Here is a 70746-nt window from a genome sequence, read left to right as displayed (position 1 = left end):
ATGCCGGGAATCGGGGGACTCTGTCTAAAGCTCCACCTTTATGTGCACACCACCCAGCCATCTCTTCAGAGACCTGATATTCCCCAAGTTCAACCCCACAAGTGGTACCAGTCTGCTCCCTGATCCTACAGACCTATTTCGGGATTCCTGCATCCACACTGGGGCTTGGCCCGGGAGGAGGGAGCAAGGCGCAGAGCCCTTCTGTGGCAGATTACAGATGGCCACCAACTCTGACATTTCTCCCTTAAAAGACAGGATTTATGTCCCCTGATCTTGAATGTAGGTGGGCTTCATGACTGCTCTCAACAATATATTACAACAGAAGGAATTTTGTGACTTTCTATCTATCTCTGGGCCCAGGCCTGAACTACGCTTTGCCTGTCCGACTAAACTGGTATTGTCTGTTCAGGGAATTTTAAAGGCTGGTCTCCATTTTTTTTTTGTTGTTGTTGTTGTTGTTTTACAGAGATAGAGGACAGGGACAGACAAACAGGAACGGAGAGATGAGAAGCATCAATCATTAGTTTTTTATTGCGTGTTGCAACACCTTAATTGTTCATTAATTGCTTTCTCATACGTGCCTTGACCGCGGGCCTTCAGCAGACCGAATAACCCCTTCCTCGAGCCAGCAACCTTGGGCTCAAGCTGGTGAGCTTTTGCTCAAATCAGATGATCCCACGCTCAAGCTGGCGACCTTGAGGTCTTGAACCTGGGTCCTTCCGCATCCCAGTCCGATGCTCTATCCACTGCACCACTGCCCGGTCAGGCTCCATTTGTTTTTGTAGGTTTTTTTTTTAATATATCATATATTTTAACAGGGGACTTGGGGTGAATGAACTTCTTACTTGATGGCCGAAGGCCCAGGTTTCTGCCTCTTGAAACATACTTTTTGGAAACCCAAATCGGTATCCTCTCCAAATCCCCCCAGTCCTATGTCTGCGTTTCATAGTGTCCTTCCCACTGAACTCCATACATTTTCCTCCCTGTGGATTACTCCAGCTGCTGCCCAGGGATACGTCTGCACAAGTTTTGCATCTGATTCCTAGCACAGGGCCCAGCAAACGGTTGGGTACAGCTTGTTAGCAAAGTGACCCGCAAATGGATGGATATCGCCTCGGGTTCAGCGGCAGCCCAGCTGTTTCACAGGGTTCTCATAAATAAAATATCTCTGACATTGCGAAAATTAGCCCAGAGATTGATAAAATGAAGGGTTCATAAAAATAAAAGCGCTGCGCGTGCAGCTCTGCCAACAGAAAGCCTCTCCTTTCTATGGAAGCTAATTGCTCCCAATGGGTGGACTGCAAATAATGAGTAATGAAGGATGCCGGAATTATTTATAAAGATCTGGCTCCTGTGGCTTTGATAAATTTATCATGAAATGCCCTACGGAACCTTCACCCCCATGGGAGCCCATTGCCACTGTGATCACAACTTGAGGTGTATTTAAGGTTCTGCCTGGGGCTAGGTTTCAAAAATTAAATGCCTGGTGTGTGGGGGGAGCTAGAGAGAGAGAGAGAGAGAGAGAGAGAGAGAGAGAGAGAGAGAGATAAGGCATAAAAGTTTGGGGAAAGTAAAAAACTACTTGAAAATACACGTTCTCAGAGACTACAAGTCTTTGAAACACATATTCCAAATCCCTATCCACTTTTCCTTCGCACACTTCTGGTTAGAAAGACACAGGAAGATCTGCTTTTGTGAATTCAAATACAGGCTTCAACCTGGAAACCAAACAAACATCGGTGCAAACGAACATCGGTGATTCTCGAGAAAGAATAGGTCAACATCGTAGAGTAAAAACCTCAGTTCCACGCAGGACTCATGATCCCAGAGATCTCTGCCACCCCTCTGCCCTCCACCTGGCCACCAACTGCGGCCCTCTGGAGCTGTCATGAGAGCATATGGAGCATCTTTAGAAAGTAAGTTGAGGGAAGGGGGAGAAGGGAGTCAGGCGGGGGTAGTCACCACCGAGCGGCTCTGGCCCCTCTCCAGGTAGCTCTGGGCAGGCAACAGTGTTCACGGGACCTGAGAGTAATGTCTCTCCATCAGTGCATGAAAAATCACACCATGCTTGTGGTTCTACTTGTGGGGGAAACAGCTGTGTTAGGCTTGCTCGCAGGTTTATGGGCTGCAAGCCATCTGTGCAGATAGCGCATGAGCAGGTGACAGCACTACAGTATTGTAGGATGTAAGTGCTTCCCACTCAGGGGCGATGGGGTCAGATGCACCAGAACTGAGAGGTGCTGTTGGTTTCCTGATCCCTTGTCCTCTGCTGCGAAAAGCAGGTTTTCCTTTCCCTTTGTTTCTTTTCTTTCTTCTTTTGGCTTGTCTCTGCGAGCCTCCAATAAATTGGAATGGCTCACCATTTTCTGGTTCTGCAGTTCCTTCACCGTCTGCCCGAATTCAGTGCAAATCGACATGGCCACAGCCACCAGCCTTACACTGCTCTGCTCTGCTCTGCTCTACTCCATTCTACTCTACTCTACTCTACTCTACTCTACTCTACTCTACTCTACTCTATTCTACTCTACTCTACTCCACTCCACTCCACTCTACTCCACTCTACTCCACTTACTCTACTCTACTCTACTCCACTCTACTCTACTCTATTCTACTCTACTCTACTCCACTCTACTCTACTCTACTCTACTCTATTCTACTCCACTCTACTCTACTCTACTCTATTCTACTCCATTCTACTCTACTCTACTCTACTCTATTCTACTCTACTCTACTCCACTCCACTCCACTCTACTCCACTCTACTCCACTTACTCTACTCTACTCTACTCTACTCCACTCTACTCTACTCTATTCTACTCTACTCTACTCCACTCTACTCTACTCTACTCTACTCTATTCTACTCCACTCTACTCTACTCTACTCTATTCTACTCCACTCTACTCTACTCTACTCTACTCCACTCTACTCCACTTTACTCTACTCTACTCCACTCTACTCCACTCCACTCTGCTCTATACTACTCTACTCTACTCCACTCCACTCCACTCTCCTCTACTCCACTCCACTCCACTCTACTCCACTCTACTCCACTCCACACTACTCTACTCTACTCCACTCCACTCCACTCCACTCTACTCCACTCCACGCTACTCTACTCTACTCTATTCTACTCTACTCTACTCCACTCCACTCCACTCTACTCTACTCTATTCTACTCCACTTCACTCCACTCTACTCCACTCCACTCCACTCCACTCCACTCCACTCCACTCCACTCTACTCTATTCTACTCCACTCTACTCTACTCCACTCTACTCCATTCTACTCTACTCTACAGAAGTGGAACTCTGTTTTATAAATCCCAAAGCCCCCAATATTCAGGCAGTAAGAGGTAAGGAAACCCTGAGCAGTGCATGGTCCCAATGCCTGTTTGGTAGGCTGTGAAATCAGGACCCCTGGCCTTGGCTTCAGAGGGTGCTTCTCTGCGTTAACCATCGGAAGGCTGAGCGTATCTGAGACACAGCCTCATCGTCTGCAGACTTACCAAGGAAGCGGGGACCTTCGGCTCAATCAACGATGTAAAGCAAGATCAGAATGTGGGGAGAGAGAGGATTTGAGGAGGAATTCTTTGGAGAAAGCTGTGCATGGGGCTCCAAGGGCTGGATGGAGTGCTACCTCCACGAGTTCTGGTCTGGGGAGAGTGGGCTTCAATGGGAACGTCTCGAAGGCTTCTTTGGGTTCTCTGCAGTTGGGGAACACCACAGCCTAAAGTCAGACTCTTGCCCAGGAAATCAAGGGCGTGTGGTGTCTCCTGGGGGCCAGATGTGAACCATGTTAAGTCTTGCTCAAGGGGACAGCTGGGAGGGCAAGCCCCCCCCCCCAGAGTCAGAGCTGTGACAGTGGGCTCTCCAAGTCAGCTCTACTGTTCTAACTCCATCCACCCAACCTCGGTAGGGTCGCGAACAGCAGCTTGGGGGAGGCCGGGAGGGGGACGCAGAAGTCACTCCTTCCCTGAGCCAGACAGCTGCCAACCACAAGCTTCAGCATGGAGAGAAGTCTTACCTTGGAGTGATGGATTATGTCTTTTTAAAAAATTACTATTAATTTTAGAGAGGAAAGGAGAGAGAAAAAACATAAATTTGTTGTTCCACTTACTTATACATTCATTGGATGCTTCTAGTATGTGCCCTGACAGGAGGTTGAACCTACAGCCTTGGTGTATAGGGATGATGCTCTAACCCAGTGGTCCCCAACCCCCGGGCCGCAGACCGGTACCGGTCCGTGGCCATTTGGTACCAGTCCGCAGAGAAAGAATAAATAACTTATATTATTTCCGTTTTATTTATATTTAAGTCTGGAATGATGTTTTATTTTTTTAAAAATGACCAGATTCCCTCTGTTACATCCAAGACTCACTCTTGATGCTTGTCTCAGTCACGTGATACATTCATCCGTCCTACCCTAAAGGCCGGTCCGTGAAAATATATATTTTCAGACATTAAACCGGTCCATCGGCCAAAAAAGGTTGGGGACCACTGCTCTAACCAGTTGAGCCACTTGATGTCTTTTTATTCTGTATTTTTGGTGTCTTGACAGCTTGGGGCCTTGGAGGGATTGTCAACTCTCCTCCCCACTCCCCAGGGCCAGTCAACTCTTAGACTTGAATGAGAGCGTACCTTTCATATGCAAAGCAAACAACGCAGAGCCCAAACCACCAACGGCCTCCTTGATCAGACTCTAAGTCTCTGGATCACTCTCCACCAACCAGCCTCATCACCCCAGGGCCTGGTACCAGGCAACCAGGGACAGCCCCTTTACCCCAGAGCCTGATGAAATTATTCAAACTAGCCAATCCCAGCCCTGCTTACACAGCCTCAGGTAAACAACAGTTTGTCGCCCCGTTTCCGCCACTCTCCTTCCTTCCTCTCTCTGTGCTTCCGTCACCAACCAGCAGGACGAGGTCCCCTCTCTCTGGATCTGTGGGAATAATAAACTACCTTTTTCAACAGCGTTTGTCCTCTCCCCCATCTGTTGGCCTCGGCATATCCGAATAGTAATGAAACCTACGTTCTGGAAACAATTATTCGAAGACCTGGAGACTGAGGCATTGATTAATATCCTCAACCGGACGCATTCTTGTTCTTATCTCAAAATGACCATGGACTGGCTATTACTAACCTAAGTCTGAGTAGGGAGCAAGTTGTTCATGTTTCTGTGAACAGGTTGGGGGAAGTTTGAGAATTTATAAAAGGACTCAGACAAAAAAAATAAAGTTGCACTCTGATCATGATATGAGTTATACTTATTCAATATACCCATTTCAACTGTATTTTAAATATTTATTATTATTATTATTATTATTATTATTATTATTAATGGTGTAAAATATTACCGCACATTAAAGGAAAAAAGCTCTACGGATCCAGACTTTCCATGGGATCTGGAGTAAGGGACTTGGCAAACCACCATCATCCACAGAACACTCTCGCTGTCCTGCACTCCCCTGAATGGGCATGTGTTGGTAGAAAATGGAGAAAAGGGTTCGGTATGAGGAAGGGCGGTCATGCCTGTTCAACCTGAATATTTTGGGGAAGATAAAAGCTGTCAAATCCAAGAACAAACATTAATTTATGCCTGGTGCTGCCACTGTGAGTGAAGAAACTCCAGAGAGGTGGAGACTCTGATACATGAAAAGTGTGGTAAGGGGCAGCTACCTTGGAAAACAGCCGGTAGTTGCTCAAAATGTTAAACCCAGAGTTACCACCTGACCCAGCAGTTCCACTTCTAGGCATATACCCAAGAGAAATGAAAACATACGTCCACACGAAATCTGGCACATGGATGTTTATTGCAACATTATTTATAATAGCCAAAGGGTAGAATCAACCCAGCTGTCTGTCAACTGTTGAGTGAATAAACAAAATGTATAGCCATACACATTGGATGGAATAAATGGAATATTCAGCAATGAAAAGGACCGATGTGCTGATATTCATGTGCTCCAACATGAATGAACCTTGAAAACATTATGCTAAGTTAGAGAAGCCAGACACGTTGTATGATTCCATATACGTGAAACGCCCAGAATGAGCAAATCAAAGGTCAGAAAGTAGATTAGTGATTGCCTAGGACAGGGCGGGGTGGAGGGGGGTTGAGGTGGAGGGACTTGGAAGGAAATTCAGGATGATTGCTGAAGGGTACAGGTTTCTTTTTGGAATAAAGAGAATGTCCTAAAATCAATTGTAGTAGTGGTTACACAACTCTGTGACTATACTAAAAACCATAGCATTGCATAGTTTGAACTGTGAATTGTATGCTACGTGAATTATATCTCAATAAGGCTATTATTTTAAAAGAGAGAGAGAGAGAGAAAGCCAGAGAGGTAACTTCACAGTCTTCGAGCCACAAAGGAATCTGTGATTCCCGTGTTAAATACCAGCTTCCCCTCTCACCCGTCAGGAAGCTTTGATTAAGTTATTTAACTTCTCAAAGCATCAGTTTCCTTACTGATAAAATAGGGACATAAATACTGACTACAGAGCCTTATTATAAGGATTGAATAAGATCGTATGTATGAACTGCTTGTTATGCTATTAGAACACACTCAATAAATGGATGCTAATAGTAACATTAATAATAAAGTAATAAAGTAATAAAGAATGTGCCTTGCACGGCCTCAGAGGTTTTTTTCATTCATCCATTCATTCAGTCCTTCATTCATTGAGTGATTACATACTGCGGGTTATCCTGTATCTGACAATGTTCAAGACACAGGGGATACAGCACTGAACAAGTCAGAAGAAAACCCTGCTCTTGTGGACTCACGTTCTTGAGAGGGAAGAGATGATAAACAGATAAACACAACAAGTATCAGATAGAGACAGACAGGAGCCTCCAGGCCTTCTCAGAACAGCTCACCTTCAGGTTTTGCATATTGGCCTTTACATGAGGTTTCATTTGAACCACCACCCTCAAAGCTAAAGACTCCGTAATCCTCAAGGGGGCAAAACTTCTACTTTATTCTCAAGACATTCCAAGTTCCATCTTAGGGCAAACAGGGCATCTCAGATGTACATGTTTCTTCCAAATTTGACCCTAATGACATGAATTAAAATAGGCCCTCTTCTCTAATTCTTACGGAACTGAATTCCCCATCATTTCCAGTGAAAGCGACGCTTTGTGGCAAATGCGAATCTAACTAGTCATCAAGATTCATGCTGCCAATAGGGCCTGCTGTCTTTCTGATTCAGTTTAGATCTTCCCAGAATGCCCTGATTAAATTTGGCTCTTCTGAAAATGTCAGTGGCTTTGATTCAGGAAGTGTGACTTCTCAGTGAGTTTCTCTTTGTCATACTTTCTTCGGTGACTAAGACCTGTGTCTTACACCAATGGGTACATTTTTAGCCTGGTGGCTGAGGAAAAACATCTGTCGAAATTAAATTCCCATTTCCCTCCATCTTGCAGGTTCACTGTGCCTTGTAGGTGACATCGTGGCAGGTCCCTTCCGTCTCCTGTACACACCTGCAGATACCTGACGTGGTCCAAGCTTACTCCACAGTGATGCTCAGCTCTGAGGGCTCGGGGACTTGGGACCACTGCGGCTGTATCTTCCAGAAGGTTCACTAAAGTGCTTTGCAGTTTCCAAGTCTCCGCAGCTTCCACTGTCTCTCATCTCGGCCCAAGCCTGCGGCGGAGATGCGCCGGGATTCTCTGATGCGGTGCATTTAGCATCAGTTGACAGAACAGATGTAATGACAGTCCCCACGGGGGAGCAGCAGGAAGAGCTGATGGCTGTGTTTTCTGACAGGTGACAGGAAGAAGAATGTGAGTGGACTAGGTACACCTGTCTCTTAATAGCTTGACAATTGTAGCACTGACCCCCGCGCGCCCCCCCCCCCCCCCGTGGTCATGGAAACAAAGAACGGGGCTGGGACGGGAATAATGACCAGACTGCGGGGAGATGTCAGTGAGACGCTGCATGTGTTGCCGGGGCACACGTGGGAATATCAACTGCATGTCCTCAGGGTCCTGCTTCCTGCTCAGCCCAACCCCTCCGACCTCCGACCTCCGACCTCCGGCAGGGACAGAGATCAAGAGAGTCAAAACCTCCGCCTGGCTTTTAAATGTTAAAAGGCAACTGTGAGTTGTAAGAAACGGAAGGACTCAGGACATGAAGTTTATAGATAATCTAGAAATTTCGAAGACCTGTGATAGGTCAGAGTCAGTTTTCCCTTCTCTGGAGGAGAAGTTCCCAGGACAGAGGAGGGGAGACCCTCTGGAAGTCACCAGGGACGTGGACCCTGGGCTTTTCCCAGAGACAGTGCTGCTGGTCAACCTGTCCACCAGTGAACCCTGCAGGGGGCGGGGGGAGAATGTGACAGGGACTTCAGACACGTGTGGGGGCCCCGGATGAAATACAATACTTGAGACATATTTATACTGGGGGAAAAAGAGAAGAAAAAGAAAGAACACTCCTTGTTTATCAGAAATTGAAATTGAACTTGAACGAGGTTCTCTGTATTTCTATTTGCTGAATCTGGCAGCTCAGCCTGCACCTCACTTCCTGGGGGGACACCCGAAGGCCCCCTTGCAGTGAGTATGACAGAGAAACAAAGGAAAGGAACGTGGCAGGGTCCTGGGGCCGGGGACCGCCTGGGCAGCACGGCCACCCCTTGGCCAGCCGGTCAGCCGGCAGCCGGAGGAGAACAGCTCTGCACTGAGGGACAAGCCTCTGGCTGAGGGTTCAGGCGTCAGAGGAGGAGGACACAGCTGCCACCTGCAGGGAGCGTTCTCTGACTCAGACAGCATGAATGTGGATGGAGGGAGTGACCAGACCAGGCTACACACACACACACACACACACACACACACACACACACACACGAGTGCCTCTGCACAAAAAAAAACAATGAAAGCCCACCCTGACCGAGCCCTTGCTGGCAGAACTCTGTGCTTATAACTAACTGTCCAGTGCTTTCCTCCGTCAGCCCGTCCGAGCCTTGCAACAACCCACGGGGCAGGCGCTTTTATCTTCGTTTCCTGATGAGAGAGTTGAGACAAAGAAGTTTGGCGAGTGTCCCAGGGTCACCTAGCTGGCAGCCGACAGAACTCAGCGTGAGGCCAGCTGTGTGTCCCAGAACCCGCCCTCCTGACATCCGGGCTCTGGAACCCGTATCCCCGGAGGCCGGGTATAACAGCAAGTTACAGAAAACCCCCAATGAGCAGTGGCTGAAACACACGGGATTTTATTATTATTATTATTATTATTATTATCATTATTATTTAATACAGAGGTGGGCAGGTCAGGACTGGGGTGACAGGTGCTCACAGCTCCTCCCAGACATCCCCTGCCCTCCCTAGGCACTTTCAAGCTTGTGGGGGGGTGGGGGTGGGGGGCTGCTGAGCCTCGGCCATCACAGCTGTACTCCAAACAGGACGAAGGAAGTCACGTACACTACCTCTTAGTTCTGGGGGCGCATCTTGCTGCGAGAGTGGCTGGACCAAGTAATTGCTTGGCAGGTTGTCAGCTCCCCAGCTCCATTAGGAGTAAAATGGGGAAATGACTCTGAGAGGCAAGAGCAGACTGTTGGACTTCCTCTGACTTTTCAAAGCCCCTAGAACCATCAGTCTCTAGTAGCGTTTCCTGCTGCCCTGCTGCCCGAGTGTCTCCCAGGGCCCCGTCGTGAATGCAGCCACCAAGGCAGTGAGTGCAGCTTCCCAAGGCACCCTGAGAGCTCAGGAGGCTGGAGGCCAAGACAGAAGGTTCCCAGGGACTAGCCTTCCTCTCCTCCACCCTCATTTTGAAGCGATCACTGCTTTCTATCACCCTAGGTTCATTTTGCATCTTCCAGAACGTCATGCCCGTGGAATCATAGAGCACGAGCCCTCTGTGTCTGGGAGGTTGGTCCCTGTCGTGTGCATCAGTAGCTCATTCCTGCTTGCTGCGTGGTGCCCCCTTCCGTGACTATACCACAATTGGCTTATCCATTTACCTGAGCAGGGACAGCTGGTTTGTCTTCAGTTTTCAGCTGTTATGAATAAAGATCTCATGAATATTCATGATGCACAGGCTTTTTGTGGACCATTGCTCTTGGTTAAATGGTCTTGGTTAAATACCTATGAGTTAAACCAGGGGTCCCCAAACTATGGCCCGCGGGCCGCATGCGGCCCCCTGAGGCCATTTATCCAGCCCCCACAGCACTTCCGGAAGGAGCACCTCTTTCATTGGTGGTCAGTGAGAGGAGTACATTGACCATCTCATTAGCCAAAAGCAGGCCCATAGTTCCCATCGAAATACTGGTCAGTTTGTTGATTTAAATTTACTTGTTCTTTATTTTAAATACTGTATTTGTTCCCGTTTTGTTTTTTTACTTTAAAATAAGTATGTGCAGTGTGCATAGGGATTTGTTCATAGTTTTTTTTATAGTCCGGCCCTCCAACGGTCTGAAGGACAGTGAACTGGCCCCCTGTGTAAAAAGTTTGGAGACCCCTGAGTTAAACTATAGGACAGGTAGACCTGATTTAAAGGCCAGATAGACATTTAACTTTTTACGTAACTGCAAAGCAATTTTCCAAGGGGCCAGAGCATCTTCACCTCGCCCCGGCAATGTGTGAGCGTTCCAGTGAATCCAGATGGTGGGTTCCAGGGAGGAGCCCAAATGGGGCATCTTGTTCTCACCTGGCCCCTGAAGGCCCGGGGATCGCCCCGTGGAGCCCCAGCCTGGGAAGCAGGGACAGGGGTTCTTGTGCAGGGGAGGTTCGGGCTGAGGGGTTCTAGAGCTGGAGGCCACCACGCAGGCCCTGTGACGGGAGGTCAGCACGAGCCAGGATGTTCCCAGGACTGTGGAGAGGGCAAGCCCCACACGGAAGACGCTCGGGGGTCTCCTGCTATCCTCCATGTCATTACTGGCCCTCCAAGAATGCAGGGGTACATCAAGGTATGTCAAAGGGGATTCGTAGATGAGTTTTAGACACTCAGGAAGGGCACCAAAGCCAGTAATGGACCCATAATCCCCAATACTCTGAGAAGCCAGGATGTCAAATCCCTCTGACCTAGAGTGGGAGGAATTCGCAGGGGTTGTGGGAGCTGGTTTTTCCGGATTCAAAGACATTAATGTCTGTGGAAGAGTCTCCCAACAGTCTGCGGTCCATAGGTCATGAACTTGGGAGAACTGACAAAGACTTGGGGTTGCCTGATCAAGCAGCATCTCCTGTATTTCTTCTGATTTCACTGCCTTCCCAACATGTGGTCTCTGCCACAAGCGGAGGGAGTGAACTGTAGCGCGCACTGGTGTGGAGGTGGCAGGCATAGCACAGCAGTCCAGCAGGGGGCGCTCTGAAGCCAGCCTGCCTGGGCTCAAACCCTTGCCCGGCTGTGTCGTGTAGATAAGTTACTGAACTTCTTCTCTGTGGCTCAGTTTCCCCATCCAAAACAGTGAGGATGACAATAGCATGTGCTTCACAGGCTTTTCTGCGCATAGTTAATTTATGTAAAGATCTTCGAGCACACCTGAAGCGTAATAAGCCCTTAATAAATTATGATCCTGGAAGATTGGGGGTTTTGTTGAAAAGCTGTTGCAGTGACACATTAGTTCTAACGCTCAGGGAGGAAATTGAAGCACAGATCGAGCCCTTTCCCCAAGGCCTGGAGCTGCTAACTGTCAGAGCAGTAATCCCCGCTCCATTCCTTAGACCCCCCCTCCTTTCATTATACGCCAAGTCGACTGACTGAGCAGATGTCCTGAGGCCTCAGGAACATGGTGCTTCTGCCACCTGGTGGTGATGCTGCCACATGGCCATGGCTGAAGTTCCCGGAAGAAGGAACCGTCCTCAGAACAGAGCACCCACCCTGACCAATGGAACGGGACGGGGATCCCAAAGCCTCTCTGGAAACCTTGTCCCTAGAGGGCTCAGGACTCACAATTAGGATCTCCTCTTCTTCTTCTTTTTTTTTTTTTGTATTTTTCTGAAGCTGGAAACGGGGAGAGACAGTCAGACGGACTCCCGCATGCGCCCGACCGGGATCCACCCGGCACGCCCACCAGGGGCGAGGCTCTTCCCACCAGGGGGCGATGCTCTGCCCCTCCAGGGCGTCGCTCTGCCGCGACCAGAGCCACTCTAGCGCCTGGGGCAGAGGCCAAGAAGCCATCCCCAGCTCCCAGGCCATCTTTGCTCCAATGGAGCCTTGGCTGCGGGAGGGGAAGAGAGAGACAGAGAGGAAGGAGGGGGTGGGGGTGGAGAAGCAGATGGGCGCTTCTCCTATGTGCCCTGGCCGGGAATCGAACCCAGGACCCCCGCACGCCAGGCCGACGCTCTACCACTGAGCCAACCGGCCAGGGCCAGGATCTCCTCTTCTAGAAAGGCACTTTGAGACACGCATTTGCCAAAGTTTCTATCTGTCACTCATACATCACTGTTGGTTGTTTGCCAGCAAGCTATTATGCCGGACACAGAATGCTCAAGGGACCCAGGACAGGTAAGTTTGGGGGGATAAAACAATTCAGAAGGACTTGAAACACTGGCCTCACCCCAGGAGGGTAGGTCTGGTGGGAGCACTGAAGTGAGAGCCCCCATTATAATTCTGTTTTCCATTTGGTCTTTCTTTGCTGACTCCCCCGCTGGGGTGGCAGGAGGTGGGTGAAAATCCTTGATGAGGATGCAGAACCCTCCGCGCTCTGGGTCCTGTGACGTGTCCTGCCTGGTGTCCCTCGTGCCACTTCACACCCTCGGACAGCTCCACAGTATTGGTGGGTCGGTAAACTTCGGACAGCTCCACACAAACCCACTTCTGGGTATTTAATGTCCTGCATCCTTGTAGGGGAGAAAACAATAATTTTCCTTCCACCCTTCTTGGTCCTTGACTGGGCTCTGTAAAAAAATGACAGATTAACATGAAAAAAAAATGAGCAGAAGTTTATTAATGTGGGTATCACACTTGTAACACACAGGAGCACCCAGAGATGATTAACTCAAAGGGGAGTTTAGAACTTAGGCTTATAAACCATCTTAGGCTACAGGAAAAGGGGGTTAGGGGCTTCTGGGTGTGGAAGGCAAGTTATAGGAAGGCGACTGAAAAGTATGGTGACAGCGGTGGTCCTGCAGATTTAAGTCATACCTTCTCCATTGTTAAGAGTAGTGAAGTGTCTTCTTCCTGGTGCAGGAGAGAAAGACATCTCTTCTAATGGAAATTTCTTTTATAATAAATGTAAATTTCCTCTGCAAAGGAAAAATTCATGCCCTCTTTCTAGAGCTTTTCCTGCACCTGCTGGTTCTCAATGGCTTTTAGCTCAAAATAACCCATTTGCCAAAGAGGCATATTTGGGGAAGGCATGTCCTGGGACCCCTCAGCTCCCTAGCACTATAGCCCATGGGGCACATATCCACGAGTATCTTACACATTGTGTTCTGTGTGAGTGGCATCTTTGGGGCACAACTCCATGGATTACATGAATGATGACTCTGGAGGCTTGGGCAGTTGGGCAGAATGCCTGCCATTGTCACTATTATCCTGACCAGTTGAATGGCACAATCATCTGGTCATGACCGTCACCTGGCTTCCAGGCCACAGTTGATTGGTCTGGTGTGGGCTCCAAAATCAAATGGAACGAATCAAAGAGCTACAGTTTCACAATATGAACTCAATATAAGAGAGTCCAAACTCAGTTGGCTGGGATATTAAGAAAGGAGGCGTAAGTAGCAGCCCTAAATGGTATTCTATGGTGGCCAGGCCAGGTCCCCTTCACTGGGGTGGGGGTGGGGGGTGCACCTGCCCCTCCCCCCAGTGTAATGTTAGCTGTTACCATCCCAAATCTACCTGTTCTCTGGAAAAGTCACCTGCCCCCACAGATCCCACCCCTCCTTCAGCCAACAGCCACAGGGCACAAAAGGCCAGTCTTAAGGTATAAGAACCTGCGAGGGTTTCCATCCCCAAGGGCCACATCCTTGCTCAGTCCTCCTTCCCATCACGCACTTTTACAATTAAAGAATTCCTTTGAGTTTATATGGGAAACCCATTTGGCCAATAAAACTGAAAAATTTGAGCTTCATTGGAAAACTATGTATTGTTTATAGCATCCTGGCTCCCAGTTTATCTAAACCTGATTTTATGGGAACTAATTTGTAACTCTGTAAACTGTAACCAACTGATAGCAATGCAAACTCATTCTGGCCTAGAGACATGTAAATATGTATATATTCTGTGCAGAGGGAGGAGGCGCTCTCCTCTGTTGAAAAAGCCAGTTTCGCATCTATTTGTACCTTCCTTTTAATATTCCTAATCTATCTATAAATGGATCTGTTTTTTTGGATCCTCCTTTGATTGAGCTGTGAAATTTTTTCACAGGTTTCTCATTAATGAGCAAAATAAAATCTTTAATGTGTTCATTTTCACATATGTGAGAAAGTCATAATTTTACCCAGTTTGGGGAAAACATCCTTTAGCAGAATATTGGGATCTCTGGTTTTCCTTCTCATAATAATAGTGATGGGTTTTCCTTTTATTTTCTCATGTGTAGAGGAGACATCATCAGTTCTGTTCGCTGCTATAATACCCAGCCCCCAGAGCGGTCCCTGGCATATAGCAAGTGCTCAAAAAATTGTTTGTAACTAAACGAATAAGTTTCAACAGTGCCAGGCAAAACTGTTGCTGTCATCTCCAGTTTAAAGTTGAGGAAACTGAGATGAGAGTGAGAATTTGAATATGTTAGAGAACACTGTGTGACTTGGATCTAGTTGTCACAAACACTGCATGAATTTATCTGGTTCTAACTCTCACTAAGAGGCTCCTTTTCTGAGGGATGTTTATCTCTGAGCTTGTTTTCCCAGGGACTGCTTGGATTCATTGTAGTTGAGAGAAATGTGTGTTTTCTGGATTTTGCTCAGGTAATACTGATGTGCCTCCCAGATTATTTTACCAACTAGTAAGAAGTTTCTTTGGAGAAGGGAGTCTGAGCACAGCTCGTTTGTACTAACAAGATAACTATGGGTCCCTGGCCGGGTAGCTCAGTTGATTAGAGCATCATCCCCATATGTCAAGGTTGCAGGTTTGACCCAGGTTTGATCCCAGGTCAGGGCACACACAAGAACCAACCAATAAATACAAAAAATAAGTAGAACAACAAATCAATGTTTCTCTTTCTTTCTCTCTTCCTCTCTCTCATTAAAATCAATAAATAAAAAATTACAAACAGAAAAGGAACAACTAGGAAGTTTTTCAGTTTCACCAAAACGGAGTGTCCCGTTCTCCCTGGTCCTTTCTCTTACAACACAAAGGCCCTGGACAGAATACAGTAAACAAGCGTCAGAAGACTCCGAGGGGTGGGGAGAAGAACAGAGGCACCCACAGACCTCTTGACTGAGGACAGCACCATGGTGAGTCCCACGGTTTCCTCCTTGTCTCCCACGTCTGCTGGACAGAGGATTGCAGCAGTTTCCAACCCAGAACACGAACAAGCATAGACATAAATGTTCCAAGAAGGGCTTGTTCTCTTTAGCCAAAGGCCTGGAAAGAGGGTGGTCTAACCTACAGAAAACTTTGGCAATACTTGTTTTACTCTAGCCAAATACTAATGGGGGAAACAAGAAGAAGAACACCCCGCCCTTGGCAGTTCAAGCAAAGCCATGTGGGGTTTTGGGGGACGTGGTCTTCCCCCCACCCCCTCACTCCGTGAAAGTAAGTGGCACACTCTGAGTTTCCTGCCAGTAGAGTTGGTGAGTCTGAGCAGGAGCTCATATTCTATTCCCTGCCTGGAAGAAGCAGAGCTCTGACCACCCAGAAGGCGGTGTCAGCCAGGTCCGGCACTGAGCTCAGCCTCTACCCCCACCGTATGTCAAAGAAGCCTAGCAAAACACTGCAAGTCGGGGTGGGGCTTCACCCCACGTTGCCTCCACCCCTGGTGTCAGTGAGGCCTGGAGGGAGCTGAGGCCCACACGCACCCAGCAGCAGTGAGACTGTGTGAGGCAGTGCCAGCAGCCAGCACCCCGACATCACTGTCCCGAGTGCCATCGGGGCACCAGCGGGAAGCTGAGCATCCACACCCACCCCGCAGCAATAAAGAGGTGTGGGCCAGCCCACTCCCTGGCCCTCCCTGGTCACGGTGAGGCCTACTGGGGAACTGAGCTTAAACCCCAGCTCAGAGTCGGTGCCCCATTTTCATGGGGAAGGTGTCAGTGGGGTCAAGGAAGAATTCAACTTCCACCCCATCTAGAAGCAGCAAGTAGGTGCCCCACTTTTGCTGGGGTGATGTTGTCCAGGCCCAGTGGGAAGCAGAATGTAACGCTCCCCCAGTCTCTGGGCAACACCTAAACAGAGAGACTGCCTGCTACAAGAAAAATACAAATAAATCAATAGGACCCAGTGGCTCATGATATAATGTCTAAAACATCCTGGATCCAACTGAGAATCTGTCATCATACCAAGAATCAAGAAAATCATAGCATGATTGAAAAACAAGACACAACGAACAGATGTCAACATTGAGACAAATTAGATACGAGAATTATTTGACAAGGATTCTAAAGTGGCCATTATAAAAAGTGTTTTAACGTGAGATTGTTAAAGTCTCTTAAAACAAAGGAAAAAGCAGAAATCTCATCAAAGAAATGGAAGTTATTAAAAAAAAAAAAAAGCCCTGGCTGGGTAGGTCAGTTGGTTCAGCATGGTCCACATACACCAAGGTTGCGGGTTCAATCCTCGGTCAAAGCACATACAGGAATCAACCAATGAATGCAGAAGTGAGTGGGACAACAAATTGATGTTTCTTTCTCGCTCTCCCCTTTTCTCTCTCTCTTTCACTAAAATAAAAAAATAGATTTAAAAATTTTTTTTAAGACTTTATTCATTAGAGGGGGAGAGAGAGGAAAAGTAAGAGGGAGACAGAGAGAGAGAGAACAGGGGAGGAGCAGGAAGCATCAACTCCAATATGTGCCTTGACCAGGCAAGCCCAGGGTTTCGAACCGGCAACCTCAGCGTTCCAGGTCGATGCTTTATCCACTGCACCACCACAGGTCAGGCTCAAAAAATAGATTAAAAAATTAAGAACATTTTTTAAAAACCCAACTGAAAATTATAGAACTGAAAAATACAATATGTGGAAAAACTTTGCTGAAAAAGCTCAGTAGTGGAGTGGAAACTGAAAGAAAAATAAAATCAGTGAACTCGAGGACAAATCAATAGAATTTACCCAATCCTAACTACAGAGAGAGAGCAGATGGAAGGGGCGGGGCAAGGTGCCTGTGGGGCAATAACAAAAGACATAACACTTATAATATTGGAGTCAGGAGTGGGGATTAAAACACTATTTGAATAAATAATGGCTGAAAACTTCCCAAATTTCATGAAAAACAGAAGCCTACAGATTCAACATGTGCCCACTGGGATTAATCCAAATAAACCTACACCAAGAGACAAGATAATTAATCTGCTGTCGAAAGCTAAAGACAAAGAAGAATCTTCCCAGCAGCCCGAGAGAAAGAATGCATGACTTTTGGAGAAACACCGATCCAAACGACAGCAGAGTTCTCATTTGAAACCACAGGTAGGGGGTGGAAGTGGCACATTTTTCAAGTACCAAAAGAAAATTATCCCCAGAGGAACCACTAAGAAAACTACACAAAGCAATGCCCTCAAACACATTATGAATACATCAAGATGAGCTCCTTAAAAATGTTCATTCAAGTAGCCCCTCAGAAGCTAAGGAAAGAAAAACAGTGAAAACCGAGAAAATATAATAAAATAACAAATCATCAATTAATGTAAATGTGCCAATAAAAAGAGAGAGACTGGCAGAGGAGATGAAAAAGATGGTATAAAAATATGCCACCTACAAGAAACTCACTTCAAATACCAAGACACAGGTAGGTTATATATAAGGGTGGGAAGAGATATACAATGCAAACATCAATCCAAAAATATCAGGAGTGGCTATATTAACATCAGATAAGGTAGACTTCAAGGCAAAGAACACTACTAAAGATAAAGAGAGGCCCTGGCCGGTTGGCTCAGTGGTAGAGCGTCGGCCTGGTGTGCAGAAGTCCCGGGTTCAATTCCGACCAGGGCACACAGGAGAAGCGCCCATCTGCTTCTCCACCCCTCCCCCTCTCCTTCCTCTCTATCTCTCTCTTCCCCTCCCGCAGCGAGGCTCCATTGGAGCAAAGATGGCCTGGGTGCTGGGGATGGCTCCTTGGCCTCTGCCCCAGGCACTGGAGTGGCTCTGGTCTCAACAGAGCGACGCCCTGGAGGGGCAGAGCATTGTACCCTGGTGGGCAGAGCGTCGCCCCCTGGTGGGCGTGCCAGGTGGATCCCGGTCGGGCGCATGCGGGAGTCTGTCTGACTGTTTCTCCCGGTTTCCAGCTTCAGAAAAATACAAGGAAAAAAAAAAAAAGATAAAGAGAGACGTTACATAACAATAAAAGGGTTAAACCACCAGGAATATATAACAATCTTAAATGCATGCACACTAAATAACAGAGCCTCAATCTACATAAAGAAAAATCTGAGAATGCTGAAAGGAGAAATAAAAAACCCACAATTGGAGTGAGGAGCTTCAGCAACCCCCTCTCAGCAGTTGACAGAACTACTCGACAGAAAATCAGCAAGGATATAAAAGAAATAACACAACTACCAACAGAATTAAATTGACCTGCATAGAGCACCCTACCTAACAATAGCAGAATATATATTACCTGTAAGCACTATGCCCTGTATTATATATATTACATTCACCAAGATACACCAGACCCTGGGACATCGAATGAATTTGAATCACAGCAATTATGTTCTCTGATCATAATGAATCAAATTAGGCATCAATGGCAGAAGATAACAGGAAACTCTCTAAACATTTGGAAAGTTAACAACACACTTCTAAAGAAAATCCATGAGTCAAATAGGAAGTTTCAAAGAGAAAATTTAAATATATATATTCAATATATATAACTAACTTAAACTGAAAATACAACATATAAAACCTTGGAGGATTCAGCTAAAACAAAAATGAGAGGGAAATTTATAATACTAAAGGATTACATTAAAAAATGAAAGTCCCAAATCAATAATGTAAGCGCCCATTTGAAGAAACAAAAACAAAAGCAAAATAAACCCAAAGCGAGCAGAAGGAACGTGACAATAAAGATAAGAGCAGAAGTCAATTAAAAAAAGAAAAACAAAGAAGAAAAGCTGTTGGTTTGAAGAAAGTTTTTAAGATAAACCTTTAACAAAACTGACAAAAATAAAAAGAAATGAAATATGATACACAGTTTATGCTCATAAATTCAACCACTTAGAAGAAATGGACCAATTTTCTTGAAAAGCACAAACTACCAAGCCCACCCAAGATGAAATAGATAATCTAAACAACCCTAGAACCATTTAAAATTTTTTGTTATTTAAAATCTGTTGATAAAAGAAACATCCAGGCCCAGATGGTTTCATTGGGGAATTCTACCAAATATTTTTTTTAAATGTTAATACCAGTTGTGCACAATCTCTTCCAGAAAATAGAAGAGGGAAGAATGACTTCCAGTTCATTTCATGAAGCTGGTATTAGCCTATTAAAAAAACCACACAAAGACATCACAAGAAAAAAAAAATTACAAACCAACATCACTCATGAACACAAAAATCCTCATTGAAATATTAGCAAATTTAATCCAGCAATGCACAAAAATAATTATGCAGCAAGACCGAGTGTGATTTATTCTAAGTAAGCAAGATTGTTTCAACTTTCAAAAATCAATCAGCTAAATTTAAAAAGTCACGATTATAACAATTGATACAGAAAAGGGTTTTGACAAAAATCCAACACCCATTTATGATAAAAAAAAAACTCTCATAAAATGAGAAATCAAAGGGAACTTTCTCAACTTGATAAAGTACGCCTACAAAAAGCTATCTCTGGCATCATACTTCATGTAAAAGACTGACTGCTTTTCCTCTAAGATCAGGAACAAGATGAGAATGTCGGCTTTCACCACTGCTATTTAATATAGTACTAGAATTTCTAGTCACTTCAGTAAGAAAAGAAAAAGAAACAAAAGCATATAAATTGGAAAGGAAAAAATAAAACTGTTCCTATGTCATTGGCAATGACATGATCATCTCTGTAGAAAATCCCAAGCAATCTACAAAAACAAAACTAACAAAAAAACTCCTTGAATAAGTGAGTTAAGCAGGATCACAAGAATGAGATAAACAAAAGTCAATTGTGTTTCTATATCTTAACAATGAACCTATAGAAACTGAAATTAAAAATACAATACCATTACAGTCATTCCAAAGGAAACAAAATACTTAAGTATAGGTCTAACAAAATATGGACACGATGTATCCTGAAAACTTTTAGATGCTAATAAAAGAAATTTTAAAAGACTCAAATAAGAGGAAAAGACATACTATATTCAGAAATGGAAAATTCAAAATAGTAAAGAAGAAGACACAGACAAGTTTATTCTAAAATATAGATGGACAGGCACAGGAACTAAAATTGCTAACATCAGCCTGACCAGGCAGTGGCGCAGTGGATAGAGCATCAGACTGGGATACAGAAGACCCAGGTTCGAGACCTCGAGGTCGCCAGTTTGAGCGCGGGCTCATCTGGCTTGAGCAAAGCTCACCAGCTTGGACCCAAGGTCACTGGCTTGAGCAAAGGGTTACTGGGTCTGCTGTAGCCCCGCGATCAAGGCACATATGAGAAAGCAATCAATGAACAACTAAAGTGTCGCAACGAAAAACTAATGATTGATGCTTCTCATCTCTCTCTGTTCCTGTCTGTCCCTCTCTCCGACTCTCTCTCTGTCTCTGTAAAAAAAAAAAAAAAAAAAAAATTGCTAACATCATTTTGAAAAAAGAAGAATATAGTGGGAGGAATCACTCCACCCAATGTCAAGGTATAATACAGTAATCAAGGCAGTAGAATATGAGAGACAGATGGACACATAGATCAAAGGAACAGAATAGAGACTCTAAAAATAGACCCACACACACTTATGTCCAAATGATTTCTGACCAAGGTGCAAAAGCATTTCAATGGAGAAGAGTAACCAACAAATCATTTCAACAAACGATGCTGTAGCAATTGGAGAGCCTCAGGCAAGAAAATGACTAAAAGAAAAAACAGTCACACTACCAAATGCAGAACTGGATCACTCCTACACTGCTGGTGGGGGTGGAAACGGCACAGCCACGCTGGAAAACAGCTTGGCAGCTTTGTGAAGACCCAGCAGTTGCAGTATTGGGCACTTATCCCGGAGAAATGAAATTCTGTGTTCACAGAAAAACCGGTTCAGACAGCTTTATTCACCGTTGACCCAAACTGGAAACAACCCTAAGGTCCTTCAACGACTGAATAAATAAATAAACAGTGGTATATACATATTTTTGAAGACGATACAGAAATTAAAAAAAAAAAAAAAAGAATGAACCTTTAATTCACTCAACAATTTGAATGCATCACCAAAGAATTATTCTGAGTAAAGGGGGAAAAAAAAAACTCCCAAAAGGTTCCATACTGTATGATGCCGTTTATATAACATTCTTGAAATGGCAAAATTATAGAAATAGAGAACAGATTCGTGGTTGCCATGGATGGTGATCAGGAATGGGGTGGGGGTGGGGCGGGGAGGAAGGTGGGTGGAGCTAGAAAAGGGCGAGGGGAGAGATTCTCCGGGAGCAGGAGCCCTGCTGTATCTTGACTAACAATTCCTGGCTGTGATGTTGCAGGATGTACCTACCACTGGAGGAACCTGGGGAAGGTGCTTACGGGACCCCCCTGTATTATTTCTTACAACTGCACGTGAACCTATAATTATCTCAAAATAAAACGATTAAAAATGTCTTCAACTACCAAAAGGGATTGCTGTATAGATTCATCTTTATTTGCTCTAACTCACAGTAAAAAAGAAAAGACAGTTAACAACGTGTGTGTTTCTTAGCTCTGTTTTTTCCCCGGGAGGAAGCTCACATTTCTGTTTGTGTTCTAACAAAGAGACAGTAACTGCTCTTGACGGTTTCTGAGACGGAGCTTGCTTCCACCTACTCTGCTTATTTCCTCACATGCACTTGGATTCGTCTTGCGTTGCTGGTGCCACAAGCAGGTAGGGTTGAGAAGAGAATGTGTCGCGGGGTCTGTGTTCTAAAAAGCAGGAAGTTACTTTGGGTGGCGTATCTGCGACCGGACATTTTGTTTTAATATTGGCCCTTTCCACAAACACTGCCTACAGTCCTCGTTCTCTAAAACATGTCTGCTACTGCCTTTGAGAGCCATTTCCTCCCCTGCTCTCAGACCCAAGTCAGCGGCGTCCCTTCCCCTTATTTGGCTGCTGCGCATGTTGAATATCCGTTAATTTGGAACATTCATCTCTCTGTCTTTGGTAACACTGACATTTTTGAAGAGTACGGGTTCATTGTATCGTGGACTGTCCCTCGGTTTGGATTAGTCTTATTACTTCCTCGTGATTCAGGTAACACATTCATTGGCAGGATTGCTATATAAAGATGTCTCCAAATATCCCATCAGGAGGCCATTGATGCCATTTGTCCCATTACTGGTGATGTTAACTTTGATCACTTACTTGGCTAAGGTGGTATTTGCTGGAGTTTTCCACTCTCACTTTATCTTTTTCCTCTATATAATTTGTGGAGATGTTAAAAGTGTGTTTGATGATATGCCTCTTGATAGTTGGACTATTCACGTTGTCAGCAGAACGGCAGACATCTTCACATTTTTGCCTGTTAGAATGTCAGTTCCAACTAAGTAAGTCTTGGTGTGACCCCTTTCTACAATAGTATTGGAAGTTAACATCTGCACTATTTTGCATGGTCATCCTCTGAGCACAGGAAGCTGTTTGCACACAGGATTTGCCTCTGAAAAGATCTGTGGTAGTTTCTGAAAACAAATTGATCAGTTCTCATCGATTGACCTAGAAAAACAAACAAACAAACAAAGAAAAAATAGTCCCTTTCTGGCGTGTCCTCAGAGCTCTATTCTCATGCTTGGCCTGGGTCTAAGCCCTGACCTTGACCCACACTCAGCCTTGACCTTGTAGATGCTGGCACTTTAAAAGAAATCTGAAAGCAGCAAGACAAGACTGTTTACATGAATAATGTGTAATTAATTGCGACATTACACGTGACAATGGAACAAGTGTCAAACATATGAGCTAAGAATTATGGGCCGTGAGAGGGAGCTTCGTGGAGGGAAAACTTGATTGGCTGGGCTGTCTTATTTATTTTGGTGGCTCCAGGACCCAGCCAGGGGCTGGCATGGAATAGGTGCTCAGGAAACAATGGGAGGAAGGAACAGCTTAAGACTTTGAAATACAGGAAAGAGCCCTCCAGACAGAGGAGCAGAGTGAGCAGAGACAGAGAGCTGGAGAGAGTCGGGGCCTAGGGCGGACAGGTGGCCCCCAAGGTCTTCGCCTCCTGGTGTGGATACCTGTGTGATTCCCCTCTCCTTGGGTGGAATACAGAAAAGATGATAGGATAGATGTGATCATGTGACTATGTTACATAGGATTGTAGCACCTCTCATCTCTCTCCCTTCTTGACTTTGAGGGAGCAAGCAGTCATGTTGGGGAACCAACCCCACACAGCAAGGAACCAGGCAGCCTCTAGGAACTGAGGGCAGCCTCCAGCAGTAAGCAAGAAAAGGAGGCTCTCAGTCCTAAAGCCACAAGGAACTTATAATTCTGTTGATAATTAGGTTGCTCATTATGTGAACTTGGAAGCAGACCCTTGCCCACTAGAGCCTCAGATAAGACTGCAGCCTTGCTGACACCTTGATGGTGGTAGCTTCTTAATATCCTGAAGTAGAAGACCCAACCAAACCATGCTCAGATTCCTAACCCACAGAAACTGTGAAATATTAAAGGTTTGTTGCTACAAGCTGCTAAGTGTGTGGTTGTTTGTTATACAATAGTAAGTAACCAATAGAAGGTTGTACTGGGAAATCTTAAAATTTGGGGCCATGGAGATAGTTGAGAGCGGCTGTTAGGTGACAAAATATTGGGCACCAGGGGATGTGGGGTGATGAAGCAGGTGATAATGGCTTACCCTTTACTGAGCACCTACTATGTGCCAAGCCCTATGCTAAATGCTTTCTGTGTGTTCACTCATTTAATCCTTACAAACTCCAGAATTTCAGGATGACTGTTATCCCCATTTTCCAGATGAGGAAATTGAAGTTTAGCTCAAAGTCACACAGCTACTGAGTGATAGAGCTGGATATCAAGCCAAAAAATCAGAGCTGTTTTGCTGCCATTTCAGGGTGCTTTGCTGAGCCTTCATGAGCTGGGGATCTAAGGTGTCAGCCTGAGAAGCTTCTGCAGGGGAGCCCTTGCAGGTGGGGCACAGGCGAATGGCACATCCACCGTGTGTAGGGTGGGGAGCCAGGCTGTGGGGAGCCTTGGAGGCCGGGGAGCTGATGGAGAGAGAAGGGAGGAGTCAGAGGGGAGCCCCAGAGCCGGGCACTGGGGATGGGCCGCGGGGCAGAGAGCCCAGGGGCAGAGCTGAGATGCTGCTCTATAGCCACCTAGCCAGTGGGCCTCTCTGGGGTGAGGGCTGGTTTAAGTGATCCAGTCCAGCCTCCAAGCCTGGCTTCTGCCAGCTTCTGCTCCGCAGTCCTGCGGCCTGTGCTGCAGCCTCCAAGCCTGGCCACCGCCGGCTTCTGCTCCGCAGTCCTGCGGCTTGTGCTGCAGCCTCCAAGCCTGGCTACCGCCAGCTTCTGCTCCGCAGTCCTGCAGCCTGTGCTGCCTCCTCCCAGGGTGTGGTGAGGTCGGGAGGGAGGCTCCGCCTCCGGTGCACAGCCCCAGCCGGTCCCTCTCCATGCTCTTCTCTGCGCCTGGGAAGTGCTCTCGGGGTGAGGGGTCCTCCCCAGCACACAGGGGCAGGCCTCATGGCCCAAGCCACAGGGCACAGACCTCCTGCCTCTTCCCTCCTGTCCCTCAAGGTTCCATTGTGCTGTCTGTCCCCAAAGCTGTCATCAGAAGTGAAACAAAACCAAGCAGTGACAGGGATGAGCCAGGCTTAGGGCAAACGCTGCAATTAGTTTTTTAATCTGATGATTTACAAACCTGTAAACCATTCGGGCTGTTGAGCCTCCAGCTGATCCCATGCCAGCTGATGAGGGCAGTGGCTTCTGGTTTGAGTGCCAGCAGCTGGCACTTGTGGGACGAGCTGCCCCCAAAGCCAAGGTGTGCAGTGGCAGCTGGACCAGCTCTCCTGGTGGCCTCCCCAGGAAGAAATGCCTGAGGGCTCAGCGTTGTGGAGCGGGGGCCCAGCTGTCTGCCTGCTCAGGTCTCTGCTCTGGGCCCCGCGGCGCCTACCTCCTGCCAGTCCAGCCAGCGTCAACATGACCCCTTCCTGAATCTCATCAGAGATGCTTTCTCCCTTCCCTAAGGGTTCCCACTCATCTGGTGGCCCTGACGTTCTGCCTCATATACTAGTGTTATCCTTTCCACCTTGGCTGAGCCCCCACAGCTGGGGCTGCGTCCAGTTCACTTCACCCTTGCCTGGAAGCCTTGGGGTGGTCATGATGTCTTGAGGCTGGAGTTCAGACCCCCTTGCCCCCAGGGCCTGAATGCATTTATGCTGGCTGGGTTCTCCCAACCTCACTGGCTCAACAGCAAACAGCCCAGGCAGGGAGAAGATCTCCAGCTGGGGCCGTGTGCCCTAAGATGCCGACAGATCTTGGTTCAGGCTCCTGCTAGAACAGGGCGTCTTAGTTCTGGGTCCATTGACCCCCAAGGAATACATGAATAGAAATCAGGAGGTCCGTGGATTTGGGTGAGAGAAAATGACAACTTCATTCCCATTTACTTTGAACTGAAGTTTAGCATTTCCCTCCACTATGAAAGAAGACAGTAGACACAGTGGCATCAACAGAAGCTGTGGCTGTGTCACCAACAGAAATCCTAGCTACTTGCATCTCACATTCCCATTGGTGGAGATGTCTCAAAGTGCCGTTTACTCCCATCACTGCTTTACAGTCCTGTAGTGACTCAGCCTGCCACTAGATCTTCATGGGATTAAGGTCTATGCATCGCTGTGACACAGACTTGGCTTTAGTATTTTGATAACTGTATTTCAATTGATTTCCTTTGTAATCCTTTACCTTTTTTTTAGTGCATTTAAAAACATCATTCTATGCCTGACCAGGTGGTGGCGCAGTGGATAGAGCGTCGGACTGGGATGCGGAAGGACCCAGGTTCGAGACCCCGAAGTCGCCAGCTTGAGCGCGGGCTCATCTGGCTTGAGCAAAGAGCTCACCAGCTTAGACCCCAGGTCGCTGGCTCCAGCAGGGGGTTACTCAGTCTGCTGAAGGCCCGCGGTCAAGGCACATGTGAGAAAGCAATCAATGAACAACTAAGAAGTCGAAACGCGCAACGAGAAACTGATGATTGATGCTTCTCATCTCTCTCCGTTCCTGTCTGTCCCTGTCTATCTCTGCCTCTGTAAAAAAAACAAAACAAAACAAAAAAAAACATTCTAACCAGAATCCATGGGTTTCACCAGTAGAGCCATGGAAGTTAGAAAGTCCAAACCTCTGCCGTGAAGAGACCCCCGTGGAGGGAAGAGGGTAGGGCGGCCTCCCGGTAGGAGCTCCTCATTCAACTCTTGCAGAGGTGAGCCAGCAAGTCCCAGAAATAAGTGCTGCGGGCCAGGGACTGGGCAGCCATTTTTCTTTTTCTATTTTATTTTTTTTTTAACTTGTATCTATGGCTTCATCTTCTGAACATTTCCACTGTGGCCAGTATGGAGGTTGGCAGAGAGGCTCCCTGGCAGGATGGAGTGACAAGTGGGGTCCTGAGGGCAGCAGTCTGTGGCCTCCTGGACTGGGGTTTTGGGTGGTGGCCAGCAGGCCACAGGACAGCCCTCAGTTTCCCAGCTGGAGGTCTGGGAGGGACAGAGCCCAAGTCACAGAAGGAGGTGCAAACAGGAAACGCAAGAGAGTTCATTTCCCAGAGGGGGACCGGTAGATCAATGCCCCCGCATAGACCACGCTGGGAGGCTTCCGAAGTCCTTGCTGAGTTGCATCTCCTCCCTTAAAGCAGAGCCTTCAATAATACACACTCTTCCCCCTTTCTCCAGCCATAGGATCACCTCCCAAACAAACTATCCACACCCAAGTTCCGCTTTTCTCAGAACTTGGTATGAGAACTTACTGTATGTCCCAAATGAAGACATACAGTAATAGACATTGTAAGCTGGGTACATGTCCGCTCCTGATAAAGGCTACATTTCCCCACTGCGTGGTTCAGCTGTGTGTGGCCATGTGACTAAGCTTTGGCGTGCCAGTGGGATATGAAAAGAGATGACTGTGCAACTTCCAAGTCAGCTACTAGGAAAGAGTGTGCCTTTTCCTTCCTGCTGACTGGAAAGCAGAAATGGTGGTGAGCCAACTTGGGCGTTGTGGACAAGGATTTTCTCCTGGTATTCCCACCATTGAGGCAGGAGTAGCCCTTGTGTCTAACAGACTATGGCAAAAGTGAAAGTGTATGGCTTCCAAGACTAGTCACAAGAGGTATTGTAGTTTCTGTTAAAGAGAAAACCACAGGCCCAACGTGGCATCACTTACGCTCAAGCCCATGATACCAAACCTGGATTTAATACCTAACCTATTTGCTGTTTCAGCCTTCCCTAGAAATATAATCTTAATCAACCAGTCTGGACTCTTCTGGTCAAGCACCAATAAGGTCATCTGTCACATGGGCCCTCTCCATCCCCCATAGAAAAAAGAGGCAACTGCATGATAAATACCCTTGCCATTCTTTTTGCCCCCAAAAGAAGATATCTTGATTTAAAAATAGTCTTTTTGTATTCTTTGTTATAGCTCCCTTGCCCCACTCTTTTTCCAATAGATACTTCCCATTTTTTAAAACCCTATGGAACACCCTTCTAGGTGTAGACGGGATATTGCCCAATGCATAGATCTCTTAATAAAGCCAATTAGATCTCCAAATTTTCTTCGTTGAATTTTGTTCCATTTTGGTCTCTCGGATCCCTTACTCTGGAGTATCCAGCCACTGTGCCGTAAGGATATTCCAGCCGCCCTGTGGAGTGGTCTGGGTGGAAAGCAACTGAGGGCTCCTGCCAATAGCTGCTCACTTTTAAATGAGACAGCTTGAAAATGGACCGCCCCTGCCCCCCAGTCAAGCCTTAGGATGACTGCAGCCCTGGCTGACTTCTGACTACAAACTCATGAAAGATCTCAAGCCAAAACTGTCCAGCCAAGTTGCTCCCAAATTCCTGAGCACAGAAACCATAAGAAATAAACAATTGACGTAAGCCATTAAGTTTAAAGGTAGTTTGTTATAGAATATTAGATAACCATTATGGGTTGAATTGTGCCCCCCACCCCCAAATTCATATGTTAAAGTCCTAATCCCCAAAATCTCAGAATCTAAAGTTATTTGGAGATAGGGTCTTCATGGAAGTAATCAAGTTAAAATGGGGTCATTAGGGTGAGTCCTAAGCCAGTATGATTGGTGTGCTTATAAAAAGGGGTGACTTGGAGACAGACGTGCACAGGGAGAACACCATGTGGAGATGGAAACAGAGACTAGAGGCTTGTTTCTACAAACCAAGGAAGGACAAAGATTGTCAGCAAAACACCAGAAGCTAGAAGAGAGGCATGAAACAGATCCCCTCTCGCAGCCCTCAGAAGGAAGTAACCCTGCTGACACCATGATCTTTGACTTCCAGCCTCCGGAACAGTGAGATAATAAGCCACCCAGTCTGTGGTCCTTTGTTACATATGGCAGCCCAAGCAGGCTAATGCCATAACTGATACAGTTAACATCTAAGGAATAATGAAGCAGCAAGACAGAAGAAGGATCCTAGGCTCTTAACATCACAATGAGAACCTCCACACCAACTCTAGCTTCTACATGCAAAAGAAACAAACTTCTATCTTATTTAAGCCACTGTTCTTTTGTTCTTTATCACAGCAAATGAAGCTATATCCTAACTTATGCAGCATCTAAAACATCCTCCCCTGACAGTATTCACATAGAAATGATCTCCCCATGCCCTGGCCAGCTAGCTCGGTTGATAAGAGCATCGTCATTATGCACCGAGGTTATGGGTTCGATTCCTAGTTAGAGCACATATAGGAGTCAACCAACGAATGCTGGAATGAGTGGAACAACAAATTAATGTTTCTCTCTCCCTCTAACATCAATAAAAATAATTAAATATATAAGAAATAATCCCCCGAGGTAAATAAAAGGGGACCCACGTTATCATCCATGTGGTGATAGGCTGCCTTCGTTTCACACTCAGACACTTAGCATTTTTTTCCGCATGGCAAACTGGCAAGGCTGGGTTAGAGGACGTGCAGAGAGCTGGCTCCCAACTCTCCTCACTATGGGAGACCCTGGCAGGACTGAGGAAGAGGCCTAGGGGAGTTCCCCCACCCTACTCACTATCACAGGTGGAGCGGAGGATCTTACTACAGAAAAAGCGCCAGACCCAGGAGAGACCCACAGGTCAGAAGCAGAGGCCAGCGTGAAGTTTCAAAGGACATGCCTCTCTCTGTCATAAAGCCCCAGGCACTTCCCCACTCTCCCAAGGTAGACTCTTCTCTCTCTCTCTCTCTCTCTCTCTCTCTCTCTCTCTCTTTCTCTCTCTCAACAGCTGGGAGACTGGAAGGAAACTAGGGAGGCAGTATTAGAACCCTCTCTGTTTCATGTGACAGAAAGCCAGCATCCACTGGCTTAAGCAAAGAGTGGATTTGTATCACAGAAAATGGAAAGTCCGTGGGCAGACTGGCTTTAGGTTCATCTGGAATCCAGGCCCTTCCTGTCATCAGAAATCAGTCTCTGACCATCTCCTGGACCCGATTTCCTATCTACTGACTCAAATCTCAGACAGGTAAATATGGCCACAAAAACAGCAGGCTTGCCTTTTCCCAGAATAAAAGCACAAAAGCATGCTTCTTTCCCATAGTTCCAGCAAAAGTTCCAGGAACTGATGCTCATTGGCTCTGCTTGAGTCATGTGGCCATCAGCATGCCTCTCATTGGTCAGGCCTGGGGCAAGTACCCATGACTAGAACCAGAGTGAGGATAAGCCCCACCTAACCCTTGAATCACATAAGCCAAAAGTGGAGAAACTGTGGTTTCCACGGCAACAAGGCAGTGATACCAGAAGGGCACTGGCCAATAACGGATGTGTTCTATGAGGATGTGTTTTCCACACTGGCATCAGGAGGGCTGAGGAAGAGACTCCAGCAGCTGAGTGGACAGCATGCCCCGGGCTAGAGCAGCTTGAGCATGGTACAACACCCTTGTGGAGGGGAGACCAAGACCCCAACCCCTGCTCTGGCCCCACATTAAGGGATCCTCAGCCCCAAGCTTTCCCACGGGTTGAAACTTCCCCTAAACTGGGGGTGGGACATTTCTTTTTTTTTTAAATTAATTTTAATAAGGTGACATTGATAAATCAGGATACATATGTTCAGAGAAAACATCTCTAGATTATTTTGACATTTGATTATGCTGCATTCCCATCACCCAAAGTCCAATTGTCTTTCATCACCTTCTAACTAATTTTCTTTGTGCCCCTCCCTCCCCCAACCCCCTCCCTCTCCTCTCCCCCACTCCGTAACCCCCACACTCTTGTCCATGTCTCTGAGTCTCATTTTTATATCCCACCTATGTATGGAATCATATAGTTCTTAGTTTTTTCTGATTTACTTACTTCGCTCAGTATACTGTTATCAAGGTCCATCCATGTTGTTGTAAATGATCCGATGTCATCATTTCTTATGGCTGAGTAGTATTCCATAGTATATATGTACCAAAGCTTTTTAATCCACTCATCCACTAACGGACACTTGGGCTGTTTCCAGATCTTCGCTATTGTGAACAATGCTGCCATAAACATGGGGGTGCATTTCTTCTTTTCAAACAGTGCTATGGTGTTCTTGGGGTATATTTATTCCTAAAAGTGGGATAGCTGGGTCAAAAGGCAGTTTGATTTTTAATTTTTTGAGGAATCTCCATACTGAGACCCTGGCAGGACTGAGGAAGAGACCTAGGGGAGTTCCCCCACCCTCCCAAGGTGGACTCTTCTCCACCTTGTGAGGAGAGTTGGGAGCTGGCTCTCTATACTCCATATATATCCTTTTTATATAACTTGAGGCTATATTATTAAATACATAGATGTTTGGGATTATTACATCTTCCTGATAGACTGAATGTCCTAATAATATGAACTATTCCTCTTAAATTTCCCACCTTAAATTCTTTTTTTTTTACATTGACTATAATGATTAATGTTCATAATTATTCCTGATATCTGATTTTATGTTTCTCTTTATCATGTATTTTTGTCTCTAATTCCACCCCACTCCCAACTTAATACAATCTTTTATTAAATTGGTAGGATTTTCTTTGTTTTATTTCTCCTTCTTCTAGTGGTTTAGGAGTTACACAGAGACTTCCACACTTAAAATTTTAACACACCACACTAGACTCTGACAGTGTTGATTATGTCACTTAGACTTCATGTCTGACTTGTTCCACCCCCATTATCTTTCTCATCTAGAATCTCTGCCCAAGGTCAGCTACACACTGATTCGCAGGAACCCAGGGCTGAGAGTGGAGGAGGTGAGACTGGAGGCTGCACCAGTCTGCATTCAGGGTGGGACATTTCTTTAATGTACTCAGTTCTGTACCTCCCTGGAGCAGGACCCTTCACGTGGTCCTCTAGTGGTGCCCAGTTGCTCTCCAATGTGGTCATGGCGCCAGCCTGCAAGCCTCTGCCTGTTACCCCCTTCCCACCTCCCCACTGTAGTCACACACACACACACACACACACACACACACACACACACACACACCCTCCTCCACCACCAATCCAAGAGCTCCCCTCCCTGACCCTCTATTCCCTTCAGAGAACATTTTCCACTAAGCCCCTCCTCTGGTCTGCATCACCCAAAAAGGCTAAGTAAGCCCCCACTCACTCTAACTCACCCCTACAGGGACTTCCAATCCCCTAACCACCGTGGGGGCCCCCAGGGCAGGGCCTGGGCTTCTTCCTTGCTTCTTTTCCCCTGCCAGGGCCTCCCCCTCCCAGGCAGAGGACACACAAGTGTGCACACTCAAGGGGGACAAATAATCTCATATCTGGAGCCGCAACCAGGCAAGAACGCCAATAGGCAATCCAGGATGGCTTCCCAGAGGCTACAGCAGCTCCCCGGCTTCATTCAGGCTGCGTCAGCACCGCTGTAGCTGTCCAGGCACCTGCTCCCATGAATTTGAGCCCTGTCCTATCCCAGCTCACAAGAAGTCCAGGTACAGGAACAGCTGGCAAATGACATGGGCCTGGGCAGGATCCAGGATAGGAAGGAAGTGAGAGGCTTGCACAGCTGAGGCTATTTTTACCCAGACCTGTGCAAACAGAGGCGTGAGCTGGTCCAGCCAGTTTTTCCCTTTCCTGGTGCTTGACCACGAAGTCCCTTACCAGGTTGGCAGCATCCACTGGATTGGGAGCCAGAAGGAAGGGATGGGTAGAGAGGAAAGGCAGATAAAAGAACTGCCCCTAGGTGTCCCAGAAACTCCCAAGCTCCCCCCAGAGATGCCATGCCTGCCTCCTGGGAGCCAGCCACGAGCTCTCTCGATCCCCACAGCACGCAGTGTGGGTTGGTCTGCAATCAAGGCCAAACTTGTTGTGCCTTTTCTAGCTCCTTTTCTAGTATATTTAGTTGTAAATTTATTTCACTGTCATAATCTATGTAATTAAAGCTACAAAGCTTCACCTAATTGTACTATGATGTCTACATCTCTTAGGTTTTAGTATTCATTGTTATTCGTTTGTAAATTCTTTGTCATTTTAATTGTGATGTCTTGAATACAGCAGTTACTTAGAAGGGTGATTCTTCGTGCTTTTTGTTGTTGTTGTTGTTAATTGTATATGTGTGAGACATATTTCCAATAATACAGGAGAAAAGAATAAGAAAAACCAAACCTAATCTGTACACTATATATTCATCATCACCCCATTTTATTAGACCTTACTATAATGCCATATTCACCGTAGACTTTTATCTAGAAATAAAATATTCAGTGCAATTGAGAACCCCTGGTGTATCTCTCCTGTGGTTGACAGAATTCTAAATTGGCACCCGAGATATCTGGCCCGTTGTGTGCACACCCTGTATAACCCCTCCCTGGAGTGTGGGTGGCCCTGACCTAACCAGGGGAGCCCCTTTTAAAGAGGGTCCATAGCTCAGAGACAGAAGTCTGAGAAGATCAAATCTGCAGCATATGCACTCTTGCTGGCTTGGCAAAAAAGCAAGCATCTGTGTTGTGAGTTGCCTGGGGAGAGAGGTTCATGTGTCTAGGACTTGAGAGCAATCTCTAGGAGCTGAGAGAGACCACTTGGCCAATTAAAAAAAAATGGAGACCTCAGTCCTACAACAGCAAAAAACAAAACAAAAAAACACTGAATTCTGCCAATAATTTGAATGAATATGGAAGAGACCACAACCCTGGCCAACACCTTGATATTAGCAGAAAACACAGCTAACCTGTATCTGGACTTCTGACCTACAGAAAATGTGAGATGATAAATGGTATTGTGTTAAGCTGCTAAACTGTGGTGATTTGTTACATGGCAATAGGAAACTAATACACCTTCCTATCCCATTCCCCTCCCTCTCTCTTCAGAGGAAAAACCTGACTTCCTAAACATTTCTTAGACATGCTTATGTATTCATCAAAGGTACACAGTATTGTTCGCAGATTTTAAGTTCTATATAAATGACGCTGTATTGTACACATGAATCTGCAACCTGCTTTGATTGCCCAATACCCAGTTTGGGGATATAGGTCACTGCTGGGAGACAGGACTCTAGCTCATTTACTTTGATGGCTGAATAAAATTCCTGAGGGAAGGGTATTCAAGTCTTCCACAGTGCCTCCTTTAAAGTCCTCCTTTAAGAAAAAAAAGAAAAAATATATATATCCTTTTTATATAACTTGAGGCTATATTATTAAATACATAGATGTTTGGGATTATTACATCTTCCTGATAGATTCAATGTCCTAATAATATGAACTATTCCTCTTAAATTTCCCACCTTAAATTCTTCTTTTTTTACATTGACTATAATGATTAATGTTCATAATTATTCCTGATATCTGATTTTATGTTTCTCTTTATCATGTATTTTTGTCTCTAATTCCACCCCACTCCCAACTTAATACAATCTTTTATTAAATTGGTAGGATTTTCTTTGTTTTATTTCTCCTTCTTCTAGTGGTTTAGGAGTTACATAGAGACTTCCACACTTAAAATTTTAACACACCACACTAGACTCTGACAGTGTTGATTATGTCACTTAAACTTCATGTCTGTCTTGTTCCACTCCCATTATCTTTCTCATCTAGAATCTCTGCCCAAGGTCAGCTACACACTGTTTCACAGGAACCCAGGGCTGAGAGCGGAGGAGGTGAGTTTAGGAATTTAGACCTCCTGTGGAATTAGTCTGAGCTCTCCCTGGGGTGGACAGTGCCCCACAAGCCTCAGGGAGTCCAGTGGCCCAGGAATGAACTCTGAGAGGTGGCCTGGTGCTGTGTGTGGTACCAGGCACCCTCTCTGAGACGCAGCCTCTCTCTGCGCCTCGTTACCCAGAACCTTGCCTCTAACTCCACCTCCTCCCAGCACTCATTGGCCCAACCCTGCTCTCAGACCCCAGATGGAAGCAGAAGTCTGTACTGACTCATGCCCGCACATAAGGACGCACACCTCCACACGCTCTCCTCCACAGGCACGCGCGGGCGCGCGACACACACACACACACACACACACACACACACACACACACACACACACTGCAGCAAGCACTAGACCGAGAGACGGTGGCTGCTGTTAGAGCACAAATAGATAAAGGGTCCTTCCTCTAGGGTGTCTCAGACTCACAGCACCATGAACCCCACCCCAGCCTGCATGATGACAGACTTCTGACCCCCGGGACCGAACTGTGCCCTGGGATATTGAGGAAAGGAGTTCCTTCTCAAGTCACCCCTCTCTGTACCCAGAATAAGAGCTCCCCCAGGGGAGGACCAAGCCTCCTCTTCCTCTGTCTCCTGGAGCAGGAGCTCTCCCACTCCCTTCATATCCCGTGCCTCAGTTTCCCCTCTGTGATAACCATAGACGTGCATCGCTTGGATCTCCCCTCAGGAAAGAACTTGCCACTCCACTGTGAGGAAGGCAGACACTGACAGCCTCTGGCGGCGGCACTTCCAGGATCCGGCACAGGATCTGTGCGCGACCCAGCTCCTCCCTGTCAGCCCTCGGCTGACCCAGTGCAGCGGGGGCACTAAGGCGCCTATGTGCTATCCCTGCCCCGGGGCGTCCTGTCAGGTTGGCCAAGGCGCTGTCAGAGCTGCATCAGGTCTGAGGTTGTCCCTGCCTGGTCCTGCTGTCTCCTCCTTCGTCTTTCACAGGGTTCCCTGATGTGCCGTAAACTTCCACAATCCTAACTCCATTTTAGCATCTGCTCTCTGGAGGACCTGAACGGACACCCCTCCCCCTCCCCCGCCCTTCAGAGCTCTAAGCCATAGCCTCTGGGACCAAGGAGTGGAGTAGGCCTTTTCAGAACCGGTCCCCCAGCTTCATCTCCCTCTGTCAAGTCAGGACAATTCTCCCTCCATCACCTGCGTGCCCAGGAACTGTTTTCTTCCTAGACGCACCACCAGAGGTTCCCTCCTCCCCCCCCCCCACCCTCAACTATTCCAGACTCACTGCTTAGCCTCACTTAAGCAGCACTAGATTCCCCTGGAGGGGCAGCCCACGTCTAAGTCACCGTGACAGCAGACTCATCACCAAGCCGGGGCAGTGTGGCTGATGATATTATAAGGAATAAAGGAACGGTATATGCTGCATGCTGTTACAGAGGAATAAAGAGAACTTTTCTTCTATAAATACCTGTCTGGGCCCCTCCCACCTCCACCAAACCTTGGAAATAAGCTTGGAGTTAACATGCCTCTCCTCACAGAAAGAAGTGGCCCCAAAGAAGGGGTGGCCTGCAGAAGTGGCCAGCAGTTCATCTCCCTGGCGCTGCCAGCCCACTCACTGGATAAAGACCTAAAGGTATAGGTCCCTTCCACTCAGAGGCCCAGAGAGGGCAACGCTTGTCCGCATGCACACACAGCAATGTGGATGGCTCTGGGAGGTGACTCTGGAAGGTGACTCTGGAAGGTGACTCTTGCAGCAGCGACTCCCCAGACCAGGTCCCGGCCTGCCCCCCCTCCCCGCCATGCAGGCCAAGACCAAGCGGTGGTCCCCAGCCTTCCTTCCCACTCCACTGCAGAACCGGGCCACCACCGCTGAGTTCCTGAGCTGGGAAGGAGCTCGAAGGAGAGAGCGATGACTCAGGGGGGTGCGTGAAGGACTGGGGGCGGCAAGGGTGGCCCCGCTGTAGGGAGGAGGCAGGCAGCCAGGAAGCCAGGCAGGCTCCGAATGAGTAACTACAGATCCTTTCCTGCCTTGCATGTCGTGCCTGTCCTCACATCCCAGGGGATGCCAAGTGTCTCTCTCTCTCTCTCTCTCTTTCCTTCCGCCTCTGCACCCCTGCGATTCTCAAACCTGCAAGTGAGGTGGGGGTTGAGCTTCAGAGACTGGGGACTGGTCCCAGGGATCCAGGAGGAGAGAGCTCAGAGCAGACCATCTCCAGGAGCTAAGGGTGGCTGTAATCCCCTCCTCAAGCCAGAGGGACAGTGGGGAGATGGGGACAGAAATCCCTGTCACTGCTTCCGCACCTGCTGATTCTGATGCCCCTCTTCCAAGCAGGACCCCCTCCCCCAGCCCCCCTGATAAGGAGAAGGATGGCTTCTCCTATCAGATCCCACAGGACTCCCTGGGAGTAGGCACGGCTGATCCCCCACGCCTCAGAACACAGAACTGAACATTCGGCAGCAATTAGTTGAAACAGTCCAATTTAGCTGTGGTTGAATTTTTTAGGGCTTTGTTTGTTTTTGCTGTTTTCTTTTTTCTCTCTCTTCTGAATATGAGAGAAGACAAGGACACTCTCTTCTCAATTTGTTCTGATAGGTAAGGAGGGCTGGGTCCCCCAGGAGAACGTTTCTGGCAGAACAAAGAGGTCATTTCCATTGCAAACAATCTGCAGGAAAACTATTCTCCTTCCATCACCACCTCCTTCCTGGGAGCCTGGGGTCTGCCTGGGCATCCACAGGCCCTGCCAGCCACTCCCCTTGCCTGTCGCCTGCCCAGGCAGCCCTGAGCTAGGAGGGGGTTTCCTGTGCACCCCTCTCCAGGGGACCAGGGGAAAGGCAGCCCATCCCCCACTGGGAGCCTTAAGCTTCCCTCCTTCAGAAGGTCACTTGCTAAAGTGAGGTCTGCTCTTCCCCAGTCCTCACCCCGCCGCTGCAAAGACAACTCCCCAGAATGAGGACAGGGTTCCCCTTTCCCGCAGAGAACTGAGGCCTGAGGAGAGGTACTGTTAGAGGCACAGACCCCTGGCTCCTGAGCCTAACCTGGCCCCCAGAAGTGGGGATGGCTGAGGATGTCGCTGGTGACTTTTCACTTTCTCTGGGGAAGGGTTGGGTCCGAACCTCAGAATGGCCAGGGCAGAGGCGGCTCACAGCTCCAGTATCTGGGGAAGGGCCTATGCCTGGGCTCACTAGTTATACCTGGAAATTGTGGGGAGTACAATAGCTCCCCAGGTCTTCCTCCAACAAGAGGTACCCCTGTCTTACCCACCTTTGTGCCCCAGTGCACATCACAGAGTCTGTCACAGGGCAGATTATTAATAAATGTGCAAAAAAAAAAAAAAAAAAAAAAAAGGAAGGAAGGGAAGGAGAGGCAGAAGAGAAGAAGAAAAGGATGCAGGGAAGGGAGGGAGGTGGGGCGAGGGAGGGAGGGAAGGGAGGGAGAGCAGAAAGCAAATAAGCCGAAATTGAGAGGAGCTGGGCCTCATCCACTCCCAGCTTCTCCCTGGTTCCCCAACTCCATTCCACCCCAGAAGCTCAGAGGCCCCAGGTTCCTGGGCAGTAGAGAGCGGAGCCTGGCTGGGACGCACTTGGTCAGCCAGCGCCTGGACTTGACCCTCCTTTCAGTACCCGCACAAACCCCTGGGGCAGCGCCCTGGGACGCGTGGCCCTCCCCGCCTCTCCACTAACGTCAACACCGCCCTACCGCACCCCCCCCCCACCGTATTTACCATCCACCTGTCCCTACCGCCACCTCCAGTCTCTTTTGCACCCTCTCGAGCCCTCGGAAAGAAGGCAAAGCAGTCACCTGCACTTGGTCCCCAAGAAGACGCTCTCTAGGCACGAGTAAACTGAGCCCTGAGGACGCGCGGTGGAGGCGGGCTGGCCACATGTCACCCAGCGGCCGACCCGCCGAACCTTGAAAGCGAGCCAACAGGGGAAGAACAGTCTGGACCTTTCTCTGGACCTCAGTTTCCCCGTTTGTAAACTAGAGCAGGAGGCGGGAGGAGGAGGAGGTCTCTGGTTTTAGGTCGGATGCGCCGTCTGAGCCCGCGCGCTTGGAGCAGACTTTCCCTCCCCGCATGGAGGCGCTGGAACTTAGGCCCAGCCTCCGTCCCAAAGTGCCCCGGCCGGGAAGAGCGAGGGCACGGCCGGCACTGTCTTCACTGACGCACAACAGCGGGTGCCGAGTGCGCCCTGCGGGGTCGCGTGGGACGGGGCGGGGGACGGGGGGGGGGGGGCGCTGTCACCGAGGAACCCAGAGTCCGGCCTCCCTCTCGCCCTTGCTTGCCCTTGTCCGGCCTGTCCGGGGCGAGGAATGAGTTGGGATGATTGAAAAGTGGAGCGAACAACGCGCCCCACCTACTCCGAGTCGCTAGCAGCCCAAGACCCAACGCAAGCCGCGCAGCCGGCAGCCTTGGGGGTTGAGAAGCGTCCGGTCCTGTCTCGTGGTCCCGCCCGCCCGCGCCAGCCCTCTTGAGGCGCACAAGTGGGAAATAGGGGGGCTGGCTGGGAGGCCTCGGAGCGGTAGCTGTGCAGGTGCGCTCGCCGAGCGCCCTGGGGCGGGGCCGAGGGGGCGAGCGCGGGGAGAGGGCAGCCGGGCGCTTGGGAACAACGCGAGCCAAACGAGAAAACGAGGCATGTTAGGGTCTGGAGACTTCTGGGATGCAGTCCGAGCGGGCGGAGGCCTGTCAGTGCCCGGAGACCAGGGACTGGCGTATGGGATAGGCAGGGGAACCCAGGGACTCCCCACTCGCGGGGTGCCCCCAGTCCCGCCCACACCTGCGCTGAGGCCCCGCCTTCGCGGACCCATTGGTTGGACCTGCCGCCCATCAGACGAGCCCCCGGGGCCCGCCCCAAGCTCCGAAAGGCGTCTCTTAGCGCTGGAGCCACTGCGGCAGCGCTACTCCGCCAGACTTCCCGCCACCGACCGCGCGGTGGTGCGCCGCCAGCCCACCCATTACCCGCGTGGGGCCGCCCGGCACGGGCTCAGGGCGCACCATGCGTCCGCCGAGCCCGCGGCCGGCCAGCTGGCTGTGCCTGCTGACGGGCTCCCTCGCCTGCGCCCTCCACCCCGCGGTGAGTGTCCGCCGAGCCACCCAGAATGCCAGCAGCTGGGGGTGGAATGGGGGCGGCGGGAGACTAGCTGTCTGTGCGCACGCTCGTGTTAGGGAAACAAGGGCACGGAGCTCCGGGTTTCGCCTCCCGCTCCACGTCGGACCGGGTCTAGACCCGAGGGAGAGGTCTCGGTCGCGCCTAGTCCCTCTCAGCACAGCCCGGAGCCCGCTGTGCGCGGCGGTCTGGCACGCCGGGGGACAGGCGATGGATGCGCACTGGTGTAGAATAGAAGCCTTCCGCGTTGTGACTGCGGGTGTGCCAGGGGTGGGGAGGTCAGTAGGTGCAGGGTTGGGGACTGTGGTCGATTGAACTGGACTGTCTGGTAGGTGGTGGGAAGGAGGGCGGCTGTGAGGATCGTCGTGGTGTGCTGTGCCAGCTTAGAGGTGTCTGTGGGGCGCTGTGTGTTACGGGGAGGAGTGACATCTCAGCAGCAGATCCAGCGCTAGGGACCCCAGGACCAGGGAAGGGGCTTTGGAGATCAAGTGGTAACGAGCAGACCCTTCGTGTGCCCTCTCACTGCGCAGAGACGAAACGTAGGGAGCGCAGGGTGGAAGGAGGTGGGCGGTGGGGTTGGGGTCGTTTATCAGGAAGTGCCAGCCACGTGCACGGGGAAAGCTGAGCAGGGAGCTGTCAGCCCCAAACGGGGCCTCCCTCATCCTCCCGCTTCTGCTTCATCCCCACGTGGGTACGTGTCTGCCCCTGACCTGTGCCAGCACGCCCTATGTAGGTGTGCTTGTGTGTGTCTGTGGAGGGCTCACCCAGGCTGCAAGGCAGACAGATCCTGGTTGAGGCAGGAGACACATGGATCATCACCCTCTAAGACAAGGAGGAACTCAAGACTCACTGAATCTACCCCTCATTTCACGGATGGGCAAAGTGAGGCCCAAAGACACTGGAGCCATACCTGTCCCCTACCCGTCAGACCTAGACGGTGGTGGATTTTCTCTCTACCTCTACCCCAGGACTCGAGGAATCTGGGGGTGCTGCTTGTGCAGGGTCTAACACCCAAGTGGATGTCAGGTCTGGCACCAACTTCAGGATGGCTGGTGGGTGGGTAGAGTATGCTGATCTAGTCTCTTCTATCCTGTGACTACCCTCTTTCCGGTCACCTCCGCCAGGGAAAGAATCTGTGTTTCCAGCTGTTGCAGTAACTGTCTTGCACACCCTGGGGGTGGGAGCTGATTGCCTGTCCTGGGAGCAGACCTTCTTTCTGACCATTGACAGAGCTTCCCCTCCTCCCATTACCAGCCATCAGGCCCACCTCCTGAGCACTCCAAGCCCCACCAAGTTCAGGACCTGAGGCCACATCTCCGGCACCACTTACAGCCCCCTAATATCACAGAGCCTCTGGGCCTCACCAACAAAACTCTGGCTCTCCCAATCCTGGGCTCTGGCCACTCAAATTCTCCTTGGATGGGCCAGGGATCTTGGGACCATCCCTGACCTCATTCCCCCATTCCAGGAGGCTTCTCAGTCCAGGTGAAGAGCAGTTTTTTCAAGGCCTTTCATCATGCTAGGTCACCTCTTCCCCCACCGCCTGAGACAGTCCAAGTCTGACTCCTCCATTGCCTACCCTCCTATGTCTTTCTACATCTTACTCTTCTTGCAGGCAGCCTTCCCTGATTGCTCCAGCCCACCCAACCATCCCACCTCTGACCCCAGGCTGGGCTTTTCAGACCATCCCATGGGTCAAGAGCTGAGCTCTCTCCCCTCCCATGTTCCCCACAGCCCAGTGCAGGGCTGGGCCCAAAGAGGGAAGAGAAGGGACTTAGCCAGGGCTGGGCCCAAAGAGGGAAGAGAAGGGACTTAGCCAGGGCTGGGTGACAACAGGCTGGAGTGAGGTTCCCTAGTTCCCTCTACTTCTCCCCACCAGCCACTTGCTCCCACACTGAATGGACATTAGGCAATCCTGCTCCAGCCGGACTCGAGGGGGGGGTGGGAGGGTGCCATTATCAGAGCCATAAAATGGCAGCTGCAAAGTTCAGTTTGAAGGCCCAAGGCCTTATCACTTCTGTTTATGGTGCCCTGACCTCAGCCCGGGAAGGGGAAAATCTCTGAACAGGGAAGCAAGAAAAGGAAAGAAAACCTCCAGTGTCTCAGAAGAGGAAGTCCGTCCAAGGCCACCTGTCCAGACTTCCACTGCGCCTACCCCCCCGGGGAGTGGGCATGGGGACTCCGCACTGGGAGCAGAACTGCACTGGGCAGTGCCAGCCATGGTGGGGAGGGGTGTCCCAGAGGACGGGCAGCCCAGCCTTGCCCTGGGAAGATTCTCAGGCTGGTGGGGAAGAGTAGATAGAGCCAGTGGCCCAGCAAGAAGAGCCCAGGAGGGTGTGAGTGCAGCCTCCCAGGACTGAGTCTCTGAGAGGAGCAGTCAGAGAAGGCTTCCTGGAGGAAGCAGGGCAGTGCCCTGAAGAGTTCCTCAAAATGGGCCAAACTTCTACCTGAAATCATAAAACAGCCTTTGTTTGGCAGAACCAATGGGCCCGACCCCAGGAGGAGGAGGAAACCCCCAGATCCGCCCAGAGGCTGTCATGGCTCAGGGGTTAGGGGAGGCTTGACTCCTCTTATCCTCTGTGAGGTGGGTAGCCGGTCACCTGCTCCTGAAGGCCTCACCTCACCTTGGGCATCCCGGCCCAGCCATCCGCTTCTAGGCTTCCTCTTGCTCCCCGGCTCAGGAGCCCTGTGGACCCCTATGAGGCCCCTTTGCCACAGCCTGCACAGGGTTCAGGGTTCGCCAGGGCAGACAGGAGTCCTGGAGACAGGGGGTGTCCTCGTGAGGTGGCAGACAATTCGGGGCGGGGGGAGTGCGGTGAGACTCTAGGCCCAGGTGAGCACTGGCTCCTCCCGGGGGTGAGAGGAGGGGGACGGGTGATACGAGATCGGCTTCCTCACACAGTGGGCGGCCTCAGTGGCAACTCAACCTGGGCCAGCCTGCCACCTGCCCGCGCCCCTCACTGTGCCCCCTTTGGCTGTGGACTCAGGAATGGGGCCAGGGGACTAGACGAAGCCCCCTCCTTTCTCCCTGTCCCAACCTCCCCTGTGTGACTTCCCAACACAAAGCAGTGGTCATTGCGCCCGGGAGGAGGGACGTCAGTGAAAGCTCTCCCGTACCTTAGGTATATTTCAGAACGAGAGAATGAAACACAGTCTAATCATGTCTCCACCACATTATGCGGTTGTTTTTAAATTTTTAAACATGCCCAAAAAAGTAGAGAATAGTATAATAAACATGGAAATACCCATTCCTTGGAGTAACATCAGGAATTTTTATCACTCATTTCCTCCCAATTCCTAGGTCTGACCATTGTTAGTCTTGGTAATTAATATTTGCATCATCTGCTTTTTTTGGCTGAAGTATTTTAAAATAAATTATAGAGATCATGACCATTTACTCCAAATTATTTGAAGATGAACCTCAAACCAAAAGATATTTTCTAATGTAAATATGATATCATCACAACTAATAAAATGAGCAGGGTTAATTAATATCAGATGTTCAAATCCATCCAGGAAGCACTGAGTCAAGTATCACAAAATAAGTGGTAATATTCTAAGGGATTTTGGTGTCATTGCGAAGGGCTTTCCCGCCCGTGTCATGTTGGGACTGCAGAGCGGGCTGCAGGGTGCGTGAGCGTCCAGCTGGCTTCCAGGGTTTATCTTTATATATGTCCCCGTCCATGTGATTCATGATGTGAGGATCCATATCTTTCAGGAAGTGCCTCTTACTATCGTAACAACAAGTTCTTCTTGTACAGTGGGTCATCAGAGGAGGGAAAGAGGTCGCCAACCAACCCCATGTCTCACAGCCCTGTGACCCCCTGTGCTGGTGCCCAGTCCTCTGCAGATGTCCTTAACGCCAACGCCACCCCCAGACATCATGTTCTTAAACAGAGTACTCTTTCCCTAAGGGTGCCCAAGAGGACTTTCAAGGGGCAGAGGATTGAAAACTGAGTTCCCGCTGCCCCTGCTTCGCTGGCCCTCCCCACCGCGATCCTCTGCAGAGAAATTCTCGAAGACTTTGTGCCCCCTAAGTAAACCTTGCCAGCTAAGCCCTTAGACGGGACCAGGCTTAGCCCCAAGCTGACCATCTTTGCTTGCGTTCTCTAATAGCCAGAGCCCCTGCCCTGGTACCACTCTGAGCTGTGGGAGTTCCTGCCCCAAGCTACACCCACATCTCCCTGTCTGCATCTCTTCCTTACTACCTGCCTCCACACATCACCTCCGCGCAACGCTAGTTCTCATTCCACTCTCCTACCAGCCAGAGCTCAGCCTTCCTCTGGGGGAAGTGTGGTTGGCAAAATATAGATTTGCAGAGAGGGGAAAGATTCAGACTCTTGGCGAAAGGATGTACAAATAGAGGGTGGGAGAGAGAATGACAACAGTAGGAGGTGAGGGGAACTACCAGACTGGAAACCTCTCCTCGTAGGCACTGCTGCTATTTGTCAGTGGGTGGGACGTTCCGACTGCCTGAGCTTATGCAGGGCGTTGAGGCTGTGGCTAGACTGGGGTCCGGTGATGACAGTAAGGCCAGCCTGGCGTGAGGGGCTGGGCTGGGGCTTTAGCAATTACTGCTCACTTCTTAGTAGTCCCCTAGTGTCCTCTACATGTGACCCTCTAGGCAACCCTGGAAGTAAGTGGTGCCGTCCGTGTCCCCATTTACAGATGAGGTGGGGTAACTTGCCTGAGGTCAGCCATGCAGTCTGATCCCAGACCCTGTGGACTTAACCAGGTTCTGCTGTCTCACTAAGAGGACTTGCTTCTTCCAAAGTGCCTATGGCCTGCCCTGTGCTGCCCTGGGAATTTAAAGATAGTTTTTATTTAGTCAAATGCACAAATATGAAGTGACAGCTCAGAGAATTGTAACACATGTGTAGACCTATATAGCCGTCACCCAGATCAAGTGATTGCGAATCCTATGACCACCTCCCACATCTTCCTTGTGTCCCTCCTCTTGTGGTCCTGCCCTGTGTCCTTCCTCTTGTGTCCCTGCCCTTGTGTCCCTCCCCCATAAGATGGGGTCTGATTTCAACTCCTTTCCCTGCCCTCTGCAAAGCTGGGATATTTCTCCTCTTTTCTGTGATTCTGGATCCCACGCTCCGCCTTACCTTCCTTTGCGCCCCCCACCACACCACCCTGCCCTTTCTCCTCTTCCTCCTTCTCTCCTCCTGCCTCCCCTGCTGCAGGGTCACCCCCTTTCCCCACCAACTCAAATGCAAATGCCAAAATGAAGGGGGTGACCCGGGAACCTGGATTAGGGTCCTGTGCCTTCTTCTCTGGGTCCTAAGTTCCCCCCTGGGACTTTTTGTTGCCCTGTTATTTCAATTGGGGTCGGCTTAAATAAATCATGGCATGTGAAATGGTAATGGGGGAGTGGTAAGTGGGACCATTCCTGAGTCCCCTACCCTCTATGACCCAATCCCCAGCTCCTCCAACCATTCCCGGCAGGAAAAAGCCCTCTTTTAACAAACCCCAAAAGCACAAATCATTCACAGTGGCTCCTCAGTACTTTGTAATTTGCAGGCAGGAAGTTCTTTCTCCTGTCTTACCTAATCCAGGCTGCTGCATTTTAGATGCTGCTGAGACCAGCTGCTCCTCAGAAGGACTCCTGCTCCCTCAGCCATAGTTCCCTGGCCTAGAAGAGGCTGGGGGTTCTGATTCAAGGCCAGTAACTGTGGTCTCAGGCTCCCCTTGAGGGGAATGAGTGTGACCTACAACATGTGACCTGGGCTCACCATGTCTTTCCTAGTCCCAGGCATCTAACAGATTCGACACCCAGCATCTTCACCCTCCCCAGCCTTTGCCCCACATGGAGAGGAGAAGGCAGGGCTTCCTCCCAAGCCCCTCACAATGAGGATAAAGAAGAGGGCGCTCCGCTGAGCAAGTGAAATGAACAAACTTTGGTTAATCCCTGACCTCAACCATAGACAGGATTCTTCTGCCAACATTCTGGTAGCCACCCCCCACATTCAGCCAACACCATGGCGGGGGGCACAGAGGCCCAGGGATTGAGAGATGCTATGGCCTCCCTTGCTCTTCTGGGACCCTAGGTCTCTTCTTCTGTGCTCAGGAAATCCTGTCATAGAGAAGGAGCTGGGGACCCGGTATAGCCTGAAACTCTCTAGACAGAAGCCAACTACCAGGTCAGAATGACTTAAGGCTCACTCAGAGCCCAGCCCAACACGGGGATTGGTGAGCACTTAGGAGTCCACATGGGGTGTCAGAGACAAGTGGGGAGATACAGGCGTTGGTGGGTTTAGGAAGGGGCTTGAACGCCAGTTTTGAAGTGTGGGCTTTGACCCGTATGCCATGGGAACCGTGGGAACCATCAGAGATTGGAAGCAGGAGAATGAGGATGGGGACATACATTATACAAAGATCCTTCAGGCGGTAGGTGTTGGGGCTGAAAACCAGTGTAACAGTCCAGGCGGGAACTGATGAGGCCTGGTCCCTGTCCCTGTCTCCCGGCTGGTCTCCTCTCCTGAGGCCTCCAGGGTCCTTTGCTGCAGCCATACCAGGCTTCTTGCAACCTTGAATGTATTCAGCCTTTGCATGCCTCCATGCTCCGTGCCCACAGCTCCTACTTTCTGGAATGTTCTTACTCCACCTCTAATTGTCCAACACCTACACGGCCCCAAAGGCCCGCCCACCCCTACTACCCATTCTTTATGAAGCCCACACCCCAGTTATATCCGACCCTGGAACACTTCCCTGGATTAGCAGGCTTGCCTGTATCCGGCTGGGAATCTTCCAGCTTTGTGTGTCTGGAGTCCAGAGGGATAATGAGGATGTTTAGAGTAGGGAAATAAGTGGAAGAGGAAGTCCAAAGTCTGCCTGAATTCCTCACTGATAAGGGTTAGAGGGAGCTGCCCGGGCTCCAAACCCCAAAGGGCAACGGTTGACCAGATGGCCCAAGGAGAAGTGGTAGAGAAGGATTGATATAGTCCAGACTAGCGGTCAGAGGTTTTGAACCCTCCTAGGAATGTGCATTTCCTGCGTGACCTTAGACCTCTTTGGGTCTCTATTTCCTCTACCCTTCCCCAGATGGGGCCCAGCACTCAATTATTTTGCAGTGAAGTTGGATTTCATCTTCCGGACCACCCCCACTCTGCTCAGAGACATCCCAGGGTCCTGGGTTCCTCTGGAGCAGTGGTTCTCAACCTTTCTAATGCCGTGACCCCGCAGTACAGTTCCTCATGTTGCGGTGACCCCAAACCAAAAAATAATTTTGGTGGCTACTTCATAACTGTCATTTTGCTACAGTTACGATTCGGAATGTAAATACCTGATATGCATGATGTATTTTCCGATGGCTTTAGGCGACCTCGCCGGGGTCGCAACCCACAGGTTGAGAACCGCTGCTCTGGAGACTCCTACCCCCCCACCCACCCCTTGCAAACTGCCCATCAGGAAAGACGCCGTGACTGGGCTGCTGGGGGGAGCAGAGCTGGCTGGCGAACTTGACCCAACACCTTTCCACCCTATGACGGTCAGGAAGAAGTGGTCAGAAGTCCTCTGATGGCCTAAGTGATTGGGGAAAAAATGTTATTGGTCAAACTGTATGACCACAGCCTTGGCATAAGAGGGCCCAGCAAGGGAGGGCATCCATTGTTCTGTCCTCAGAGCACAAGTCTGGGTTCTTGGTTACAGGGATAGAAAACTGAACTGGCTCAGGTTGTAAGGAAAGGTGTTGATTCCTGTGCTGGACGCAGGGCTGGTTTTGGGTATGGCTGCATTCAGGGGCTCAGACCAGGTCAAGAGGACCCAGTTCTTCTCCATCTCTCTATTCTGCCTTTAGCTGTGTGGCCTTTGTCGTGATGTTTCACTTGGCAACAAAATGGTGGCAGTAGCTCCAGCCCCTACATCCCTGGAGGGTTCCAGTCCAGTGGAAAAGCACAAATCCACTTGCCTAATTGCTTAATCCCGAGTTCCGGGAATAAGCCTCCTGGCTCTGAGTTGCCTGCTTTGGGCCATAGGCCAGACACTATGGCCAGGAATCCTCTGACCAGCTCAAGTCGGGTCCCATGTTGAGCCCCTAGAAGAGGGAGCATAAGGACTCCTAAACCAGCAGTGGGAAAGAAGGTGGTTTCCTAGACAGAGACAGGAACAAAGATGGTAAGAGGCAGCAACAGTAGATGTTCACTACCATCCGTGTGGTGAGGGGTAAGAGGTGAGAATGGGCGGGCGAGCGAGGCAAGGCTGGGACGGGGACAGGCAGGCTGAGCACTGTTGCTGGCAGACAGCGGGGCTGAGAAGACACCTTGGGGAGAAGCGTGGTCCCCAAGCAAGCAAGACGACGAGACATAACCCGGGTGGCCAGTCTCTAGGCTCCTCTTCCAGAGGCCACCACCTCTGGGATCCACTTGGCCACCCCGCGTGCCACACCTAAGCCAGCCACAGATCCCTTAGGGCAGAGCATCTGGAATGTTCCAGTCTGGAAAACCCTATGGGCAAGAGAGGAAGCACGTGACCCCAAGGGGGCCCACAGCGTACTTCCTGGAAGTCTCATAGCCTTTCTTTGAAACAGTTACACAAATAACTACATCATCTCTGTCACAGATCTGTGTTACTTTCAACACGGCCAAGTTTTCAATGACTTAGCAGCTAATGTCTTTCCCCCCCAATTGGCTCGTCAGGTTAATGTTCCAGGATGGAAGCCATGTTCACTGGGTCCAGGCCTGTGGCACGTGGGCGAGTCGGGTCTGGATGCTGGGGAGTCTGACAGACATCCCACGCAGGGAGGCCTTCCCTGGGACCTGGGCTTGGTCAGCTGCGGCGCTAAGCTGGGAAAGTTGGGAAACTTTGTGACAACGAGGCTCCACTGAAGTCTTCAACAAGGGACAACAGAGCTATTTTTTTTTTTAAAGAATGTCTTCCTTTTTTAATTTGTACACATTTTATTTTATTTTATTTTATTTTTACAGAGACAGAGAGAGAGTCAGAGAGAGGGATAGACAGGGACAGACAGACAGGAACGGAGAGAGATGAGAAGCATCAATCATCAGTTTTTCGTTGCGACACCTTAGTTGTTCATTGATTGCTTTCTCATCTGTGCCTTGACCACGGGCCTTCAGCAGACCGAGTAATCCCTTGCTCGAGCCAGCGACCTTGGGTCCAAGCTGGTGAGCTTTTGCTCAAACCGGATGAGCCCGCGCTCAAGCTGGCAACCTTGGGGTCTTGAACCTGGGTCTTCCGCATCCCAGTCCGATGCTCTATCCACTGTGTCACCGCCTGGTCAGGCGAGAGCTATTGAGGTGGAAGGGACTCAACTGTATGGCCCTTGGAAGCCAAGATATCTGGCTTCAGCTTGGACCCTCCCCTCCCTCTACAGCAGTAGAGAGCTAGCTCAGTGGCATCATGGCAGCTTATCCCTCAGTGGGGTCAGTTTACTTAGAACAGTAGTCAAAGTGCCTTGGTGCCTACAGGCAAGATGGGAACCCCCTTAAGGAAGGAAATAAGGGGAAACCCCTCCAATCTGTGTCTTCTCTCAGCCCCACTACAAGAACCCTTTGAGTCTACAGGGAAGGGGTTAAGGTTTATTTAGCCCAAAGGAACACTGAGGCCCAGGGAGGGGAAGACCTTGTCCCAGGGTGGGAAGGACAAGTTGGAAGAGAAACAGAATCTCTGTTTCTGGAGCAGTCTTGCTGGACTCTCCCCCACAGCCCTGCTTGGGACTGGGACATCCTCCTCCTCGAGCAGAGAAGAGGAAGCTGGCATGGGGCTGCCGGGCACAGCAGCACACGTCACTAAAGCCAGGGAGACGGGCAGAAACTGCCACCAGCCCCGCAGTTCCTCCGTGTAGGCTTCTCCTGCCCTTCTCCACCCAACGGCTCCCAAGACCTGTTCCTGGGCACCCACTGCCCTGCTCACATGTCGGCTTCAGTGCCCGTGGCCCCCTGACACGCAGGTCTGGCCCCACCCCTGATCCCCAGTTGGTCTGCAGGAGAGGGGAGAAGGGAAGCCGGAGTTTTCTCAACCCTTCCCTCTCCCTCCCAGAGGCAGAGGAGGGCGGGTAGGGTGGCTCGCCATCCTGGGAGGACTTCTCTTACTTCCTCAAACCGCCCTCCTCCTTAGGTCTGATGGAGCTTGAATTATTCAAAAGTTAAGAAAGAGGCAGTGGAGGTCTGGGCAAGGAGGCTTAGTGTTCCCTTCCTAGCTGGCGACTCAGGGGACTGAGCACAGGCTCCCAAAACGGGGGCAGAAGCTGGAAGATGCAGCCAGAGTCCTGGATTCTCCCAGGTCTGGCCAGGGTCCAACTCCTGCAGTGAGGTAGCACTTCCTGGGCTCCATCGTCCATAGGGACTGAGGCAAGGAGAGAGGACTCCCAGCCTCCCACAAGCTGAGGAATGGCCGAGTCCCATGGGCCAGCTCTGGGCTCCAAGGACAGGCCCTCTCACCTCTGTCCAGGGCCCACAAAGTGACAAAGTTGTTATAGCCACAACACTGTTGGGAGAACCACCAAGGAACCATAACAGGGTCCTCAAGGCAGACCACGCTTTGGGGACAATGAACACATTTTGGGTCAGATCCAGGTCAGGGTCACGCTTTGGTCTGGAGTGAGGATAAGGATTAGGTCTGGGGTTGGGATTGGGGTTTCGTCTGGAACGTGGGTCAGTCCAGTGACTGGGCCTTGCTTGACCCACCTTCTTGGAGTTTGTGGGCAAGATGTGGGCCAGGGACAAGTCTGATGGGTCCTCCCTCTCTCTGTCCCCCTGTCTTTGGGGTCCCCCCCCTAGAGCGGCTGGGCAACGGGGCAGAACTGGGAGCTGTGTGACTACATGAAGATGATCGAGGCGGAGCATAAGCAGTGTCTGGAGGAGGCCCAGCGGGAGACGGTGCCAGCAGGTGAGCCCGCACCCCGCGCCGTGGGAAGAGAGGCGCTGCAGACTCCCAGGGAGCCCCACTTCTTCTCACATCAGGAGCCCAGGCCCACATCACACTCACTGCACGTAGTTGGAGGGGGCGGCACCAGGGGGCTGCTGGCTGAGGAGAGGGTGCTAGGAGAGGTCGGGGTGGTGCCAGCAGGTCCCCATGTCCCCATCGCCCGCCCCTGGTCTAGGGAGTTCCCCATTGGTACCTGAGGAGAGCGTACAAACTGGCCTTCAGCGAAGTGAGTGTGGCTAACTCTGCCTTTGGGGTCCCTCCCCCCTCCTCCAGGAAATGTGGGGATGCTGCCCTGGCTGCTCAGCCCAAAGAGGGGTTGGGGCAGCTCACTGTGGGAGCACTTCCAGGTCAGGTTCCTCAGCCCGGAAGTGGTTGGAGCTGACATGAGAGAACTGGCCCCAGAATGCCACACTCCGGGATCACACCATCGCACTATTAGCATCTCAGAGGGAGGGCAGAGGACATTCAGTGACAGTACATGACCACCACAGGGACCACGTGCAAGCACCTGCAGGCTGATGCTTCCCAGCTGCCCAGACCTAGCAGGGCCCTCAGACCAGGTGACGGAAGCCTCTCCTCCTCACTCCCCCACCCTGAGTGCTCCATACTTGGCTCAGAAGCCCTGGGTGAGAATGGAGGAAATGCAAAGAACTTCCTTCAAAAAAAGCCTGACTCAGAGTGTGGGGGGTCCCGACTCAGAGTGGGGGGCCTGACTCAGAGTGTGGGGGGGAGCCCGGCTCAGAGTAGGGGGAACCTGACTCAGAGTTTGGGGGGCCCGACTCAAAGTGGGGGGCCGACTCAGAGTGGGGGGAGCCCGACTCAGAGTGGGGTGTGCCCGACTCAGAGTGGGGGGTGCCCGACTCAGTGTGGGGGGGGCCCGACTCAGAGTGGGGGGCCGACTCAGAGTGGGGGGAGCCCGACTCAGAGTGGGGTGTGCCCGACTCAGAGTGGGGGGTGCCCGACTCAGAGTGGGGGGGCCCCGACTCAGAGTGGGGGGCCGACTCAGAGTGGGGGGAGCCCGACTCAGAGTGGGGGGGGCCCGACTCAGAGTGGGGGGGGCCCGACTCAGAGTGGGGGGTGCCCGACTCAGAGTGGGGGGGCCCGACTCAGTGTGGGGGGGGGCCCGACTCAGAGTGGGGGGGCCCGACTCAGAGTGGGGGGGCCCGACTCAGAGTGGGGGGTGCCCGACTCAGAGTGGGGGGGCCCGACTCAGTGTGGGGGGCCCGACTCAGAGTGGGGGGAGCCCGACTCAGAGTGGGGGGTGCCCGACTCAGAGTGGGGGGGCCCGACTCAGAGTGGGGGGGGGGCCCGACTCAGAGTGGGGGGGAGCCCGACTCAGAGTGGGGGGGGGTCCCGACTCAGAGTGGGGGGCCTGACTCAGAGTGTGGGGGGGAGCCCGGCTCAGAGTAGGGGGAACCTGACTCAGAGTTTGGGGGGCCCGACTCAAAGTGGGAGGGCCCGACTCAGTGTGGGGGGGGGCCCGACTCAGAGTGGGGGGCCGACTCAGAGTGGGGGGTGCCCGACTCAGAGTGGGGGGGCCCGACTCAGAGTGGGGGGGGCCCGACTCAGAGTGGGGGGGAGCCCGACTCAGAGTGGGGGGGAAGCCCGACTGAGAGTGGGGGGGAGCCCAACTCAGAGTGGGGGGGGAAGCCCGACTGAGAGTGGGGGGGAGCCCGACTCAGAGTAGGGGGGAGCCCGACTCAGAGTGGGGGGGAAGCCCGACTGAGAGTGGGGGGGAGCCCGACTCAGAGTGGGGGGGAGCCCGACTCAGAGTGGGGGGGAAGCCCGACTCAGAGTGGGGGGGGAAGCCCGACTGAGAGTGGGGGGGAGCCCGACTCAGAGTGGGGGGGGAAGCCCGACTGAGAGTGGGGGGGAGCCCGACTCAGAGTGGGGGGGAAGCCCGACTGAGAGTGGGGGGGAGCCCGACTCAGAGTGGGGGGGAGCCCGACTCAGAGTGGGGGGGAAGCCCGACTGAGAGTGGGGGGGGATCCCGACTCAGAGTGGGGGGGGAAGCCCGACTCAGAGTGGGGGGGATCCCGACTCAGAGTGTGGGGGAAGCCCGACTGAGAGTGGGGGGGATCCCGACTCAGAGTGTGGGGGAAGCCCGACTCAGAGTGTGGGGGAAGCCCGACTGAGAGTGGGGGGGATCCCGACTCAGAGTGGGGGGGCCCGACTCAGAGTGTGGGGGGCCCGACTGAGAGTGGGGGGGATCCCGACTCAGAGTGGGGGGGCCCGACTCAGAGTGGGGGGGGGCCCGACTCAGAATGTGAGGGAAGCCCGACTCAGAGTGGGGGGGGCCCGACTCAGAGTGTGGGGGGCCCGACTCAGAGTGTGGGGGAAGCCCGACTGAGAGTGGGGGGGATCCCGACTCAGAGTGGGGGGAGCCCGACTCAGAGTGAGGGTGGTCCGACTCAGAGTGTGGGGGGCCCCGACTCAGTGTGGGGGGAGCCCGACTTGGGGAGTGGAAAGGATTTGGAGAAGCAGAAAGGCCGGGGAGGTGGGAGCCCTGAGACAGACAGCCCTGGGGAGGCAGGTGGGGACGGGGTTCCAGGCTCACCGAGGGAGGGGGAGGGCTGGCGGCAGTGAGGGGGCTGTGCCTGCTCCCCGCCTCCCTCCCAGGTCACCTCCCTGAGGCCCAGCCTAAAGTTACGTAACCTCCTTGCTGAGGAGCAGGGAGCATCTTTCCCGCCTTCCTGGCTCCCGAGTCCCCCGCCACCTCTGAGGCTGGCAGTTATGTAACCCCTTCCGGGCCCTCCCTTCGGTCCTGGTGCCCAGGCTCTCTGCCTCCTGCACATAAGTGAGTGTGTGTAACCTTGCCAATGGCCTTCGCCTCCCCAGCTCTCAGACAGGAGTGGCCTCCCATCTCCCCGGCCTCTGAGACTGAGCCCTGGGTCAAAGGGTAGACTGACCTGCCCACTGCCTATGCCCCCTCCAGCACAGGGGGGCAGGCCAAGGCGGCAGACAGGCCTCAGCAGGCCCCAACAGTGGAATCCAGGATCATGGACAGCTCAGAGAGGCCCAGACCCCAGACTCTGGGCCCCCATACATTCTTCCCAGGCCCCGAAGGCAGGCCACCCTCATGATCTTGATGAGGTCATTGCTGGCACAGGGTGTCTGTTGAGTGCCAACACCCTGTCACCAAGCAGCCCGCTTGGGATCCAGAGGAGGGCAGGTATGGGTCAATGGGCGGTGAGTCTGCCCATGACCTTGTGTGGGGCCCTGTGTATGTTCGGGCATATCCAAGTGTGTGTTCCTGGCCCATGTCTGCCTGGTTCTGTGTCTGTGCCTCTGGGGTCTGTAGCTCCATGTCTGACTCTGAATGTCTGTCTGTCGGGGCGAGGGGTGTCTGTGTAGTCTGGACATGTCTAGATGTGCCTGCCTGCTGTGCTGTGTCTGTGTTTTGGGGTGTGTATGTGTGTGTGAGAGAGAGTGAGTGTCTATGAGATGCTGTCATGTCTACGCATGCGCATGTAGGACTGTGGGTTGTGTGTGTCTCTCTGCTTGTGTTTACTTGTGTCCGGTATTTCCGGATCCAAGTTAGCATACATGTGTGTATGTTTGCATGTGTGTCCAGTTCTGTGTGCCCAGCAGTGCTTGCCAGGCAGTGTGACTCTGTGTATGCACAGGTCTATAGAACGATCCAGCAGAGGTCCCCACTCTACCTCACCACCCCCATCCCAGGATCCTGGCTGGGCTTTCTTTCCTGTTGAGGTGGCAGCCCAGTGGCCACACACAGCCAGCCTGGACCCTGTGTGTCTGTGGGCCTGGTGACACATATGGCGGGACCTGAGGGCTGGGCACACAGAGAGAATACTCCCAAGGTCCAGCCCAGGACAACAGTCCTTCCAGGTGACCAGCATTGTTTTGGCTGTCACCCTCTTCTCAGCTTCCAGATCCCGCTACCTCCCGCAGGAAGCTTCCCAGACCACATCCCCCACTGGCCTCTCTTCCCTGGCTCCCCTGGCCTGCCCGCTGGCCTGGGCCCAGCACAGTTCACAGCCCAGCCTGGAGATGCTGAGACTCCTGAGACCCAGCATGGCCTCCCCAAGGACAGGGCCCAGTCTCCCTCTCCTCTGAGCTCCCTCGAATGAAGTGGAGCTCAGGGCCGGGAACCCAGCTCCACATCTCGTCCCCAATCTGTGCCGACTCTGGAGACCCAGAGAGCCAAACTCTGGCGAGGGTCCAGACACAACAGCCAGCCTGCCAGGCAGGGTACGCCCCACGCTGTCAGCGCCGGGCTAAACAAAGCCCAGAGGAGCCAGATTCCCAGAGAATCGGTGGAGCTGCTCAGAACAGGAGTGCGAGAGGTTTGCTGAAGAGGAAGCCTGTGAATGGGCTCCACCACTCGCCCCGGGCCAGTTCCCTAATTGCTCTATGCCTCAGTAACTCACCTGTAAACAGGACGGTTAAATAAGTCACTCACTGAAAGAGGGGAACAGTGCCTGCCCCTTCCAAAGGCTACCGAGGTCTTGGCTAATATGATTAGCAGCCTTGAACAGCTAGCAGGGTTTGCCTGGCCTGAAGAGCGCCTACATAGCCTCCAGAGAGGCTGGCACGGGAAAGAAGGAGGGACTAGGTGTTCTCCGCGTTGCGGGGGGACAGGTACCACTTCCCGGCTGCAGGCCTGGGAGGGGGGTCCTGGTTGCAGGCCTGGGAGGGACCCCTCCCCACTGCCGGCTCACTCCAGCACTCAGAGTCCCCCAGGCCCTTTCTCAAGTGGTGACATCCTTCCACCTCTTCTTCCCAGGCTCCTTCCTTGGGAATTCATGAACCTTCGGACTTGGGCTGGGCTGGGCTGGGCCCAGCTGGCATTGACTTTGGCTCAGGGGTTGGGTTTCCTGACGAATCTATGGGACTGGCAAGGTTGCAAGGAGACAATTCAACCTCTCTCAGAGGAGGGGAGACCCAGAGGAGTCCCAGCCTCTGAGAGGCACCCAGACCCTGGGCAGGCAAAACCGTGGAGTTTACCGCTGCCTAGGAAAGCAGATTTCTAGAGGCCCTACTGTGCACCGTCAGCAGCCAGGTCCTCGGGCTAACCGGCACGTGCTGGAACACACAGCCCTTGATGAAGGGTTTCCTCTGAACTCACCTCCTGAGCGCCGCCCCACAGTTCACACTATGACTGTGATGGGGGTATCTATGTTGCTTTGTGAGTTTTGGGAAGACTGCCCAAGATCAGGCGTCCCCAAACTACAGCCCGCCAGCTCCCTGAGGCCATTTATCCGGCTCCCCGCCGCACTTCCTGAAGGGGCACCTTTTTCATTTGTGGTCAGTGAGAGGAGCATTGTATGTGGCGGCCCTCCAACGGTCTGAGGGACAGTGAACTGGCCCCCTGTGTAAAAAGTTTGGGGACCCCAAACTTTTAGCTAGTTACTAGCTAAAACCCGATATAGCCGTCACCCCATCCTAAACAACAGCTCCTTTTTATACAGTACATTTTTCTAATGCCTCCTTTCCTATTATACAATGAAATTCAGAACACATGTTCTTTTTTTTTAATGATGTTCTAATTGTAGCATAAAAAGGAAGGTAATTTGTAATAAAATTCTATCTGCACGGCCAGGCCCAATCACACATCACACTAAAAGATAAGAAGGAAGACACAGTCTGAAGGTTGTTCCTATAAATATATCAGGGGATGGGAGAGCACAGATGCAGGTTGGTACACACAGTGGTTGCGTCGCTGACTGCGATATCACAGTCAGCGTTGCTGTAGGTAACATGATTTTCCGAAACATTAAACAACTTCTCGTAAAGTTCCGAACCCGCCAGAGCCCAGTCTTCTCTCCCTTTACTCGGTGGTTGCACTCCGGGAGAGCTGTGTGTGTTAAATGTGCCGCAGTACCTTGTGTTTGTGTGTAAAATGGAGTAAGAGTCCAGCTCTGGTAGTTGTTACACAAAGATTTCACCTACGCAAAAGCCCAGTGGCGCATTTGGAATCCTTGCAGAAGCTCCGCAAATCATCACTGCGCAGGGCCATGCATCAAATGTGGGGCGAGGCCCCTCATCGGCAGCGAAAGAATCCCCCACCGCTGTTCAGAGCACCCCCAGGGGCTGTTCTGGCCCTCACTGAGGACCATGGAGCTGTAGTCATGCCTCCTTCTCCCCACTCCCCGTCAGGACAGGTCCTGTACAGCCTGGGCAGAGGTCTGCTTCCCCTCTCAGATCGTAGGTTCCTTGAGGGGGGAGCCTAGAGGAGGAGGAGGAAGGGGTTGGAGGCATCTGGTGGCCATGCTGACCCACGTGTCCCCTGCCTTTACCCCACAGGCTGCAGTACCATGTGGGACAACCTCACCTGCTGGCCGGCCACTCCTCGAGGTCAGGTGGTCGTCTTGGCCTGCCCCCTCATCTATAATTTGTTCTCCCCCCTTCAAGGTAAGAGCCCTGGGCTGAAGCAAGGGAGCTTCCGAGTGAGACCGACTGGAGTGGGACTCATCTCTTATGGAAAGGAGAAGGGAAAGTGTCAAAAGGACTGGAGCAATCAGGGAGGGCTTCCTGGAAGAAAATGATGCTCTGGCACGAGGTCTTTGAAGGACTCATGGGATTTGATTAGCTTGTCACATAAAGATAACTACATATGTGGGAAGGGCTCACTAAATATTTGCTCAGCAATTAATAATTGATTGACTGACAGCTACTTGATTAAATTATGGCTCCCATGTTCCCATTGTCTCGGCCTGCTCATGACTCAGTCTTTCACCGCCAGGAGCTGATGGCCTCTCCGACCCCTGAAACCACTGTGTGGCCTTGGTCGCAAACCTGTCCTGTTCTGCTGAAATGAATGTTCCTTTCTAAGGCAGAAAAGAGAATGAGGAGCCTCTAGCCTCCAGTAGAGGAAGTGGGCTTTCTTACATAACATGCGCGAGGCTTACAGCATATTGTGATCAACCATTTTCCCCTTCAGTGAAAGTTTATTCCACACGTACTTACATGGCCGGCGCTGGGCTAGACAAACATTGGGTGGCAGGGGCATAAAACAGCCACGCTGCCTGCCCACAGGGAGCCAACACTCTGGTTGTAGAGACCTTCAGCCAGGAGACAGACACAGGTGTGCTGAGTTGTACGCAGTGCTGGGATGCGCGGCAGGGCTGGGGTGCAGCGTAAGGCGGGTGTTCAGGTAGGGGAACTAAGGACGTGGCATCAAGGTGAAGAGCTGCCACTCAAAGATTCGGGGCGGGGGGCGGAGCTTTGAGGGAGAGAAGGATGCGGAGGGTGGGCAGAGAGACTCCCGGGCACCTCTCACTCCAGGTGGCCTTTTTTTCGCTGGACCTCAGTTTCCGTGTTTGTAAAATAGGCACGGGAGGTGGACCGAATTGGTTTCTTTGGGGCAGGCCAGTTTTGCCCCCTAGCGTTGTCACCTCAGCAGTGAAGGAGACCCCGAGACCCTCTCTGAGGACTCTGGGAGCAGTCACAGGAGTGCCATGTTCCAGGATGGCACCAACCCAGCCCCGCACTCCCCCCAGGGAATGCAGCACGTGGGCAGGTAGGAGATGAGTACTCCGGAAGGTCTCACAGGCTCCCATCAGCAGAGCCTGGCAACCAGCCTTCCCGTGGGTCCCTGGAAGCTCCTGCTGATTGACTTCCTTCTTGACACTCTGCTAATTGCATTCCTCCTGACGGCTCTTCCTTCTGGCCCTGCTGGAATGATGGAGGCGGCTCCTTCATTTGAGAACCTGGACTCCCGCCCACCGTCTGACTAGTCCCGAGGCCGCCAGCCCCCTCCCGGGGGTGGGGGGGAGCACAGGGGGCCTTTGTGCAGATGAGGAAGAGGCAACCCTTCCTCAGGCACAGCCTCTCACCAGAACCCACCTAGTGGCGAGCTGAATATAAAGTAGAGATGAACCCCCATCGTCCATCAGCCAGATGCCCTCGTGCAGTGCGCAACCCGCGCAGGTGTTCTTGGCGGCCCTTGTCTCTGAAAATGATGGAGAAACATAGGAGGCAGGGTAGGGGCTAAAAATGTTAAGGAAAACAGGGTGTGTTTTTCTGGGCGACTGGATAAAGAAGGTGGCAGCAACTGACCTGAAATTCCAAAGAGGGAAGTTGTGAGTACGGGAAGCGCAGGGGAAGGGCGGCGCCAGCCCAGCTCCTCGGGCACCGGGACTAGGGAAGAGGTGGGCTGCCTGGAAAGGGGGCGAGGGTCCTGGGTCTACAGTGAAAGCTGCAGGAACCTGGGGAAGGTCAAGATTGCGGACGGTTAGAAAGACATTATTTACCCAGGCTCAGTAAAAATACCTGGGGGTGGGCTGGGCCAGGCACGGGATTGCTCATCGAGGCACCAAAATGTCCCTGGGGGGCTGGTCCTTTCATTCACAGTCTGCATTTTTTAATCTGTGGTATTTTTACCTTCAGATATTTAAAGAGACCTTTTTTTAGGATAGCTATTTCGGTTGAGAAAATGCAACGGTCTACTTAGCGGGGGGGTCTGTAGGACACCGCCTCCTCTCGCCCTCCCCCCACATCAGGAAGCGGTCTGGAGCCCAGCATCAATGTGGCTCACCCCAAGCTCCTGCAAGGCTGTGCTGCCTGAGTCCCCTTGCCCATGCCTCTCCCTGGGCGGGCTCCCCTGCCGGGTGCTCCCTGCTTCTGCATTCATGAGGATTATAGCTCTGCACCATTATCCGGTGTCCTCCAAGCCCCGCCCAGCTCCTTCCTCACCTGTGGTCCCTGTCCAGCCACAGGAACAGGCCCCACCAGGTGTGGGAGGAAGCCTAGGCCCATAGGCCCACGCCGGCTGACCCGGAGGAGTGGACAGGCCTGGGCCCCTCCCCCCAGCCAGAGGGCTGCTGTCTGGACCCACGGGACAAAGCAACCATCTGCCATGCCACACCAGCCCCTGTGGCCCTGTGGCCCTGTGACAAGGGTCAACATTTAGCTCATGGCAAGGGTCAGGGATCACTGAGATAGCCCAGGATCCAGGCTACTCGTGACAAGGATCAGAGTTTACATTGCATGCGGGGTCAGGTTCAGACCTGACAAGGAGAAGGACTGAGCCCAGGACTGTCTGCTCTGACTGTCGCCTGTGGGGGGGGGGGGTCCCCTGGCAGTCCTGGAGGGGCTCCTCCCTGCCCCGTCTCCCCTGTGATGCCCTGGGGTCTGGGTGGGGGCAGTTGGGGTCTGACACAGCGGAGGTTAGCACGGTAGGGCTGAGGGCAGTGACAGCCAGGCCCCAGGCCCACCCCACAGGCCTGCGCGGCTCCTGGGCTCCTTAGCCTCTCTCCTCTCCCCCCACCCTGCCCTCCACTCAGGCCACAACGTGAGCCGCAGCTGCACTGACCAGGGCTGGAGCGACCTGGAGCCCGGCCCCTACCCCACGGCCTGTGACCTGGAGGACAAGGAACCAGGTTTGGACGAGGTGGGCCTCAGCGCACCCCCCACACAGTGCCAGGCTCCCCCCACTCTCTCCCACCAAGGGTGAGGTCGCCATCTATGGGAGCCAGGACTCCTGGGGTCTAGTCTGCCTGCACGTCCTCCCTCTCCAGGCCTTCTCCGCCAGGGACTCACCCCCTGACTCCCCCGAAGCCCCACCCCCAGGCCAGGCCACCCCGCTGCCTGGTGGGAAGCTCGCTCCAGCCCTGAACGTGACAAGGGGGGCAGATACCATCCTGTCACATGCAGAGGGGAAACCCAGGGCCATATCCTGGAAGGACCCAGCCTTGGGTACCCAACAGTCAGTCAGGGACAGGGACAGACCGTCACCCTCGGACGTCCCAGGACAGGGATCTGCCTCAGAGCAGGTGAAGCGTAGGTGGTCACCGTCAGGGACAGGGACAGACCGTCACCCTCGGACGTCCCAGGACAGGGATCTGCCCCGGAGCAGGTGAAGCGTAGGCGGTCACCGTCAGGGCCTGGGGCCAGACCGTCACCCTCGGACGTCCCAGGACAGGGATCTGCCTCAGAGCAGGTGAAGCGTAGGTGGTCACCGTCAGGGACAGGGACAGACCGTCACCCTCGGACGTCCCAGGACAGGGGTCTGCCCCAGAGCAGGTGAAGCGTAGGTGGTCACCGTCAGGGACAGGGACAGACCGTCACCCTCGGACGTCCCAGGACAGGGATCTGCCCCGGAGCAGGTGAAGCGTAGGCGGTCACCGTCAGGGCCTGGGGCCAGGAGCCAGGCAGGGATACTGATGGGGAGGCTGGAGTAGGAACTGGAGTCCTTGGGGTGGGAGCACACATGTGTGTGTCCGTCTGTGATGACCCCTGTCCCCTCCAGGTCCCCTCTCAGACAGGGCTCTCACCCCGCCCACGAGGGCAGCACCATCCCGAGACCTTCGATCTCAGTCTCCTCAGTTCCTCTCAACTCCTTGCCTCTGTCTACTTGGGAGTGGGGGGAGGGTTGCCCAGGGACCGTGCCTCTGTCCCTGCGTGGCTCTGACCTGCGTGTGTGTCCCTGGAGAGGCCATCGGGAGGGTGCCAGCCAGAAGCCTCGGGGATCCAGCTGTGCCGCCTCCCCAGAAAGGCCAACTGCCCTCATCCCGCTCTCCCAACCTCCGAGAGCCCCAGATGTGAAGTCACCCCCACAGTGTCTTTGTCACCTTCCCTGTCCCCTGCGTGCCTCCCTCCCCACACAGCGAGAAGTCTTCATGTGGGGTCTGAAGGGCACGTGGCCTGGGTTCCCTGGGCCACCGAGCCAAGTCGGCGCAGAGGGGGTGCCAGGCACACGCTGTAGTGTGCACGGACCGGTGGGGTGTGGGAGGTCTTCGCCCTTCTCTCCCTGGTATTTCCCGTGAAGAAGCGGAGGAAGACTGACTTCAGTTCCGATCCTGGGAGATGGTCCTGTCCCCTCTGTGAGAACTGGGGGGTCAGGGGGCCTGGGGCCTGAAAGGGGCAGCTCAGCTGCCCTTGGAAGCCCTGGGCTTCGGCCTCATCTGCCAAGGCAGGGGTGAGCAGGCAGGGTGTATAGGGCACCCCACCCCTGCCAATACCCCTAGGTGAGTTCACCACACACACACCCCCACCAAAGTTCCTCCCCCTCCTCCCCCTAGCAGCAGCAGAAATTGTTCTACAGTTCTTTGAAGACCGGCTACACCATTGGTTACAGCCTGTCCCTCACCACCCTTCTGGTCGCCACAGCCATCTTGAGCCTATTCAGGTAAGGTCCAGCCCCAGCGACCAGCGTCAGAGCAAAGGGAGTCAGGCATGCTCTGCTCCTCCACTGTCTCCCCCCCCCCCCCAGGCAGCACGCAGTCCCTGCCCCAGGCCCCCTGCCTGGTCAGCCTCTAATAGAGACCGCAGGTGGCTCAGCACCCCACCTGGCCTAGCCTAGTCCCCACAGGATGGTGAACTTGCACCTGGGTTTAGGGTGCCAGAGGGAGGGGCTTGTGCTCTGTGCTGAGCCCCTGGAGGCCTAAGCATACGGAGGCCCGGCTGCACACTGTTGGGGATGGGACACCTGGAACAGAGCCCCTCTTTGGGACACACGCTCCCTCTGCCCTACCCTTGCTCAGAGCCCTGGACAGCGTTGGTTGGGTGGGGGTCCGAGGCCCCATCGGCCTCCCAGCTCTGTCCACATCACCAGGAAGCTGCACTGTACACGGAACTACATCCACATGCACCTGTTCATATCCTTCATCCTGAGGGCTGCCTCCGTCTTCATCAAGGACCTGATCCTCTTCGGCAGCGAGGACTCGGACCACTGCTCTGACGCCTCGGTGAGGACCTGCTGGGCCCGCCTCCCTGTCTCTCCTTCATCCTCTCTCCCTGGGAGGACTCTTCTCCCTCTCTTCTCCTCTCTCTCTCTCCGAGGATGGCCAACCAAGCCCCCACCCGACCCTGCCCGGCAGCTCCTTGAGTCCTGCTCCTCTCCCACCACAGGAGATGGTGCTCAGCCATCGGGGGGTCCACAGACCTTCCCCTGCCAGCAAGAAATGTCTCTCCTTGGTGGGAAAAGGGACATTTCGTGGCCAGAGCTCACGGCCCCCATCCGACCTCTGTGGCTATGGGACCTGAGGAAACTCCCTGCCTCGGTTTCCCCATCTCTGCCAGGACTTCCATCCCTCCCCTCTGCCATCTGCAAACCCAGGGCTGTGCTCACCGTGTCACCCTCCCTACACCCCCCGTACCGTGGGGAGCCAGTCCAGGCGCACGCAGCCCTCCTCTCTGTTCTCCCCTGCCATCAGTAAGTTCAGGGGCTTCCTCAAGGAGGGAAATTAAGAGAGCATCTAAGAACTCATCGCCGTCACTGAAGGGTCCAACTCCAGGTGATTCTGAGCTCGGGACTCCCACGTGTCCCTGAACTTCATGAGTGGTGGCACAGCTGGCACATGATTGCAGCGGTCAGCAATCCCTTCTCCCAAAGAGTTAACCTAGGAGGGTGGGATCTCGGGTATCAATCTCAGCCAGCAGAAGGGGAGCCCCAGGGGAGCCTCCCCGGCCATTCCCAGAGCCCCTCCAAGGCTCCAGACACAGCACTGTCGGGGGCAGAGCCTGTGAGCCGCGGGCTGCAGCCTCTGGCACACTTATCACGGTAATTGCGGTAATTGTGGAGACTGGCTTCCCAATTCATTAGCAGCTCTGTGAAGCTTTTCAAAAGCTAGGAGAAGCACAGTAATTGCCCTGTTAAACAGCTGAGTTATTCTTGTTGTAAAGCAAGTGTGTGTGTGGGGGGGGGGGGGAGGGAGGACCAGGCATGTCTGCAGCAGGAAGGACTGAAGTGTGACCTGAAGGAGGACTTTCCAACCATAGAGAGAGGAAAGTAGGAGGCTCTCTAAGGATGCTCCAAAGCCAAGGGCACAGGAAAGAAGGCTGGAAACCGTGTTCTAAGTAATGGAAGGAGTGGATGCTAGAGGGCTTCCTGGAGGAGGTGGCTTTGAGCTCTGGTTCACCGCTATCTGGGCTTGATCTGAAATGGGACACTGTTTCTAGAACACAGAAAGCCCAGAAGACCTTCTAAAAAACCCAGAGCCCCTGATTGCCCTACTCAGGGGTCGCCTGTATCTCCTGCATTGTCCTCATCTACCTGGAGAACTGATTCTATCATCAGCTCCTCTGGCCCCCAGGAGAAATGGTCATCCCTCCCTTCTGCATTTTTCCTCATTTTTCCTACCCCTCCACTTCCCTCTTCTCAGTCCTCATCTGTCCTCAACACTTATATCTGCGTCCACTCCACAGCCCAGAGCCCCCCCCCACGCCCACACATTCAAGGGACTCTTGAAAATGCAAGCCGGAATTTTCCCTCACACCTCTTCCAGCCACCTTTAAACCTCATTGGAATAGACGAATGAGTAGGTGGTGGGATAAGGCATTTAAGAGGATGGGGAGGGAGATGGATGGCCGAGTTAACAGGTGCATGGATAGCTGAGCAGGTAGAAGGATAGGGAGATAAAGTAAGAATCATTGAATAATGGGGAGGGGGGTGGGTAGATAGGTGAGTGGACAGATGACAGATGATGGACAGATGGGTCAATGAATGACTGGATAGATGGTTAGGTGTGTGGGTTCATAGCAGTTGTCTGGTAGGCACAGTAATTGCCTACTAGATGAATGGAGAGATAGATAGGTGGGTGTGTGGATGGGCTGATAGACGGAAAGATGGATGGATGACGGATGGCTGTGTGGATGCTGGGTGAATAGATAAATGGGTGAGTTGGTAGTGGGGATGTCTAGTGGGTGAGTGGGTGAATAAATAGATAAGTGGGTAGGTAGGAAGATGGATGGTTAGATGAATAGGTGGTTGGATAGACAGGAAGATGATAAATTAACAGATGGAAAATTAAAACCACAAGCTTATTCCAAAGCATCAGATGATCTCAAATCAGGGATAATTGGAAAACCACTGAGTACATTTTTAAGGAGAAAATGCCAAAATCAGATGACTGTACAGCAACTGTGTTGGTCAACCCAGAGAGAGGTGTGGGCAGGCGGGGACCCCGGCCAGCCGCAGTGAGCACCCTCTCTGCTCCTTCCCCTGCAGGTGGGCTGTAAGGCAGCCGTGGTCTTGTTCCAGTACTGTGTCATGGCCAACTTCTTCTGGCTGCTGGTGGAGGGCCTCTACCTGCACACCCTGCTCGCTGTCTCTTTCTTCTCCGAGCGGAAGTACTTCTGGGGGTACATACTCATCGGCTGGGGTATGGTACTGGGGAGGGCTGCCAGGCTGGGGACAGAGGGGGCAAGGCTGGGGGAGCTTACCAGGGGGTGGGTGCCAACCCAGCCTGCTGTCTTAGGTCTTGCTGGGCTGCAGGTCCTGCCTGCAAGGCTGTATCCAAGGGTTGGTAAGAGTCCCCCAAATGTGTGACCTGGGGCCAGTACCCTCAGCCTGCAGCTGCACCAGAGCTGAGCTGTGGGACAGACAGGTTCTATGCTGGGGACATCTTTCCACTTTCCCTTCAGCCCTGGAAACACAGAGGGTCACTGCCGGTTTATAAAGTACCGCTCCCCAAAATTAGGAAAAGGCCGCCCTTTATATGAGCACAGACCCTCAGTGGAGCACAGTGAACAACCATGCGGGGCCGCCCTGGTAACCCACCTCTTTCCGGTTCTTCCTCCTTAATCTCCTCCTCATGCCCTCTCTCCCTGCCTCCCATGCTCTCTCTCTCTCTCTCTCTCTCTCTCTCTCTCTCTTTTGGCCCGGACAGGGGTGCCCAGTACATTCATCATGACGTGGACCATCATCAGGATCCAGTCTGAGGATATTGGGTGAGCTGGCATCCTGCCCCCTTCCTCCTGGCTGCCATCCCTTGGGGCAGACCTCCTGGGCAGGAGGAGAGGGGCTTGGGAGCAGTAGACTCTAGACTCAGGGCCTCTGAAGAGATTGGGGCAGAGCTGGGGGAAACTGGGAGAACTGCTGACTATCTCTCTGGCTGAGGGTAACCTCTCTCATTCTTCCCTACTGCCGCCTGCCCAGATGTTGGGACGTCATCGGCTCCTCATTATTATGGTGGATCCTAAAGGCCCCCATCCTCACCACCATCTTGGTAAGGCCTTCTCCCACCACTGAGAGAGGGGAACACTGAGGCCCAGACTGGTGGTAGTCAACTTGCTTCAGGTTGTGCAGGAAATTCGTGTCTAGGTCAGAACTGAAACTCCTGTTTCAGGCTTCCCAGTGCCTAACACAGGCTCATCGCCATCCTGTTCCCACGGTTCTTCCTCTAGAGTAGAGAGGACGGATTGGGAGGCCAGGCCTCAGGGGTGGGAAGTAGAGTTTCCAGATGACTTGCCCCAAGGGGGAAGAGCTAGGGCACAGGTAAGACGGAGGGGCAGCAGGGCCCTCGGGGAGAAGACAGGCCATCAGCCCAGGGGACTGGACACCCTGCCTTTCCCTCTCTGACCACCCCACTGCGGCCCCACCACTACCAGGTGAACTTCATCCTGTTTATTCGCATCATCCGAATACTGGTGCAGAAGCTGCAGCCCCCAGATGTCTGGAAGAGTGAAAAAAGCCCATATTCGTGAGTGTGACCCCAGTGCCCTGGCTCTCCCAGTGTCCCCATCCCTGGTCCTCAAATTAATCCATGTCCCCTTGAAATGGCCTTCAAGAATTGCCCAAAAAAGCCACCTTGCTCTTGCCCATCTCTACCCCAAGGCCTGGCTCAGTCCACGAGTGTCCCCTGCCCCATCCCCACCCTCTCCAGGCTCATGAGTCCCGTGCCTGCTTCTCGGGCAGTCACCTTACCCAGCAGGTGATCTGATCCAGGCATGAATCTGCTGCCAAGCCAGGGAGCTCAAGAAGAAAGACAGTAGATAACCTGTCTTGTTAAAACTGTGTTCCCAGTCCCCGGCATGTGCCTGGCACAGAAACGGGGCCAATAATGCAAGTGATGAATACCCTGGGGGACCCCTCAGTCTGCCAATAAGACAGCCATATTCAGGACTCAGTACCCCCCCCCATAATAATAACATCTGCAGTTCACGTGCCAGGCATGTGCTATGGGGTTTTTGTTCATCATCTCATTTCAGCCCCACGGTCCCCTATAACTTGTCTCTATTTTACAGGTGAGGAAACTGGCATGCACTTCCTCCGCTCAAGGGTTTGGGAGTTACATCGCCCGGCAGGGGGAGGGCAGAGTGTCCATGGGACACGGTCATGCTCCTGGCTTAGAAAGGTGTGAGGGCTGTTCTCTGTGAGTGGGAGAACTGGGGAAACAGGCAGGTTCTCATGAGAACAACGGGTGTGAAGACAGAACAAAAGAAACAGGAAATGGGTGACTGTGCCCAGGCTGGGTAGCTCAGTTGGTCAGACAGAGCATCAACCCAACCAATCAATCAATCAATATTTTTTTAAAAAAAATAAAGGTTGGTTGTGGGAAAGTGAGTAGGAGCCTGCATGCCCACAGATGGGAAATAGAAATGATCAGTGCTGCACAGACACGCCTGGGTATCTATCCCACGGGGGGCGCTCCAGTCCTGGGATTCTAGAATGTTCTTCTTGACCTAGCTTCTGTTTGGAGAGTCTGTGCTGTGGTTGTCAGCTTCTGGCTAGAATGTCACGAGTTGCTGGAGTCAGGATTCTATTCTGGAATCCTGCGATCTCTCCGATGAGACAGACTGGCGATCCTAGGGTGACGCATTCCCTGCTGCTGGCTGTGTGGGCGGGGCTTCTCTTCCAGTTTCTGAAATGAAGGCCATGCAGTGGTCTGCGGTGTGCCGGGGGGCAACACCTCAGGCCTGGGCACCCTCATCCTCAACTTTGCCCGTGGGGGCTTTGTTGGTGTCAACATCCAACCACTCAAAAGGGCTGAATGTGAGGCAAAGAGAGGCCCAGGTGGGTGAGGGGAAACTGAACAGCTGGTGGCAGGCAGAGGGGGGAGTAGGAGAGCGAGCTCCCCGAGGAGGGGCTGTCGGCTCCCACTCTTCACCTTCCCATAAGCCTTCAGTTTAAAGAAAGCTTCCATCTGTCAGCCTTAGCATGTGAGCTAGGTTTGCAGCCAAGGAGGGTGGGCAGTGCTCAGGATCTTGGCATGGCTGGGAACCAGGTCGAGGAAAGAATGGGAGGCAAGGCCGTTTTCCCTGCCCCCAGTTGGCTGTGGACCCTCCGGCCCAGGGCTCGGATTCCTGGGCTGATTGCCAAGGCAGAGGAAATACATGCCGAGAGCCCTCCAACCCTCAGACCTCTCCCGGTAAAGAATTGGTTTCTCATGGATGCATTGCGCTTGATAGCACCCAAAGCACTTCTGAGTTGACAGTGGGTCCCATTTCTGTAATGTGACTATGTAGAGCATACGTTTACCCCATTGTAAAGATTGGGGAAACTGAGACCAAGAAAGAGGGAATGAGGATCTCTCATGTTGCCTGAGAACATCTCCCCATTAGCTGCCACAGAGCCTGAAATACCTCAACTATGCCTCATCCTCAGGGTTCAGCGCTGGTCTTCCTTTATACTGCCTCTTCCAGAAGGATGAGAATAGAAGGGGTCCTTTCTCCCTAATCTCCCTTCCAGGCTGCAGGGCTGGGGGGCGGGGCGGCAGTGCATGGGCACTGCAGGTATGGAACAGGACCTGATGTGGACGTAACAGTTACCGGAGCCAAAAGTTCATTCTCACACATCCTGGTCATTGTGCCCCCAGCTGCGCCCATGCCAGGCTTTATTGAGTCCAAATGTATGGACACACCTACCCACTGCCTGCCCCTCCCTTTCCCCAGGAGGCTGGCCAAGTCCACCCTTCTGCTGATCCCCCTGTTTGGAGTGCACTACATTATGTTTGCCTTCTTCCCCGACAACTTTAAGACTGAAGTGAAATTAGTCTTTGAGCTCATCGTGGGGTCTTTCCAGGTACGAATTGTTGACGTTAAGGCTTCATTCTTCTCTGGCCTTTGGCCCCTTGCCACTGAATTCCAGTCTTTTTACTATATAATGAGTATTGATTAAGCAACTACCGTGTACTTAGCCCTTTGCTTAACCAGGGGAACACAGGACTGGGGCCAGGTGTGGGGCTGGGCTTCTCCTACTCCCCCTAGTCCTGTGATCTGTCTCCCTCACCTCTCCTGTTCCCTTCCTCCCCAGGGATTTGTGGTGGCTCTCCTCTACTGCTTCCTCAATGGTGAGGTAAGCGCTTCCCAGACCTTGGGGGCCCAGGGTCCAGAACCCCTGGTGACATGAGCAGATTGAGGATGGGTTACCTTTCTAGTCCAAGTGTGGTCCTCAGACTAGTGAATCAGCGGTGGCCTCTAAGACCTAGTTAAGAATGCTGATTTCAAGGCCCACTCCAGACCTGTTCTAAGTAACACCCCCCCACCCCACCCCCACCCACCCCAGGGGACTCTGCGCTCCTCAGAGTTTGGGATGTGCCTGTTAATGACTGGGTGCAGAGTGAGTGGGGACGGGTACTGGCAGCGAGTGAAAGCTGAGTTATGGTGAAACCCTGGTTGTAAAGCCCAAGTGAGCAGGGGTCAGAAGAACGGGGACACAGCCACCCCCAGGCAGCCCCCCTCTCCATGCCGGACTGCATTCTCTGACCCTCCCTGCCTCCCACCTCCCCCTACTCCGAGGCCTGGATTTGACACTGGCCCCATGTCTCTCAGCTCTGCACCCCGCCAGGGCACACCCAGCTCTCTCAGTTTAGACTCCTCCAGAGCATAAGACTGGCTGACCCTGCACCCTAACAGGAGTTAGCCAGCAGGGGAGGAGACTTCGTAGGTGTGACCACGGCCCCTTCTCCTAGGTGCAGGCGGAGCTGCGGCGGAAGTGGCGGCGCTGGAACGTACAAGGCCTCTTGGGCTGGGGCCCCAAATACCCATCGGGAGGCAGCAACGGGGCGACATGCAGCACGCAGGTGTCCATGCTGACCCGCGTCAGCCCTGGCGCGCGCCGCTCCTCCAGCTTCCAGGCGGAAGACTCCCTGGTCTGACCACCGGGCGCCCAGGGGCCCAGGGGGGTCCCACCGGCCCTCACCCGCGCCCGGGCAGCACCGGGGACGGAGGCCTGTTGGGGCAAAGCCAGCCGCAGCCCTGGGCTCGGAGGCTGCCCTGGCCTGCAGGTCGCTGTCTGGAAGTCCCCGGAGAACGCTGCTCTTGCGCCTACCTGGGGAGAGGAGGGTGCTTAGATGGGGAGCCCCCTCTAAGCAAGAAAGAGCCTGGAGAGCTGCACCCTGAATAACGTGGGGTGGAGCTTAGCCGTCGGACTCCTCCCCTAAAGCCCCCTCTGCCAATCAGTGGCAAGATATTTGCATCCTCCCAAGTGACTCCGCCCCTTCTCATAACCTATTGAGAAAGGCAACCACCCAACCCCAAACAATACAGTAGGAACATGGTTGACAAAAGTCTTGCCCTTGAAAGGTCACCTGGCGCCACCACCTCAACAGTGGATCCATGGATCTTCTAGTGCCTGAAGTTGCTGTCAAGTTCCTCTGGGTCAAGGACTGCCATTCAGGCATCTCCCTGAAGATGCAGCCCTCTCCCCCAGTGTCCTCTTAGCTGCCAGGTCCTCCCGGTGGGTGAGTTTCTCTGCCTCAGGCAGACATGGTTGTGAGATGGAGTTCTAGTTTGGAGAGCATAGCTATCTTCAGAGTCCCTGCTGAAGTGGACCAGTCCCAGGATATTTGGAACAATTCAAAGAGACTGCCGGCAACCCTGCCCATCCTCGCGGGCTGTGGAGCCCTGGGATGTCCACCTTTGTGCCAACCATGAGAACTAGGCTCAGAGATATGCACTCATGGGTCCCTTAATCCTCATATCAACACAGCGAGATGGGAACTCCTGTCCCTCTCTCACAGATCAGGAAGCTGAGCCTCACAGAGAGCAGGTGCCTGGCCCTAACACACAGCAGGATTTGAACTCAGATCTGGCTGATGGGAAAGTGAAAGCACAGACTTCTTACTGCTGCCTTTTATATCTTGTAACACGCTGGATCTTTTCGGTTATTTGTATCACCACTCATTGTGATCACCACATCCCTGAAACCCCACTCCCACCCGACCCTCCATGGAGTGTGGCTGAGGAGTCCCCTGGCCCATGTATCACCGAGACGAGATGAAGCCTGGTGGTCATGGTATTGTGTGTCTGCCCTGCACTCCTGTGGTTACGTGGTTTCCAGCCCACACCCCACCCAGAAGATCCACTCTTGTGCAACAATAAATGTTGTATTGTATTGACTTGTGTTCCCTGATGGTTGATGTTCCCATGTGACCTAAGATGAGGACTAGCTTCCAACTTGTGGCTATTTCGCCCCATTTAGAAGAGGGAGGCACTGAAGCCAACCCTTTGGCTTTGGGCAGAATATATTCCATGTGAAAAGCACACGGTTCTAAGGGTCTTCAACTGTCATATCACTGAGGGGTATCCTCCCTTCTAAGTATGAAGAAGTTATAACAGGTTCTCATTGTGTCTCTCACACCCCCAAAATCCAGCCAAAAAGAGACAGTTCTATTCTTGGATCAATTTGAAACAGCTCACAAAGCTGCCC

At 52.0% G+C, this 70746-nt stretch overlaps 1 protein-coding gene across 3 annotated transcripts; it reads left to right on the top strand.

The window, feature by feature from the left end:
• Nucleotides 1-39296: 39296 nt before the first annotated feature.
• VIPR1 (vasoactive intestinal peptide receptor 1) lies at nucleotides 39297-70408 on the top strand. 3 transcript variants are annotated; one of them, XM_066351372.1, is made up of 13 exons: nucleotides 39297-39491; nucleotides 50264-50372; nucleotides 56679-56786; nucleotides 59660-59766; nucleotides 61400-61503; nucleotides 61930-62062; nucleotides 64324-64477; nucleotides 64985-65045; nucleotides 65254-65323; nucleotides 65706-65797; nucleotides 67989-68118; nucleotides 68350-68391; nucleotides 69008-70408. In XM_066351372.1, the coding sequence occupies exons 1-13, from the start codon at nucleotides 39414-39416 to the stop codon at nucleotides 69191-69193; spliced, it is 1374 nt and encodes a 457-aa protein (XP_066207469.1). In that variant the 5' UTR covers nucleotides 39297-39413; the 3' UTR covers nucleotides 69194-70408. The 3 variants fall into 3 exon arrangements, with proteins under 3 accessions (XP_066207469.1, XP_066207468.1, XP_066207471.1); XM_066351371.1 differs by having other exon boundaries at nucleotides 61397-61503; XM_066351374.1 differs by lacking the exon at nucleotides 67989-68118 and having other exon boundaries at nucleotides 61397-61503.
• The last annotated feature ends 338 nt before the right edge of the window (nucleotides 70409-70746 follow it).

The sequence above is a fragment of the Saccopteryx leptura genome, chromosome 10, assembly GCF_036850995.1.
Source record: "Saccopteryx leptura isolate mSacLep1 chromosome 10, mSacLep1_pri_phased_curated, whole genome shotgun sequence".
NCBI classification, from domain to species: domain Eukaryota; kingdom Metazoa; phylum Chordata; class Mammalia; order Chiroptera; family Emballonuridae; genus Saccopteryx; species Saccopteryx leptura.
This window is presented reverse-complemented; position numbering and strand designations above follow the sequence as displayed.

Excerpts from the sequence above, each read along its gene's own strand:
- VIPR1 (XM_066351371.1), top strand. The coding sequence starts at position 39,414 with ATGCGTCCGCCGAGCCCGCGGCCGGCCAGCTGGCTGTGCCTGCTGACG. Across the intron at positions 50,373-56,678 it reads GCGGGAGACGGTGCCAGCAG|GCTGCAGTACCATGTGGGAC; the intron begins GTGAGCCCGCAC and ends TTTACCCCACAG. Across the intron at positions 65,324-65,705 it reads CCATCCTCACCACCATCTTG|GTGAACTTCATCCTGTTTAT; the intron begins GTAAGGCCTTCT and ends CACCACTACCAG.